The following is a 71780-nucleotide window of genomic DNA, read 5'->3' as shown; positions in this document are numbered from 1 at the left end:
CCTGGGGGAGGGGCACACATGGGCAAGGGCAGCCAAGAGGAAGCTGCTGAGGGCCAAGCTCTGATGATCTCCAGTCCTCACTCACTGCAGATCAAAGCAGCCTCGCTGTGTCCAGACCATATAAATATTGAAAGAGGCTGCTTGGAAGATTTGAGATCCTTAAAGGAGTTAGAGGGAAGAGGATGAGTTCAATGCAGAAGATGGTATCAGAAAATGCTGACCCTCAGCTAAGAGCTAATACAAAAGTCAGCAACAAAAGAGTGAGCATGGATTCTATCAGGCATGGCTTCTATTCTTGGCTTAGAATTTGCACATGCATTACTTCCGAGGTATAGCTGTGCAGGAATTTGACTGTCTGGGTCAGAACAGTCAGGAGGAGGAAAGCATTCATCTCTCTGTTTGGTTTCCTAAGTCTCCTCCCTTACCTGGAAGTGCAGCATGTTAACTCCAGGTTCCTTCTGTACTACAAGAGAGCTTTCCACCCCATCGCAGGATACACGCGCTCAGGGTAGGTCATTCTCTGAGGGACCCCAATCGGCTAAAGAGTCATTTTTGCTAAGAAGCCTTCCAAACACCCCAAATCTAGGCCAGGCCCCACTCTCTGCACCTCCGCAAGCCCCACTACTCATTTCCGTCAGAGCACACATGACCCTGGCTTGTATAGGTAGCTATCTCTCCCACTAGACCACAGCAATGGGGCAGGCGGTGCTTTACTCGCCATTATGTCTCTTAGCAAAGTGCCCAGGTATGCAGTAGATGCCCCCAAGACATGTATTGAATGAATACACAAGAAAGTATATGGGGAGCCACAGAGCAGGCTGTGCTGAACAGCTGCTGCTAAGGCGGCCCCCCGGCCAGAAGGTGCCTCTGAGTTCTTGTTGTGACTTCTCCTGGCTAATTGTTGGTGCCACGTGGGAGATTAGCTAGGGATGATTCTCTTGCAAAGGCTGAGCCCCAGGTTTTATCATCTGACCCCTTTCCTTTCCTAGTGGTACCCACCAATCACCCAGCTTGTCTGCCCTGGAGCACAGCACATCCAGGAGGCCAACTTAGAAGCCAGGAAATTCTCCTTCCACAGTGTGGTGAATCTGGGCACACAGCAAGTGGGACTTCCACTGCGTGGTTTAGGGTTAAAGCATTTGCCGAGTCTCTTCCCAGACTTTCCCGCCTCTCTTACCATCTCTGGCTGCCCTAAGTCCACACTCACGGGGCTTTCTGTCCTTCTTCATATTTTCCTTTAGTTACTCTCCTTGCCAGAGGCTGAGCTATCTCTCACTCCTTTCCTCCTTTGTGGGTTCCTGGGAGTGTGGGCACCGTTAGGTCAAGGTGCCTAGGTTTCCAGCTGAAATCGCTCTGCTTACAACACCCTGAGAGATGCTGCGGCCCCGCCCTGAATCCCTGGTGTTCATACGCTGTCCTTCCTAGTTCTCCGCTCTCTGCCCTCCAGGTTCTCCTGAAAACACAGCCCACTGAATGCATGTGCCCAGGCCTCACGCCCCATTAGGTTTCACCACCCCCAGGGCCCCCTCCACAAGCCCTGCCCTGTGGAAGCTTCCTCACTCGGCCACACTGTCCCCTGGGCCTCATACGTCTCTGCCGCTCACAGGGCCTCACCCTGACCCCAGGTCTTGACTCACACTGCTTCCCAGGCATTTGCCCAGCCTGGGCCTCCCCTCAGTTCTCTCCGATTTGGAGGAAGAGCCTCACAGCTTCACATCGGCACTCTCCCCTGTCCCCACTTGCTCTTTGTATGAGAAGGTGCCACAGACCTTGAGGAGGTGAGCAGTAATTTACCAGGAGGAAAAAGGGAAAATCTCATTCCAAGAAGAGGAAACAGCCAATAATACAAAGTCCCCAGGGAAGAAAATCAATGAAAGAGGGACAGCCAGAAACCTGGTGTAACCTGAAGGGACGGGGTGGAGTGAGGTGAGAGAGAGTGTGGAAGTGGGGATGGAAGGCCTAACCTTGACATGAATTTGATGGGAGATGGTCAAAACATCTGTGGGCAAGAGAGTTATTGATTAGCTCTGTGTTTATATTCACTGTTCCTCATATTACAGACAAAGGACTAGTGTCCTTGATAAGAGTTTGAAATTGATAAGAAAGTTGATGAGAAAAATTAATAAGAAACTGACTTTTAAAAATAGACAATAACTCCAGAGAAGAATGAGAGAAAGATACGATCAGACAGTTCACAGAAAAGGAAATACAAATGCCTCTTAAACATATAAAAGATGTTTGACCTCACTCATAATAAGAGAAATGCAAATTAATTCTTACTGAGATTCCATTGTCACCTATTGTATTGGCAGAAATCCCAGAATTTGATAACTCGTTCTGTTGGCACGTTCAATCATTGCTGGTAGAAGTGTAAATTAGCACAACTCAATGGAGGGCGATTTGGCAATATCTACCCAAAGTACAAATGCTATACCCTTTGACCTCCACTTCTGGGATTTTACTACAGAGGTATACTGTGCACATGTGAAATAATGTATATTCAGGGTAACTAACTATAGCGTTGTTGAAATGGTAAAATATAAGAAGCAGCTAAGTGTCCATCAATAGGGTACCATTAAATTGATGATGTCTTGTTAGGGAACCGTTGACTGAAACCTCCTGCTTAGCCAGGCACCATGGTAACTACTTGCCTGAGTTGTCTCACAACAGGAGGTTCCGATAAAGAATGCGGTGCTGCCACCCAAAACTAACCGGGAGAATTCGCGAGGAGCCAAAAGGAGGAGGGAAGAGACCATATGTCTTGCCAACCTCCCAGAGACCCTCACGCTCGAATCCATCTTGGCTGAGAGATGCGTGTGCCACCAGGAAGGACCCTGAGTCAGAATGTTTGTCCAGAGACGACCTGGAAACTAACCCCATTACCACGAAACCCGAGACTGCGAGCCACGTGGCAGAGCAGTTCTCCTGGGTTCCCTTACCCTGCTGCTCTCTGCCCAGGCACCCCTTCCCAATAAAGCCTTTTGCTTTGTCAGCACGTGTGTCTCCTCGGACAATTCATTTCCGAGTGTTAGACAACAGCCCACTCTGGGGCCCTGGAAGGGGTCTCCCTTCCTGCAACAGTCTAACTACACAACTGTGAAAAAGAATGAGCTGTGCTCTCTGTCCTGACAGGAAAGAATTCCACGACATCCAAGACAGTGATGAGATGATTAAGTAAAAGATAGACTAGTGTATACAGTTGGTACATTTTGTGTAAAACAAGGCGGGGAGAAATGAGAACATATATTTGCATTTTCTTGTGAAAGCATACAGGAACTTGGGATGGGTCCAAAACGGCCGCCCAAGTGGACGTGGGAGAGGTGTGGGAACCAGGCAGGCAGGGGATGGGAGTGAGAAGGAGAGACTTTTCACTGTGAACCTTTTTATACTTTTTCTGAATTTTGAATCATGAGACTATGTACCGTATTCATAACATTACATTAAAGAAACAGAATTCCTGTTTCCATAGTCTCTCACAATAGTTCTTCTGTAGCCTGGCTTCGCAGAGGAACCCAGCATCTGCTCTTACGACTCACAAACCACCCCCAGTGATCCCCAAGTGTGAACAAATACTCTCCCCGGACAAATTCATAAGTGTCTTCAGAGGACGGCCACGCAGTATCACCCAACTGTAAGTCATTACAACTCCCTCGAGGTTGAAAAATACCTCCTCATTCTTCTGGAGCTCTGATTCAGATTTCTGCATTTTCCCATGTGCTTCTTTCCTGCTCAAGTCATCCTTTTCAGGTGGTATTTTTTAAAATTTATTTATTTAATGTATTTATTTTTGGCTGTGTTGGGTCTTCACTGCTGTGCGCGGGCTTTCTCTAGTTGCAGTGAGCAGGGGCTACTCTTCATTGCAGTGCGCGGCCTTCTCATTGCGGTGGCTTCTCTTGCTGCGGAGCACGGGCTCTAGGCACATGGGCTTCAGTAGTTGTGGCTTGCGGGCTCTAGAGCGCAGGCTCAGTAGCTGTGGCGCTCGGGCTTACTTGCTCCGCGGCATGTGGGATCTACCCGGACCAGGGCTCGAACCCGTGTCCCCTGCATTGGCAGGCGGATTCTTAACCACTGAGCCACCAGTGAATCCCCTCAGGTGGCATTTTGATTGAATAAAGCCTGTGTCTGCCCTTTACTCTGGTGTCTTTCTTCCTCAGTCATCCCCTCCCTAAAGCGACCTTGCTGAAAAGTTCTGTGGCAACCGGTCACTCTTGGTGTTTTGTGATCACTTTCCCAGACCCTGCATATCAAATGTGGTTGCCCAATTTGAACACTTCGTAAAAACAGTAAAAATCACTTGGTGAAAATCCTTCAAACAAGGAGCAGCTGTGCTGGAGAAAAAGCCAGCTGGGTGCTCACCACTTTCTTAGAAGTGTGGTGGGAAGCACAGTGTTCAAGAATTCCAGGAGGTGAATGGCAAAGTTTTCCTACACGTGCCCTTTGGTTGGGATAGGATTGCGTGAGAAATGGTCTTCTCCACCAGTTCGTTGACAAAGTTGCCCTCTTTAGAACACATGGTCAGGAGTTCTTCTAGGAGAGCTTTGGGTCTGGGCTTCCTTCTTCTGGCTTCCTTGCTCTGTGGATGTGACACCTGTTATCAGGCCTAAGCTAAATTACCACCCACACATCCGCAAGCAGGTGCTGAATGAAAGCTTTATAAGCTCAGGTCTGACTAGATTGACTCCCTCCCCTGCTCTTCTGCCTTAAAGCTGATCTTTTGTAAAAGTTCTATTCACTCACGTGTGGCTCGTTTTATTCCCCAGATGAAAAGGGTCTATAGCTTTGATAACACATATATGCGCCCAGCAAACTCCTGGCGTATAGGGACCCAAAACATAGCCAACCCTCCATAAATATTCGTTGAATAAACAAATGAATGAGTGGTTAAGTGGATCTCTAACATTTGCTGTGTATTTAGAGCCGGTCTTATCCAATAGAAATTTCTGTGATGGTGGAGACGCTCTATAGCTGTGCCGTCCAATACTGCAGCCACTAGCCACGTGTGAGCACTTGAAATGTGTCTGGTGTGACTGGGGAGCTGCATTTTAGATTTCAATTAATCTGATTTAAAGGGCCACATGCCCCTATTGGCTGCCATATTGAATGGTATAGATTTAGATTATTGGCTATATAATTTGCTCATCTACATTGATAAACCGTGTATCCTTCTCAGGTTAACTCTTCTTGTTTAACACGGCACAGAAACTTTCAACAACCATTGTGGAAGCAGTGGAAAGGCATATTAGTACTTCTCATGGCACTTGCCATCATCACCACCGGCAAACGGAAGCCAGGAGGAGGAAGAGGGAATAGAAATTGGTTCTGCCTGCTTTTTTCTCACAAAGTCTTGGGTCACCCCGGGAGTGTAAGTGGTCAGCCTCTTGGTTTATGACTTACCCAAGAGCCACCCTCTATGACTGCTCCAAGTCCCCACCAGCCGGCCGGGCATAGAGTCAGGGTTGAGTCCGAGGGAGGAGTGCCACGTGGTGAGTCATCATTACCATTTCTCAGAACAGGTGTTCTTCAGGGAGCCTCCTCGAAGGGTTCCACACCCAACCTGCCCTTACCTGCAGGGGTGGCTGTAGCCTGAGGACAGGCATGGAGCTCCATTCCTGTTCAGTGTGGAGTTACCAGAAACTTGTGCTCAAAGATCCCACAACGGGGACTTCCCTGGTGGTCCAGTGGCTAAGACTCCAAGCTCCCGATGCAGGGGGCCTGGGTTCCATCCCTGGTCAGGGAACTAGATCCCGCATGCCGCAACTAAAGATCATGCGTGCCGCAACTAAAAAGACCCTGCATGCCGCAATGAAGATCCCACGTGCCACAACTAAGACCCAATGCGGCCAAATAAATAAATAAATATTAAAAAAAAAAAAAAAGGCCCCACAAGGATTTGGATCCAGGGGTGGTTTTGTGCTCTGGCCACTTGGGTGGTAGCTGAAGTCCCCTGCATGGGTACCAGCAACAACTTTAGCAACTTTAATGCCAAACTGGGACCCTCTCTTTAGCACTTGGCCCATCTGGTTCCATCCACTGTTGCCCTGGCAGAAAGCAGAGCACGTTCTCACGCTTTCTGGAGAGCCTGGGGCACTTCAGTCGCAGCAGAAGGGATGGCTGCTGAGTCGGCCCTTGTGTGTGACTATGTGTGTGCATGTGATCCCCTAGGTGCCACTGTCCTCTAATGGACGGAACGGGACAATCTCTACACCCAAGGTGAGCAGGACTCGCTTCTTCTGCTGAACGAACGTAGTTCTTTTGCTTTCTGAATTAAGAAATGTCACAGATGCCAGGTCACGAAGCCAGAGCCCCCAGAGCATCTTCTCTCATCCCTCAGGGATACAGGCAAAAGGTCCATGCCACCTAGCGCTCCTCAGTCCTGCACTAGCCTGCTTGCCACCATTCATCTGAAAGACGAAAAGACTGCAGCGACAGGTCCCTGACACAGCAGAACTCCCGAGGTGCCTGAGGCCCAGGGCAGTGCCTGGGAGCAGTCTTCCATTGCTGGTGAGCCATATTCTAGAGCCTAGAGGTATTTCCACATATCCAACATGCCCCACAGGCCCAGCAGGCAGGGTGGGGAAGCCCATACTGCACGACACACGGGAGAAGCTCTGGTTACCAGAAGCGCAAACAATGCCTCGTGCAGGGGCTCAGGTAAGAGTCAGGGTAACCCGCCACTCCACACTGATGCACCTCGCCCTTCCCTCACTCTGCTGCTTCTCCTCCCAACCTCATCTTCCAAATCCTTGGGGGAGGGGCAAGCCTAAGTCTGAACAATTGGTGTCCAGAAACCCAATCCTTGCAAGAACAATGTGCTGACAGCATGGCAGTCTACTGTCACCTTGTTATTTGACCCTTTGCTTCTTGAAATCCCATCCAGCTGTGTCTAAACTGCCTACAGTTTCCATCACTGCCTTACTTGTTCAGAGCTACTCATCCCTGCAGACGGTGTGGCTCTTTCTGGGTCAAGCGTGACTGAGAAGGCTGGTGTGAGTGGATCTCCCTGGCCATTCTGGAAGACCCCTAGTTCCCCGGAGAAGGAGTCTGTCCCAGCCTACTGTGTGTGGCTCTGTGACTCTCTTGGGACACTGAAGGTTACTACCTGCAGAAATTATTCCCTAAATAAAGAATAGTTATTTGAGGGCAAGTCTATCTCTTTGTAGCATAGTCATAGAATTTTAAAGTTTGAGAGCTGGAAGAAAACCTAAAAATCACAGCTTCATTTTTAGGGTGAAGAAAACAATACCAGAGAGGTTAAGTAGTTTGGCCAAAGTCATTAAGCTTACAGACACAGCTACTAGAACCTAGAAGAGGCAATTGCCAAGACTTGACATGTAAGTCAACGAGTTGAGGTTGACTTCAAATGGAAATAGGGAACTTACTATGGACTCCTCACTTAGAAGAAGGGGTATGGATTCAAAATTATTTTAAATAATTTCTCCCTTTTTTCCCCAGTATCAGATACTCTAAATTTTATCCTATATTAAGCAGGATAATCATGTTCCTCTCTTTTACTGTAAAATGTTTTGCTGCCCTGCCCCCCGATCCCACCCCTGCTTAAATTGTACCAACTGGATTTATGTAATTTGGGATTCACTTGGTTGACAGAATCTGCTCATAGGGGAAGATCTAAGTGAAAGTCTTGCTGCCCAAAGGGCAAGTAAATCTTGCCTGGAGCCATCCTTACATCTCCAGGGCTCTGGATGGTGCCATTTGTCAAAAGATGCTGAGACCTCTTGGGACGATGACCTCCAAGGTTGAACTGGGGTCAAGGCTTGCTCTTTCCTTTCTCCTTGATAATGTACCTGTCAACTCTCAGGAGATGTGGGCTGCTATGATATTGAGATGAGAACGGGAGGCTGATACCATCTTGGGACTTACATAAATTTCCGTCAAATGAACCCCTTTGAACCAGGTGAGAGGTAGCCAAAGCCCATTGCCGTGGAACAGGATGCACCCGAGGTGAGTGAAGGCTCTGCTTTTTTATGAGCCATATAGGTCTCTTTCCTCCATTTTATCCTGGAAATGCGGGGGTCAGCGCCTCTCCAAGTAGGGGCTGGTAAAAGGATCAGTTAATGTTTTCCACAAGGTTCTTTATAGAAGTTTTTTACTTGTCCTGCTAGAGGTCATTCCAGTTCTGTTTATGAAATAGTTGCTAGTTAAGAATCTGGCTGTCATCCATCCTTTATGTTGGGCCACTTTTGTGGTGGGAATCCTGTTTTTCTGGAGATATCAGGGTTATAAATGGTTCCTGGGATGATGGCGCATGTATCCTACCAATCTAGCACTGTATTTTATGCTATTCTGTATTATTCCTTCAACAAGATTGGGCATTCCTTGAGCCCAAATAACGCAATTTGTATTTTCCTTAATTTCCTGTCTGGTACACAGCCTAAGCGCACTGTACCTATGAATAAGCAACTTGATTTGAGTTATTAATGGCTTCAATCAGGCAGAAACATACATTAGTAGCAAAATATTTGTGTATTGTATACAGAGTAAAAATTTACAGTAAAAATACAGTGTTACTTGTTCAAGTCAGCAATGAGAAATGGAAACTTTTTTTAGAAAAAAATGATCTCAGTAAAAGACTTTGATTCAAATGTCCCAAATTTTTCAATAATGTCCATAAAAAAATCTATCGAAAATGTTGCAGAGGGCGTTAAGTCAGCTTGGAAGGTACACACTTTGCATTCACATACGTGAGGAAGCCGGACCACACCTTTGAAAGCTTAGAAGCAAAGAAAGGTTGAGAAATGTGACCGATATGGAACACAGCTCTGAGACTAGATGGTTTGTCACACTTGCATGTGTTGTGAGGACAGTTTCGGCATAAGTGCCAGGTATGTGGACAGATAAGGGGAAAGCACATTTCAAGAATGCCCTCCCAGAGCTGGAGAGCCGTGGCTTGGAAGCGACTAACAGCCACCGCGCGGCATCCTTTCGAAGGGGTTTTCACATACCTGAGGCCTGACATTCTCCCAGGGGTGCTTGCTGCCTGAGTGCACCTGGAAATTAAAGGAAGCATCTGGCTCCTGTTCTGGGAGCTGAGTCAAAGGCAGAGTGGTGCCCAACCATTTTCTTGTAAATTTTAACAACGTGAGGGACTTACGCAGCCCTGCAACGTCTGCGTGATCTGCGTGATCCACAGCTGCCAGGGCAGAAAGCAAGTGATGGCACTCAGACTCCAGAAAGCAGCACTTTACTTGAAGATAATGAGCGAGAATAGCTAGCATTCTTAAATCCAAACTGCTCAGTCCTGGAAGGCTGTGTGAGGGGAGGAACCTGAGGATGTTTGAAAGGAGGAATTGTTCTGCTCTCTTGGGTGCCGGTCGCAGATTAAGTATCAGCAATAACAAGTGCACTTAAATCGTTCCATTGGGCTGGAGAAGTTTTAGCCGAAGGTCACTTATTTCCGGTTCTGAATAAAATTATCTAAGCTGTTGCCTTAACATTTTCAGATGCATTTTTGAACTGGACTTGGGGCATGCTGTCAGGCAGGCGTTCAGGGAAATGTTGTTAGCTTTGGCCCTCTTGGCCTGGAGGAATTAATCCAGTTCCCGAAGCTTCTCTTTGGGCTTGGAGACCTCTACGTGCCTCTCACTTGCTTTTGTCCTGGTTTCTGGTTGAAGCCCACTGAATTGCCCACCTTTGCTTTTCTGGAGGACTTTCCCAAGTCTGAGGACGACAGCAAACAAACAAAACTCAACCAAACAAAAACCCACACAAGGGGTAGGATGTCTGTGTCTGGTTGTTGCTTGGAGTATAGTAATGTCATGGCTGTTCCTTAAAAAGGTATCATTGACTTCTGTTTTCAATGGTCAAAACCAAAGTTAAAACAAGATCTAGTGTCAGAAATAAGGGCCTCCGGCAGCTCAGCTCGAGGGTGATAAGATGGGCCCTGAGGAAGGGGTGCTCATGGCCATGACCCCCTGGCTCACCACCCATCCCATGGGAACAGACACCCCCTTCTCCCTTCTTTGTGGGGAACTCCATGAGCAAATCGGGGGTGATGAATCCTGAGCTCCCCTAAAACTCTTCTTCCTTTTCCCGGATGAGACAGACCTGCATACAGGAGTTGCTTCGTTGCCGAGTCAGGCAGCACCCACTTGCTGTGACTCTCAAGCTGAGCTGAGCTGTGTAAGATCAAAAGCGCAGAGACGTGGAGCCCCAGAGGCCCCTGATGCAGGTTGAGGAGGGCTCAACCAAGTACGTGTGACTTTCTGCGCTCATCTCTTGACGGGCTCAGACATCTGGTGAGGGCTGGATGCATCCTCATTCCAAGAATGGTACTGAGAAGGTCCCCTTTGGCCCCAGAAAGGAAAGGAACTTCCAAGATATACATGTTTCATGTTTAACAACTGGCTCTTGATGGGGGAAGCCCTGGTTTTGTATCATTTGCCAATCTCTGTGGTGTAAATGCTCCCAACATGGCCAATTTCAAGCTTACAACATGATGGCAACTGGCTTACAAAATTCCTGACAAAAAACGGTGGCCTCTTGTGAGTAGAGGCGAGCTCCAGCTCCCCATGGGCACTAGCCTGGCACGGCATTACTAAAACTAACCTGAAGACACAGAGCGTCGGCATCAGAGCCAGACAGACCTGGAGAGGCCCCCTGCCCCCAGCGCGTGGGAGGTGTGTAGCTCAGGCATGTTACCTAACCTTCTGAACTTTCGTATACTTAACCAGGAAACCAGGGTGAATAGCCATCAACATTCTTTCAGTTGTGAGTGGCAGAAATCATCTGAAGTAAAGAGGAAAGGGGGAATTTATTGGTTCATGCACACAATCGAGGAACTGGAGCATTGTGGGATTTGTTCTTCTCTCTGTCTCCCTCTGTCAGTGTATTCTTTCCTAAGGGTAAGAACTCAGGCTCATCCACAATTTCAAATTTATATTCTCACGGTTGAATGACCAAAGGTGAGCAGCTCTTTCCCTGCTCCACTTTGGGAAATCCCAGGCTTGGCCACCTAGTGTGTCATGTTGGGTCACGTGTCCATCCCTGGCGCAGTCTCTGTGGCCAGGTTGATGGAAGACCATGACTGGCAGCACCCATCCTACCTCGTGGTCCAAGTTAGACTCGCCCAGAAGAAGATGCCGTTCTGAGCAGACGCTACCCCCAGTGGCCACCTTGGGAGTTATGTGCTGATCTTGAGGTTTTGTTGTGAGCCTGGGATAAGACTGTGAGTGGAAAGGGCTGCCCTACAGGAGGGATTCAGTGTTAGCTGCCGACTCCTCCCCTCCCATCCTTCCCATCCCTCCTGCTTTCTCCCAGTGAAGTCCCAGTGAAATTCTGCCGGACAGACCATGGGCCATTGATAGGGGTCTGGCTCACCCATTAGAAACAGCCTGTACACTTTGCCTCCTGTCCGTGCAGGGAGAACAAGCCTGGACAGCACAGAATTGGGAGGTGTGAGACATGGACATTAGTGTGTCCCCACCGTCTTTTTCAGTATCTTTTTCTTCAACCTCCTTGGCCACTGATTTATATCCTGGATACTGTCCTTAAAGGGCTTTGCTCTTGGTCATTGTGAATTATATGTGAATTACAGCCACGTCTCCTAGAGATGAGAAGATGTAGAACACTCTGCCAGTGCCCTACTGTGTCCTTGGCTCTTACCAAGCCATGCGTACCCCTCTAGCTGCCGGCTGCCGGCGCTGGCATTTTGCTCTCTAGGGGCTTCTCCTCACTCCTGGGGCACCCTCTGCTCTCTGATGGCAGCTGAGAGTGTCTCCGGGGAGCATCCTGCAATCAATAACTGATGAGCATTGGTGATGAATACCCAGGCCCCCGTCCCTCTGAGGGCTGTGTTTTACGTGGAGCCCCAGAGCTTCCCGGACAGCGTTAAGCTCCGTCACCCACACTGGCAGCTGGCTAGTTCAAAGACCCTCTATTAGCTGCCTTCCCTTCCTAGTCTCTCTTCCCATCCCCGTCTGGTTTTCTCTGCACCTATTTGTGCTTGAATCCTTGTCTCAGGGTCTCCACTCTAGGGGGAACTCAAACAATCATAGGGGATTTCTGAAGCAGCCAAAAGAATAATTCTTGAATTGGAATTCCAAATTCTGTTTTCTGATTTGGAAATAGCAGAGTCTGACATGTGCACATAAATGGGTAGGAACAATGGGACAGAATACTTGAAGTGGAAATTATCCAGAAAATCATGGAGGTTTGGCTGCTACCGTGATAACAATTCAAGGGAGGCTACTTTGGAGTGGAGACGCTTCTCCAGACGCCGAGGGCCAGAGGAAGCAAGTAGCTTCCTGTCTCGAGGCCAAGGTCATGCAGAGGAGGACAGTCCTATAAAACTTGGGCTTAGGCTCCTGCCTGTTGCTGGTCCTGACCCTTACAGGACACCTGGAACACATCCTAACTCTCGTCTCTGTGTCTCACCAGATCCTTGAATAAAATCCACCTACGTGTGGGAGCCATTCCCATGGAGGGCCAGACTCCCTTTGCTGAGGATAAATTGCTATTTCTTGGGACAGTAGAAGGCAGAGCAGAAAGCAGGAATTCCACTGCACATGTCTTTGTTAAGCCCCTGCATATATGAATCTGTGCTCAGAGCTGGGAGGGACTCCGGAGGATTATGACCTGCCCTCAGGGAGCTCCCAGCCTGAGTGGAGAGACAGACAGGACACCCACTAACTGCAGAACAGAGCCGCGTGAAAAAATGCCCTGGAATCTTTGCCAGTGAAATGCTGAGGGAAGGTGGGGAGGAATGATCGATTCTGATTCACAGGGTTGGAAATGACATCCTGTATATGATGAATGGATATAAATCTTCTAGCAGGGGGTCAGATGTATCAGAGGATTGATTCGCTTCTAGGGTCTTTTCCACACTGAGAATTCTGTGTCTAAGTACCAGAGAATATCTAGTAGATGTCTGATGAGTTCTCGCTACAGTTATCTGCAAAATGAAAGGCAAGAGCCAAGGGCCTATTTGTAGCTGAATTACCGAACACCGGGAGGATCTGGCTGGTATTATCTGCATTGGCTGTCCTTGCTGCCAGAAAACGGTGCACAGTTTCCTACTATCTAACTCACTTGGCACTGGTGGCCCTGGCATCCCAGTGCTGGATACTGGGGGGAGGCGGGGCCCTCAGTGGGAGAGGTTACCTATCCGGGGAGGATCCAGAACACAAGGGGCATTTTCAGCACCAGCCTCTGCAGCCTTTTTTGCTGTCCTCACCGAATTGCAGTGCCTTCCAGAAGGGACTGTGCTGGAGGGTGAGCTTCTGCAGGGAAGGCTCAGACACCAGACACATTGGCATTTGCAGGGGAATTTGCTGTGGTGCCCGGTGGGTGGGAACCGTTCCCAGGGTATGTGAAGGGGTGGGAAGGAGAGAAGGCAGGGAAAGCAACGGATTATTTGCGCCCAAGTCCAGGACCACCCTGCGAAGCCCTGCAAGGCTGCGTGAGCCATCGTCATCTTGAGATTTAGGGGAGCGCTTGCAGGCTGCACCCGGGGAATTCTCCCCAGCCCTCCCACACAGCAGGAAAGATGCAGTGCGTGTTTGCTGCCTGTCTGCTGCCAGGGCGGAGACTCTTGCTCTAGCTGAGCAGCTCTGCTTGAACACAGAGCTGTGGATGGGTGTGTGGGAGTGCGGGTGTGGTGTGTGCCAGGGCGGGCCTTTTGCCATCCTAAATGGCAGGGGGGCAGCTGTTTTGGGATGAGAGGCAGAGCAGGAGGGTGTCTGAGCTAGAGCAAAGGTAATGGTTAGCTGGTTTATCTAGCTAGCTCCCACGGAGGAGGCCAGAAAGCAATGATTTGTAAGTGCTGGTGTGTGTGTGGTGTGTGTGTGTGTGTGTGTGAGAGAGAGAGACAGAGAGAGAGAGAGAGAGAGAGAGAGAGGGAGAAAGTCTTAAGAAAACAACTCAGGGAAAATAGGCAATATTTATCTTTAGTAACTTTTACACTAATCATAAGTAATCGAATTCAGTTCACAAATGTATTTCTTTGTAAAATCGGATGCAATTGTATATCGGCTTGTTGGGGTTTTTGCTGGCTGGTCGAAGAGATGTTACAAGGGAATGAAAACATTTGCTGAGGCAATCAGGCCATCCTCCCTACCCTACCCACCACAAAACCTGAAGAAAATCCTTAGAGAAAAATATTTTTCCCCCTCCCTTCCCACGGCCTCTCACCACTGCAACTACTTTCCCTCCTTTCCCTTTTTCTCTTCCTTGCCAATTTCCTCTGTTTTATAATTCATTCATTCATTCAGTCCGTCAGTCAACACACATATTATAGGCATATATGCCAGCATTAGTATCTGTGCGTGTAAGCTACTACGTAAGCAGATTTTCAGTTTTCACTTAGTCTAAGGAAGACTTCTCTGATTAATTTCACTCCCAAAGGCAGTGTGTTCTCCATCAGGGAACATGTCTGATTATTTGAGTGGCAGCAGCCAGCTGGGGTGCTTATGGCGGATTCCTGCTTGATGTTGGGCTTGGCTGAGATATTACCTCAGGCTCCTCCCTGTGCTGAGATGCCATGATTTTGTTGTGATAATTTTTAATGGAATTAAATAGACACCGAGGAAGGACTGTGGTCCCTTAATTGGATTTCCACCCCCTCTACTCCCAAGTGATCAATTCCAACAAAGAAAATGTCAGGCTGATTCCCCACTTCACCCTGAGCTCTGCCTTTTCTCCAGCATTTGCTGACTTGAAAGCTGTCTAGACTGAGCTGAAGAAATTGAGAAATGCGCAGTGTCAGTTCTCCAGAACAGACAGACTTTGTGGAGAGGAGACAGGCCTGCTACATCCAGGACGTGGCACGATTCACCCCAAAACAGGTAGGAGTCCTCGCTCAAAACTAAAGGTAACAATCGAAAATGAAGGACAGGACAAAAAGGCAGATAACTAAAAACAGGGCAATTTTCTAACTGGAGATCCGGCAGCCTCTCCAAATCACACTGGGCAGCATGAAGCAGCAGGGGCTTCACTTGGGGTAAACTGGATTCACTCTAACGGACACGTTTTGCGCATCCCCGCTGCATGAGTCTGAGCTTTGGGGACCTGCGGGAAAGCTCTTCTCTGTCTACCCAGATCAGACGGTCCTGGGCCCGATGCCCGACTCCACGCGGGTGGGGACAGGGCAGGCTTTCTTCCTGGAGCCTGAGATGACTTCCCTTTGCCTGGTTACCATTCTCATCCGAAACAGGGGGATTCTTGCCTTCAATCTCAGTGATTAACACGAAGAAGAGTAAGTTCTGACTTTAGTAATCCTTCCAAAGATGAAGAAATTCTTCCTGGAGCCCACCCTCCTCTAGACTTGTGTTCACAGGTGATGTATAAACCTGCACCTCTCCCCTCGCCTCCCCCGTCAGGGTGCTGGTGTATAAAGCTGCCCTTAATCAGGGAGACCAGGCAGTGGAAGCGTCTGTCAGGAAGGCTGCTTTTCTAATCGAGACCTGCCTGTGTGGGTGATGAGGTAATTTCTTCTTAAGCTTCTGGTTGGTATCCAAGGAGGAAAAAGAACAACAAAACAAGGTCTGTTAATAAAGGTGTGAGAGCCTCTGGCTGTTTGCTCTTATTAAAGAGACCCCAAGGAAAGCTGCTTCTGGGGTGAAAGCAAACCTTTGTCAAGGATTTCATTTTAGAACGTTCAAAAGACACCAGAGAGAGAGAGAGAGAAAGAGAGAGAGAGAGAGAGAGAGAGAGAGAGAGAGAGAACAAGAGGCAGGAAGAGGCAGGCACAGAGAGGGGAAGAGATGAAGGGAGGGAGAAGCAGGAGAGCCCGTGCCTCACTGAGATGTCACAGGAGAGAATTACAAACACAGGCTCCGGCAGTTTGATTGCTGGAAAAATGTTTGTTAAGGGTTGGTGCAATGGAAGAGAGAAATTTCTGGATTTTTTTCAAAAAAGATGTGCCTTTGCTCCTGCAGCTCTGTTCACCTGGAATGCCCTTTTCTGTCCATCTTTAGCCCATCTATTCTAAAAGGCTCAGTTCAAATGCCCCCTGCTCCATGAAGCCTTCTTGATAGCTCCAGTTAGATATATAATTGCTTTACTTTCTGCAGGTCAATAGTAATATTTTTCCATTTAAAATTTTGAAAAGTTTTTTAAATTATGGTAAAATACACAGAACGTAAATGTTACCATCTGAAACATTTTTAAGTGTACATTTCAAGAGTGTTAAGTGTATTCACATTGTTGAGCACCCAACATTCAGAACTTTTTTATCTTGCAAAACTGAAATTCTGTAGCCGTTCAACATTAACTCTCCATTTTCCCCTCCCCATTCTACTGGCAACCACCATTCTACTTTCTGTCTCTATGAATTTGACTGCACGAGGTACCTCGTAGAAGTGGAATCAGACAGTATTTGTCTCTTGCAACTGGCTTATTTCACTTAAAATAATGTCCTCGAAGTTCATCCGCATTATAGCACGTCAGAATTTTCTTCCTTTTTAAGGAATAGTAATTTGATTTGATTTTTGTAATGGCAATTGTAACATGCTGTCTTATTTTTAAGTTCTGTGTACACTTTATATCTCCCCTAGAGAATTCTAGATGCCTTGAGGGCAGAGTCTGAGTCTCCCCCACTGAGTTCCATCATACCTATTAGCCCAGCACATGGCTGAGAGTTTGTGCTAACTGAATATTTGTTGAGATCAAAGGAAATATGCTGTAAAATACGCTGTAATACTGTCTTGAGGGGGCTCTTCTCTCCATAACCACGTAACTTCTCTCTTCTCTCCGTATCCATAACTGCACCCCACACAAGACTCAACCACAGTTTAACCCAATCTATGTCATCAAGTTGAGGTGAGAGGAAAGGAGTTGGCATCAACAGTTTAGGGCTCATCTACTTACCCTGCAGCTTTCAATGAGTCCTGTATCTTCTCTTGGCATGAGTCTTCTGCTTCCTTCTGGGAGTTATTTCCTTTGGGAAAAGAAAGCAGAGCCAATCGTAAAAGACCAGAAAGCCAGGATGGAAAGAGTAAGGAGAGAGGGCGATGGTTCACGTAGAATGGAAGCTGATATTTAGAGTTAGGTTTCCCATCCTGTTAGCTTTCTGGTTGTGTCATCACTTTTAATACTCATCTTCTGATAAAGATGAGGTGGTAATGGGGGGCAAGGGACTGTGGAGGTCTTCTTATTAACTGTACCAAACATCCTTTCCCACCCACCCCCTCACCAACTTGTCACTATGGAAGATTTGCTTATTTTGTAACTCAGGACCGATAACGGAAGCTTTGCTAAAATTCGGTTTGAGAACTTGGAGAACTAAATGAAACTTCATGCTTGGTCTGTAATAGTTATTTTTGGAGTTGCTTTAGTTAGCTTGTCTTAGAACTCTGCCTTTCCCTTTGTTTCTACAGTCATTTATAGACTGTGGAATGAACCTAGGCGTTGAGTCAAGCAACCCTGTGTTCTACTGGTGGTGTGACCTGGGGCAGGCCAGTTCACCTCACTGGACCTCAGTTTTCTCATCTGTAAAATGGGGAACATACCCTCTTCCTCACCAGACTTTCCTGAGGAGTCAATAGGACCGCGAATATTAAGTGTTCCGTGTGACACACTGCAGGTGCATAACAGATGTGAATTTCCTTCTCTTCTTCTCCTGAGTTGACCTGATGTCCCCCTTCTCAGGCTGTGGCTGAATTGGCTCCACTTGGCTCCATGATTTCACATCAGCCACACTCATTTCACTGCCTTTTTCTCTTCCTCAGCAACCCCCGACCCCCATGGAAACCCTGTGGCAGTTCATCCTTTTGGGATACCTGAGAACAGCATTGTGGTGTGGAATAGGGCTCCTTTCAGGCCTAACAGAGCCTTGTTGGAAGATGGAATTTTCACACCCACAAGAGCATTCATAGAAGAACAAACTACCGCAGTTAGATTTCTCTCCAGATGGGGCAAGAGGCTCTGTGTTGTACCTGCTATTGGAGCTACTGGAGCCGACCCTGCAGAGGAGCCTTCAGTTTTGGACCCGCATCACCTATATTAGAGAAGATGAGTCCTGAGGGTCAGCAAATGGGTAGGTGCTCAGACAGCCCAGAACAAGCAGAAATATCCAAAGCAGTTTCTGCAATGGTGTAACAGAGCTGGTACCCTTATCCACCCAGAAAGCCAAAAACCAAAGCCTCAAACTTTTCTCAAAGTTTTTGAGAAAAAAGTACATGAAGTGTATCTGAGTTACTTGGCTCCTACTCATTTACGTGTTGTTGCATTTATCTTCTTGAGCACAAAGTAGCTGTTCTTTCCTTCATCAATCTCTTCTCCCTTGGACTTCAGAGAAGGAAATGACTACTTCCTATAAGGGGGTGATTTGCCAAGGCTTCATGGAGGTGGCATTTGAGTCTAGCCTTAAAAGATGGGTAGGGGGACTACCCTGGCGGTCCAGTGGTTAGGACGCCACACTTCCAGTGCAGGGGGTGCGGGTTCGATCCCTGGTTGGGGAACCGATCCCACATGCCACGCAAAAAAAAAAAAAAAAAAAAGAGATGGGTAGGATTGGACAACGTAAATATTTGGAAGCATATAGGCAGAACACTCTTTGACATAAATTGTAGCAACGTTTCTCTGGCTCTATCTCCTAAGGCAAAGGAAACAAAAGCAAAAATAAATCAGTGGGACCTAATTAACCTTAAAAGCTTTTGCACAGCAAAGTAAACTATCAACAAAATGAAAAGACAACCTACTGAATGGAAGAAAACATTTGCAAATGTTATGACAAATAAGGGATTAATATCCAATAAATAAATAAATATTTTGAAGCAGGCATTCCTGGCAGTAAGAACAGCAGCAGTAAAACACAGAATTGGAAGCTTGTAGTGACATTAATGGAGAATAATTTGGGGAATAAAATATACAAAAAGAATAATAAAAATATGGAACATTAAATAAACGCTATGGTAGGCATTCTCTCAAATGGCCCCCAGTGATCCCCGCCTCCTGACCCACACACTCTCTGTAATCCCTCTCCCGGAATGTGGGCTGGATTTATTGACTCACTTCTTTTTTTTTTTTTTTTAATTTATTTATTTCATTTATTTATTTTTGGCTGTGTTGGATCTTCGTTGCTGCGCGTGGGCTTTCTCTAGTTGCTGCGAGCGGGGGCTACTCTTCGTTGCGGTGCGCTGGCTTCTCATTGTGGTGGCTTCTCTTGTTGCAGAGCACGGGCTCTAGGCGCGCGGGCTTCAGTAGTTGTGGCACGTGGGCTCAGTAGTTGTGGCTCACGGGCTTCATTGCTCCGTGGCATGTGGGATCTTCCTGGACCAGAGCTCGAACCCATGTTCCCTGCATTGGCAGGTGGATTCTTAACCACTGTGCCACCAGGGAAGCCCTATTGACTCACTTCTAATGCATAGAATATGTCAGAAGTAATGGGGTATCCCTTCAGAGATTAGGTTATAAAGAGACTGTGGCTTCCTTCTTGGGCTCTCTCTCTTGCTCTTATTCTCTCTCAGATTGTGTGCCCTGAAGAAAGCCAGCTGCCATGTCATGAGGCATAGTGAGGGGCTGAGGATGAAGTAGTGGGTTTATAGGTGTCCCTCTCCACCTCCAGCCGAGCTTTCAGGGACCTCGTGGCCAACTGCTTGACTGCATCCCTTGAGAGACCTTGAGGTAGAAGCATCTAGCTAAACTGTGCCCAGCTTCCTAACCCACAGAAGCTGAGATGATGTTTGTTGTTTTAAGCCACTAAGCCTGAAGGTAATTTGTTATACAGCAACAGGTAAATAACATAAGCACTTAGTCTAATGCGCCAGACACTAAAAGTGCCTCATATATGTGATGTCACTTAATCAACAATATTAGGTGGGTATTATTATCCCAACTTTTTTCAGTTGAGAAAACTAAGGTTTAGACACCTGCCTGTCATCTATCTAGTAAGTGGAGGAGCTGGGATTCAAACCCAGGCTGTCTTACTCCTGGGCTGGTGCTCTTAACTTGGACACTGTATATTCTACGAGGAGTCCCTGTGGGTTACAGTTTGGTCCACTCCCCCTGCCCCTCTGCCCTTCTCCAGGTCCCCTGTTGGTTACCCAGTCTTCATGTCTCAGCAGATCCTGGAAGGAGACTTGGAATTCTTCGTAAGTTTTTGAACAGAATCTCACTCTCTACACTCAGTTACCTCTGCTGGACTCTGCCATCTGCTTGTTGAAGCTCCATCCCTGCTGTTGGCAGTGGCCACCCATCCCCAGGAACCTCAGCCTCCTGATCTTCATCTCCTTGCCGCTGCTTGTCCTGGGCAACACCTGTGGGTCTCGGAAGTCAAGGCTAGTGGTGCTACACTCAGGTGGGGGTAATGGCAGTATTTCTCTTGCCCGGGGCTCGAGGTTGTTTCCTTGGAGACCACATCCTATTCTTCAGGACCCAACAAATGTAATTTTTACATTTACTTGTATCATGGAGCTGGGAGAACCCAGAAGGTTCTGCTCCCACTCCAGGGGATGGAGAACTCTAGCCCTGCGAGTCTTTCCTTAGTCTCTGATAAGAAAATAGAACACAGCCCAGCCTTACTCTGCTTCCCCCACAGTTTAACTGGGCAGTGGTTTGTTGCGGGGCGTTCCTGGGAGATTGACACTTGCCTCTGCTAGTGTGTCACACGAGATAGTCCCTCTCTGGGCCTTTGTAGGGATGCAGGGGTGCAGATGTGTGGGTCGCCACATGCTCGGTCCTGAGTGACCATGGTCTTCCTTCTGGTCACAGCATCTATGGGCAACTCAGTGAGACCTTTGACACGTTGGCTGAGTCTCAAGAGGTCTATGGATGAATGATTATCTTTGGCTAATATTAACAACAAACAAGTAAAGTAATCAAACCTTATGAGTTAGAAACGACCTTTCATGATTGATAAAGACATTCTTCACTGTTGACCAAATATTACATTTTGCTGTAGTGTGTGTGTGTGTGTGTAAGCTCATAAGCTCAAAGGAAATGACTGCTCACAATGTTAGCTCCAACCAACTGGACTTTACACCTCAGTTCCCTGTTAACCCTGAGTGGGAATGAGCAGCGTCCTAGGATTCAGAAAGAATTTACAATGGATGAACTGGGGTCTAAAGGCAACCTCTTGGAACTTCCCTGGAGGTCCAGTGGTTAAGACTGTATGCTTCCATTGCAGGGGCGAAGGTTCGATCCCTGGTCAGGGAACTAAGATCCTGCATGCCACGCAACGTGGCCATAAATAAATAAATAAATAAATAAATAAAGGCAACCTCTCCCTGGGGGCAGAAGAACTGGGCTCTTGTCCCAGCTCCAGCTGGTCTCTGGATGATCCAGGGCTGTTCACCTCACCTCTGTGAATATGTTTCCTTATATATTAAAGCAGGAGGCTGGAGCAGGTCACTCCTAAGAACCTTTTTAGTCTTGACTGTGGTTTATGGGACTTTGTGATTGTCACTAGGGCTGGCCTGTGAGCAGGGCACCACCACCTCCCTTTCCTCCTCTCACACCGGTTCCCTAGTCCCACTGCCTCTTCTTGAAGCAGTACTGGTTTATCTGAAACAGGGTTTCACCTGGAAGCACCCTCTGGCTCAGAGGCTGAGCACTCCAGGCCCAGCACCTGCAGGGTAAAGGAGCGAAGTCTTTGGCCTCCCAGATCGTTCCTAACAAGCCCAGAGCGTCCTTTCAGAAGGGTAACGTACTGGTCTCTAAATACCCACAGCAGCCATCCCACACTCGTTGGGAGATGAGGGACAAGGTGGGCAGTGACGAACATCTAGACAGCTCCCTCCTTCCGGGAACTGGGCACCAGGCTGGAGACCCACACAAAGACCTTTTGAATAGGTTTCGTTTTACAGAGGCGGAAAATCAGCAAATGCTAGAATCAAAACTCAAACTCAAGTTCATGACAGAGGAGACATTAATGACTTCCATAAATATTTATTAGAGTGAAAGGGACCTCAACTCAATAAATCATCTGAGCCGGCTTCAAGGCAGTTTCTCAAGCAGAGAAGTAAAATGATTTGCTCAGTGTCATACAGCCAGAGAATGCCTTTGATTTGCATTGTGCGTCAAGACGTTTTTCTCTAGGGGGACGGTCTCAGGGCCCTTTAAAAATAAGCTCAAGAAAATGGAAGTGGGAGGCAGTCAGTTACTCTGCCTTCCCTCTGGTTCCTAACAGGACTTCCTTTACTTTTCCAGAGGATGTTCTTTGGCCTCTACACCAGAGGACCCGCCCGGAATCGAAGGGCCCTGGGTAAACACCCTTCCTTCTATCTTATCAGAATCCCTCCTGCCTGGGTTTATCAGAGGTGACTCACTTCCCAGAGCCCTTTGCGAGCACCCGGCTGGAATTGCAGGGCTGAGCCGGAAACAGCTTCTCCACCCTCTTCAGGGAAGGACATCTTAAACTTCCCCTCTTCTCCATCCTCCCCACTGCTGGGAGCTCTGCCGCCTGCATTTAGGGGAGCTGGACTCCAGAATTTGGTCCCTGCTTTCCCCACAAGCCTCTTCCCTGTCGCTGGCCTTTAGGGGCACATGATCCCCAGACAGCTGGGGGGACATGGGAAGCGGGGCTGGTGAGTGTAAGAAAGAGCGCAAATGCTCTGAAATGTAAGCCAGATGGCGGGTACCCCATCCCCATTCTTGCTGGAGGCAGGGCACTCAAGGAACACTTCCTTTCGAGCTAGAAGTATTAGCTGCTCCCACCTTCAAGAAATACATTTTTGAGAGTAAGACAAATGATGGTTTGGTTAAAGAGGCCAAAGCCCTTAATACTCCCTGTATTTTCATCATCATCAAGGTCAGATGTAGAACAGCAGCTCAGGAGAAACGTCACATTGGTTTCTGCGTCCCAGCTGGGGCAGGCCCAGGGCAGCGAGCTGCGTCACCTACGTCCCCAGTCAGAACAAATGGATGGGTTTCTCTCTCCCTCCCTCTTTCTTTTCCTTCCTCCCTCCCTCCCTCTCTTCCTTCCTTACTGTTGAGTGGGGACCATCTGCCAGGCACTGTACAGGGTACAGGGAATCCAGTGGGAGCAGGGGTCCTCTGGGCCTCTCAGTTCCACTGGGGGAGAGAGACAGACACCCAGACATGGCAGCTGTGAGGAATGTTGCAAAGAAGAGGTTATTGGGGCCTCAGGGTGAAGTGACTGGTCTGAGAGGCCAAGACAGGCGCTCCGGAGGAAGTGATGTTTGAGTCGGTATCTGAAGGGGCAAAAGGTGAGAGGGAGTGGGGGCCTCCCAGGAGGAGGGAAGGGCTTATGCAAGGGCCCGATGGGAAAACGGCAGAGAATGGAAAGGTGGCCAGTGTGGCCCAGGGCAGAGTGGGAGGGGACCCAGGAGGGAGGCGGGGCTGGAGGACCAGCGCAGAGCACGAGACACTTTCAGAGTCTTTATGCCCGGAGCCTAGGGAAGCCTTCAAAGGGATGGGAGCAGGAAGTGACATTCAGGCAACGCTGGATGTATATGCGGGCGCCCAGTTCAGTGGAAGCCACGGGCCCAGAGCCTCTCCGCCCTCCCTGTCAAGCAGTGCCAATGGGTGGGGACATTCCGGGAGCAGCGAAGTGAACCAGGACATGGTGGAGGCAGGGCAGGGACAGATGGTCGGAGAGTGGGCCCTCAGCATCACCTCTCAGTCCTGTCCTCGCGGAGCTCGGGCCCCCAGGTCTGCCTTCCCCAGATCCTGCACACACACCCGCTCCTGGAGCGGCTGAGCGTACGAGCAGAGACTTCCGTATGCCGCCTCTGCCCCGGTTACAGCACAGGTGCCGTGAATCAGCCACCTGCATGGTGAGTCAGGGGAGGAGGTGAGCACGCCCGTGCTGAGGAGGCTGGAAAGGCAGGTGGGTGCTTGGCAGGTGCCCAGCTTGCGAGGGTTGGTGGGGGCAGGGAGCAGCCCCTTCCCCCAGGAGCCTCCTCAGAGAAATCCTTTGGTCCCATCCCCTGCAGTTTCCCTCTCCCTCTCCCCTCCCTCCCCGCCACCCCCTGGGCTGGCAGACTGCCACCATCACCATGGCTACGCTTGCTCCAGCTTGCAGCCCCACAACCAGCAGGAGTCAGAGCAGGGGGAGGGCGGTGGGGCTCATTAGTCTTCCTATTGAGCTGAGTTCTTTTAAAACTGGCCCCTGGTTGCACACTGCAGATGCAAGGCCTAGCCGCTCACCTGGAGGGCTCACCTCAAACAAGCACAAGATGAGAACGACTGAATAGAGCATATATACCAAGGAGGCTTATTTGCACCATGCACGGATGCACCATAGCTTCCCTTTAAACACTGATGCATAAGAGATTGTAGGACATGACTGATTACTGGAGATTTAAGGCCCACCCACTGTGTGACTTGAGGTAGATTTATAAGGCGTTGGTGGTTAGAGGCTATTTGGAGCCAGACAGATCTGAATTCAAATCCTGACCCTGCCACTTATCAAATGGTTGAACTGGCACAAGTTATTGAAACTTGCCGGGCCTCAGTTTCCTCATCTGTAAAATGGGGATAATAATACATACCGTGTAGGTTGTGGTGGTGAGGATTAAAGATAATTTATGCAAAATGTTTGGCACATAGTAGGTGCTAAAAATGGTTATCGTTGTTGTTGCTGTTATCATGACAGTGTTCTGAGCCCTTTGAGATGGTCCACTTGTATTGGTTGATTTGAAGCTAACACAAAAGGCCAGCGTTCGCTTAAAGGCTGCCAGGACCGTGAGTTTTAAGATGGTGGGTAGAGCATTTTCCACCCCGTCCTCAGAAGTCTCTTAGACGTTGGAGACATATGTAACCCTGAACCACAGTACATGAAGACAGTGGAAAGGTGAAGGAATCAGCAGGGAGAAGGAAAGTCCACACTGAGTGCCTGGGGACAGGGGTGGCATATACCAGAGATAAGGCTATGGCCTGTAGAACTGTGGCAAGCCTCAAGAATTGGGGCACCAGACTTCCCTGGTGGCGCAGTGGTTAAGAATCCACCTGCCAATGCAGGGGACACGGGTTCGAGCCCTGGTCCGGGAAGATCCCACATGCCGCGGAGCAACTAAGCCCGTGTGCCACAACTACTGAGCCTGTGCTCTAGAGCCCGAGAGCCACAACTACTGAGCCCACGTGCTACAACTCCTGAAGCCCGTGTGCCTAAAGCCTGTGCTCCACAACAAGAGAAGCCATCGCAACGAGAAGCCCGCGCACGAAGAGTAGCCCCCGCTCGCCCCAACTAGAGAAAGCCTGTGCACAGCAATGAAGACCCAACGCAGCCAAAAATAAACAAAAATTAAAAAAATTTTTTTTAAATTTATGGCAAAAAGAAAAAAAGAATTGGGGCACCAGGTGCTGTGGAAGGGAATGATGTGGGGCCTGAAGACAGAGGGATTCTTTAGAAGTATTTGTAAGAGGCACGTAGACTTCTGCAGGTCCCAGCTCCAACTTTACCTTTTGCAGAAGAGAGGAGGTTTATTTTTCTTTATTATTATTATTAGATTTTTGGCCACACTGCGCGACCCGTGGGATCTTGGTTCCCTGACCAGGGATCGAACCCTTGCCCCCTGCAGTGGAAGTGCAGAGTCCTCACCACTGGACAGCCAGGGAAGCCCCAGGAGGCTTATTTTCTAGAAAAACTGAACCAGAGAGACTTTGTGGCATCAGATACGGAGGGAGGCTGGGGTGTAATCTAAGTAAGCCCCCTCCCCTCCCCTCCCCCGCCTCGCCTCAGAACACCAGGGCAGGAGATTGAAAGATTCTTTTCTGCAGAAACGGACCCACACCAGGAAAAAGACCTACACATATTGACATGTGGAGGCTTCTGGTGAAAAAGCCCATTGTCTACCTGATCTTCCTAGAATAAATCCCATCCATGTACACAGAACTTCCAGTCAGCTCTTCAGGGCTTCATCCTTGAGCGGCAGTCAAGGATCACAGGTGAGAAAGTATCCAACACGACAGAGAATAAAATAATCAGGCAGGAAAACAAAAGGATCTCTGAAGGAAGCAGAAACAAAGAGTGAGCAGCAGAAACTGAATGTATTTGATATCTTTAGAGGCATAAGGGAAGACACTAGATCCATAGGATGTGATGAAAAAGAAACAAGTAGAGCAAAAAAGAATTCCTGGAAATAAAATGAACAAAAAATGTACCAAAAATTCTGTAAGTGTTGGAAGATATAGTTAAGGAGATTTCCCTGAAAGCAAAAACAGAGAGAATAGACAATAGGAGAAAAAAGGATCAGAAAATTAGAGGAGTGACTCAGGAGGTTCAATATCCAATAAGTAGTTTCAGAAATAACAGAGGGAAATTATGGTAAGGACATTATCAAAGAAATAATATGAAGATGCCCTAGAACCAAAGGACACAATTCTTTTTTTTTTTTTTTTTTTTTAAACATCTTTATTGAAGTATAATTGCCTTACAATGGTGTGTTAGCTTCTGCTTTATAACAAAGTTAATCAGTTATACATATACAATATGTTCCCATATCTCTTCCCTCTTGCATCTCCCTCCCTCCCACCCTCCCCATCCCACCCCTCTAGGTGGTCACAAAGCACCGAGCTGATCTCCCTGTGCTATGCGGCTGCTTCCCACTAGCTATCTATTTTACATTTGGTAGTGTATATATGTCCATGACACTCTCTCACCCTGTCACATCTCACCCCACCCCCTCCCCATATCCTCAAGTCCATTCTCTAGTAGGTCTGTGTCTTTATTCCCGTCTTGCCACTAGGTTCTTCATGGCTTTTTTTCCCCTTAGATTCCGTATATATGTGTTAGCATACTGTATTTGTTTTTCTCTTTCTGACTTACTTCACTCTGTATGACAGACTCTAACTCCATCCACCTCATTACAAATACCTCCATTTCATTTCTTTTTATGGCTGAGTAATATTCCATTGTATATATGTGCCACATCTTCTTTATCCATTCATCTGTTGATGGACATTTAGGTTGCTTCCATGTCCTGGCTATTGTAAATAGAGCTGCAATGAACATTTTGGTACATGACTCTTTTTGAACTATGGTTTTCTCAGGGTATATGCCCAGTAGTGGGATTGCTGGGTCGTATGGTAGTTCTATTTGTAGTTTTTTAAGGAACCTCCATACTGTTCTCCATAGTGGCTGTATCAATTTACATTCCCACCAACAGTGCAGGAGAGTTCCCTTTCCTCCACACCCTCTCCAGCATTTATTGTTTCTAGATTTTTTGATGATGGCCATTCTGACCGGTGTGAGATGATATCTCATTGTAGTTTTGATTTGCATTTCTCTAATGATTAATGATGTTGAGCATTCTTTCATGTGTCTGTTGGCCATCTGTATATCTTCTTTGGAGAAATGTCTATTTAGGTCTTCTGCCCATTTTTGGATTGGGTTGTTCGTTTTTTTGTTATTGAGCTGCATGAGCTGCTTGTAAATCTTGGAGATTAATCCTTTGTCAGTTGCTTCATTTGCAAATATTTTCTCCCATTCTGATGGTTGTCTTTTCGTCTTGTTTATGGTTTCCTTTGCTGTGCAAAAGCTTTTAAGTTTCATTAGGTCCCATTTGTTTATTTGTGTTCTTATTTCCATTTCTCTGGGAGCTGGGTCAAAAAGAATCTTGCTGTGATGTATGTCATAGACTGTTCTGCCTATGTTTTCCTCTAAGAGTTTGATAGTGTCTGGTCTTACACTTAGGTCTTTAATCCATTTTGAGTTTATTTTTGTGCATGGTGTCAGGGAGTGTTCTAATTTCATACTTTTACATGTATCTGTCCAATTTTCCCAGCACCACTTATTGAAGAGGCTGTCTTTTCTCCACTGTATATGCTTGCCTCCTTTATCAAAGATAAGGTGACCATATGTGAGTGGGTTTATCTCTGGGCTTTCTATCCTGTTCCATTGATCTATATTTCTGTTTTTGTGCCAGTACCAAATTGTCTTGATTACTGTAGCTTTGTAATATAGTCTGAAGTCAGGGAGCCTGATTCCCCCAGCTCCATTTTTCGTTCTCAAGATTGCTTTGGCTATTCGGGGTCTTTTGTGTTTCCATACAGATTGTGAAATTTTTTGTTCTAGTTCTGTGAAAAATGCCAGTGGTAGTTTGATAGGGATTGCATTGAATCTGTAGATTGCTTTGGGTAGTAGAGTCATTTTCACAATGTTGATTCTTCCAATCCAGGAACATGGTATATCTTTCCATCTATTTGTATCATCTTTAATTTCTTTCATCAATGTCTTATAATTTTCTGCATACAGGTCCTTTGTCTCCTTAGGTAGGTTTATTCCTAGATATTTTATTCTTTTTGTTGCAATGGTAAACGGGAGTGTTTTCTTAATTTCACTTTCAGATTTTTCGTCATTAGTGTATAGAAATGCAAGAGATTTCTGTGCATTAATTTTGTATCCTGCTACTTTACCAAATTCATTGATTAGCTCTAGGAGTTTTCTGGTAGCACCTTTAGGATTCTCTATGTATAGTATCATGTCATCTGCAAACAGTGACAGCTTTACTTCTTCTTTTCTGATTTGGATTCCTTTTATTTCTTTGTCTTCTCTGATTGCTGTGGCTAACACTTCCAAAACTATGTTGAATAATAGTGGTGAGAGTGGGCAACCTCGTCTTGTTCCTGATCTTAGTGGAAATGGTTTCAGTTTTTCACCATTGAGGACAATGTTGGCTGTGGGTTTGTCATATATGGCCTTTATTATGTTGAGGAAAGTTCCCTCTATGCCTACTTTCTGCAGGGCTTTTATCATAAATGGGTGTTGAATTTTGTCGAAAGCTTTCTCTGCATCTATTGAGATGATCATATGGTTTTTCTCCTTCAATTTGTTAATATGGTGTATCACATTGATTGATTTACGTATATTGAAGAATCCTTGCATTCCTGGGATAAACCCCACTTGATCATGGTGTATGATCCTTTTAATGTGCTGTTGGATTCTGTTTGCGAGTATTTTGTTGAGGATTTTTGCATCTATGTTCATCAGTGATATTGGCCTGTAGTTTTCTTTCTTTGTGACATCTTTGTCTGGTTTTGGTATCAGGGTGATGGTGGCCTCGTAGAATGAGTTTGGGAGTGTTCCTCCCTCTGCAATATTTTGGAAGAGTTTGAGAAGGATAGGTGTTAGCTCTTCTCTAAACGTTTGATAGAATTCACCTGTGAAGCCATCTGGTCCTGGGCTTTTGTTTGTTGGAAGGTTTTTAATCACAGTTTCAATTTCAGTGCTTGTGATTGGTCTGTTCATATTTTCTATTTCTTCCTGGTTCAGTCTCGGCAGTTTGTGCGTTTCTAAGAATCTGTCCATTTCTTCCAGGTTGTCCATTTTATTGGCGTAGAGTTGCTTGTAGTAATCGCTCATGATCTTTTGTATTTCTGCAGTGTCAGTGGTTACTTCTCCTTTTTCATTTCTAATTCTATTGATTTGAGTCTTCTCCCTTTTTCTCTTGATGTGTCTGGCTAATGGTTTATCAATTTTGTTTATCTTCTCAAAGAACCAGCTTTTAGTTTTATTGATTTTTGCTATTGTTTCCTTCATTTCTTTTTCATTTATTTCTGACCTGATCTTTATGATTTCTTTCCTTCTGCTAGCTTTGGGGTTTTTTGGTTCTTCTTTCTCTAATTGCTTTAGGTGCAAGGTTAGGTTGTTTATTCGAGATGTTTCCTGTTTCTTGAGGTAGGCTTGTATTGCTATAAACTTCCCTCTTAGCACTGCTTTTGCTGCGTCCCATAGGTTTTGGGTCGTCGTATCTCCATTGTCATTTGTTTCTAGGAATTTTTTGATTTCCCCTTTGATTTCTTCAGTGATCACTTCGTTATTAAGTAGTGTATTGTGTAGCTTCCATGTGTTTGTATTTTTTACAGATCTTTTCCTGTAATTGATATCTAGTCTCATAGCGTTGTGGTCGGAAAAGATACTTGATACGATTTCAATTTTCTTAAATTTGCCAAGGCTTGATTTGTGACCCAAGATATGATCTATCCTGGAGAATGTTCCATGAGCACTTGAGAAAAATGTGTATTCTGTTGTTTTTGGGTGGAATGTCCTATAAATATCAATTAAGTCCATCTTGTTTAATGTATCATTTAAAGCTTGTGTGTCCTTATTTATTTTCATTTTGGATGATCTGTCCATTGGTGAAAGTGGGGTGTTAAAGTCCCCTACTATGATTGTGTTGCTGTCAATTTCCCCTTTTATGGCTGTTAGTATTTGCCTTATGTATTGAGGTGCTCCTATGTTGGGTGCATAAATATTTACAATTGTTATACCTTCCTCTTGGATCGATCCCTTGATCATTATATAGTGTCCTTCTTTGTCTCTTATAATATTCTTTATTTTAAAGTCTATTTTGTCTGATATGAGAATTGCTACTCCAGCTTTCTTTTGATTTCCATTTGCATGGAATATCTTTTTCCATCCCCTCACTTTCAGTCTGTATGTGTCTCTAGGTCTGAAGTGGGTCTCTTGTAGACAGCATATATACGGGTCTTGTTTTTGTATCCATTCAGCCAGTCTGTGTCTTTTGGTGGGAGCATTTAATCCATTTACATTCAAGGTAATTATCGATATGTATGTTCCTATTCCCATTTTCTTAAATGTTTTGGGTTTGTTATTGTAGGTGTTTTCCTTCTCTTGTGTTTCTTGCCTAGAGAAGTTCCTTTAGCATTTGTTGTAAAGCTGGTTTGGTGGTGTTGAACTCTCTCAGCTTTTGCTTGTCTGTAAAGGTTTTAATTTCTCCATCAAATCTGAATGAGATCCTTGCTGGGTAGAGTAACCTTGGTTGTAGGTTTTTCTCCTTCATCACTTTAAGTATATCCTGCCACTCCCTTCTGGCTTGCAGAGTTTCTGCTGAAAGATCAGATGTTAACCTTATGGGGATTCCCTTGTGTGTTATTTGTTGTTTTTCCCTTGCTGCTTTTAATATGTTTTCTTTATATTTAATTTTTGACAGTTTGATTAATATGTGTCTTGGCGTGTTTCTCCTTGGGTTTATCCTGTATGGGACTCTCTGTGCTTCCTGGACTTGATTAACTATTTCCTTTCCCATATTAGGGAAGTTTTCAACTATAATCTCTTCAAATATTTTCTCAGTCCCTTTCTTTTTCTCTTCTTCTTCTGGGACCCCTATAATTCGAATGTTGGTGCGTTTAATGTTGTCCCAGAGGTCTCTGAGACTGTCCTCAGTTCTTTTCATTCTTTTTTCTTTATCCTGCTTGCAGTAGTTATTTCCACCATTTTATCTTCCAGGTCACTTATCCTTTCTTCTGCCTCAGTTATTCTGCTATTGATCCCATCTAGAGTATTTTTAATTTCATTTATTGTGTTTTTCATCGTTGCTTGGTTCCTCTTTAGTTCTTCTACGTCCTTGTTAAATGTTTCTTGCATTTTGTCTATTCTATTTCCAAGATTTTGGATCATCCTTACTATCATTATTCTGAATTCTTTTTCAGGTAGACTACCTATTTCCTCTTCATTTGTTAGGTCTGGTGTGTTTTGACCCTGCTCCTTCATCTGCTGTGTGTTTTTCTGTCGTCTCATTTTGCTTATCTTACTGTGTTTGGGGTCTCCTTTTCACAGGCTGCAGGTTCGTAGTTCCCGTTGTTTTTGGTATCTGTCCCCAGTGGGTAAGGTTGGTTCAGTGGGTTGTGTAGGCTTCCTGGTGGAGGGGACTATTGTCTGTGTTCTGGTGGATGAGGTTGAATCTTGTCTGTCTGGTGGTGTGTTTTGGGGTGTCTGTGGCCTTATGATTTTAGGCAGCCTCCCTGCTAATGGATGGGGCTGTGTTCCTGTCTTGCTAGTTGTTTGGCATAGGGTGTCCAGCCCTGTAGCTTGCTGGTCGTTGAGTGAAGCTGGGTCTTGATGTTGAGATGGAGATCTCTGAGAGATTTTTGCCGTTTGGTATTACGTGGAGCTGGTAGGTCTCTTGTGGACCGGTGTCCTGAAGTTGGCTCTCCCACCTCAGAGGCACAGCCCTGATGCCTGGCTAGAGCACCAAGAGCCTTTCATCCACACAGCTCAGACTGGAAACCTTTCCTCCTTCACGGCTCCCTCCCACTGGCGCAGGTCCCGTCCCTATTCTTTTGTCTCTGTTATTTCTTTTTTCTTTTACCCTACCCAAGTACGTGGGGATTTTCTTGCCTTTTGGGAGGTCTGACGTCTTCTGCCAGCGTTCAGTGGGTGTTCTGTAGGAGCAGTTCCACGTGTAGATGTATTTCTGCTGTATCTGTGGGAAGGAAGGTGATCTCCGCGTCTTACTCTTCCGCCATCTTGCCCCTACCTCTCAGGACACAATTCTTGATGAAAATGCCCAGCACAATAGTTGAAAATGGACCCAGACCAAGATACATCATTGTGACACTATAGAACTCTACGGGAAAAAGGAAATCTTTAGAGTTTTTAAAGAGAAAACTAAAAAGTTTACATATAAAGCATCAAGAATCAAAATGGCATTGGACTTCTCAATAGCAACGCTGGAAGTTAGAAGACGTTGGAAAAATGCTTTCACTATCCCGAAAGAAAATTATTTTTAGCCTAAATTTCTATTCCTAGCCACACTATCAAATAAGTATGAGGGTAAAATAAAGATATTTTCAAACATGCAAAATACAAAAAATATTTACATCAATTGTATTCGTTCTTGGGAAACCACTGGAGGATACTCCATCATGATGAGGGAGTAACCAAGAAAGAGGAAGCCTTGTGATCCTATGAAGGACAGGGGAAAAGGGAATTTCCAAGATACTGGTGAAGGGCAGTCCCAGGAGGACAGCTATGAGGTAGGCCTAGGAACCAACTGGTCGAGGTTAGAGCACAGCATTGAGGACTCCAGGAAGAATTTCTCCAGGAAGTTCTGATTATCAACAGGTTTGAGATGTTAAAAAACAAAAACAAAAAACACTGAATAAATTGGTTTGCAGAGTTGTTGGAAATATGGAAAGACTTAGATGTTTACAGAAAACAAAGCAAATGCAAAATAGGAAGGAACAATCAACCCCAGGAAGAAGAAAATGTTGAGAAAAAGAAATGTAATCTCGATTCACTGCTTGGCTCAGTAGTGAACAATGTTTATTGTTTATAATCATAATAATGAAAACACTCTGTGTGGATCTAACCCAAAATTGATAAACAATTGTATTGGAAGGATGCAAAGCACAGGAAGAGGAGGAGGAGTGATCTAAAATATTCACTTACTATAGAGTGGAAAATATTTAAAGCAAGTGACTCAAGAGAGAACTGTATATGCCTATTATCTAAAAATATGAATGTAAATATGAAAAAAGAAGGAGGAGGAGGAGGGGAAGAAGAAGAAGAAAAAGAAGCAGCAGCTATGAATGTTGCAGGTGGTTGCCTCTGGGAACAGAAGGAAGATGAGGGAGGAAAGAGGTCAAGGGACTCTTACAGATGTTATATTTTGATTAAATACAAACAAAAATTAATTAAAATCCAATAAAGGAAGTAAGACTGGACCTGCATTGGTCAGATGCTGACCTTACCTCCCCCAACATAAACTGAGGGTGCTTTTCAAATCCTTCAACCACAAAGCCAGCAGAGTCAAAGTGGCAGACACATGCACAGCATTAGGAGAATTCTGGAATTGGGACTGCCATTCCCGCTAATAGGAAAACAGCATTAGGAGAATTCTGGAATTGGGACTGCCATTCCCGCTAATAGGAAAACAGCATTAGGAGAATTCTGGAATTGGGACTGCCATTCCTGCTAATAGGAAAACACCGACAGTAACAACTAGCAATGGTTGCCATAGGTTTTCAAGGCACCCTAGCAAGGTAGGTACCATGTTACTCCCTGTTTTAAAGGAAAACACCAAAACTCAGAGAGAGTCTGGATTTAATGGAAGTCTTTGATATACGAGTGGTAGAGGCAGGACCTAAAGCCAAGTCCTCTGTGGTAGATTTTATTTTCTATGATGGACTAATCCCTCATGCTCTTCTTCCACGCCTCCATCAAAAGATGGGGTCTGTTCCTCCACTTCGTTGAATCTGGGAAGGCCTTATGACAGCTTGGACCAACATAAAACTGTGTGAGTGATGCTGGGTGACTTCTCAGGTCATAAGAAGACTTGCAGCTTTTGCTCTGGTCTTGTGAGATGTTCCTTCTGGAACACTCCCTCTGAAAAAGCAGCTTCCATCCTGGGAGAAGCCTAAACTACATGTAGAAGTCATATAGGCACTTTTGTCAACATCTCGGCCTAACAGGCATCAACTGCTGCCCATGTGAGTGAGCTGCCATCTTGGACATCCAGCTCAGGTAAACCTTCAGCTGACTCCAACTCCAGTCACTACCTGACCGCAAGCACATGAGAAACCCCAAGTGGACCTATTCGCCTAAGATGTCAGCCCACAGAACGGTGAGAGAGAATAATAAGAGTAGAATTTGAAATGATGAAATTTGGGGAGTGATTTTGTTACATGGCAATCGGTAATTGGAACATCATCTGGACACCAAGGTCTACATTCTTTCCTCCACACCACCTGTAAGTGTTTCCCAACAGAGACATTATTAGAATTTGGATGGGAGAATTTTTTATTTTTCAGAACTTCCCTACACACTGTAGGACCCTTAGCACCCATAGCCCTTGCCCACAAATCTGATACCCCTCCCCCCATACCATAGTGATACTAAAAATGCCTTCACATTTCCCCAAATGACTCCTAAGAATAACATCCTCAGGTGAGACCTCCAGGGAGACAAAGCCACCTTGAGATTATTTACAACTGAATCACACACGTACAAATGGAAAAGCTGGGGCAGCTCTGTCAGTGGGAAAGGACAGAAAGGGAAAGCACACAGGGTATAGTTACCAGGTCCAAACGCAAGGTCTCTGCTGCCCTAGCTCTGCCATCTGGGTTGCTGGTAGAGATCTTTCTGGCCCCAGCCTCCCTAAGTCTTGCAGAAACCATTTGGTAGTAACCATGCCCGTAGGGGGAAACAGTGTGGAGGAATGACAGACCCATAGAACACTGATCTGGGAGGGAACCGACAGATCTTCCAGGCCCACCTTCTCACCTGACCACCTACTGGAGCCAAAGAGGGGGGTGTGTGCCAGGATGACACCCCAGGCCCTCCCGCCCCAAGCCTCGTGTTCTTTCTACTCCTCAAACAAGGAAAGAGCTGTGGCTGGGGTTATTAAGAAAGTGAAATGGGTGCATTCAAGTTGGCATGTAGAATCCAGCCATTCAAGTCAGCATAACAGGAGTGCTGGTTGTAGCAGTTTGCCAGGGCTTCCGTAACAAAGGATCACACACTAAGTGAATTAACAGAATTGATGGTCTCACTGTTCTGGAGGCTAGAGGTTCATGATCAAGGTGTGGGCAGGGTTGGTTCCTTCCAAGGGCCATGTTCTCCTCCAGCTTCTGGTGGCTTGCTGGCCATCTTTTGCATTCCCCTGACTTCATCTTCACATGGCATTCTCCCTATGTACATCTGTGTCCAAATTCCCTCTTTTTATAAAGACCCCAATCATATTGGATTAGGGCCCACCTTATGTCAGTATAACTTCATTTTAACTTAACTTCTGCAAGGACTGTTTCCAAATACAGTCACATTCTGAGGTACAGGGGGTTCAACATATGAATTTCTATTGGTGGGAGGGACAAAACCTAACCCATAAAAAAAGGGTTCCATGAACTCACATGCTTTCTGTTTTCCATGTGAAGTGTCACCTTAGATTTCCTAAGTTGGCATCTTGTTTTGTCTCTTGGCTTAAAACCATACTGTGCAGTGAATTCATTTGAAAAAATCTTATTAGGCCAGACAAACCTGGGGATCTGTCTCTTTTACTGAGACAGCAATCTGCAGCCCGAGATCTGCTTCGGCAACTCCCAGAAGTCTTTGGTGGGGCTTCCAATCTGCTTCTGTGGACACACCTGTGACAGCTGTGACGGAGGTATGAGTCACATTCTGCCTTCAGAAGGATCCCAAAGAAAGATATTAGCTGGCTGAAAACACCTGGGAAATGCAGCCACCTGGGGGGTGAGGAGCCTTCCAGCTTTGGAAGCACAAAATATTTATGACAGACAATGGGATGTGAAAGAATATGGGGAAAGCCTGATGTCATTGGAGTCCAGGAAGAGGTATTTAGTTAATTATTCATACATTTTTTCAACACGTTCTCAGTAAGCACCCAACGTGAGCCAGGCACTGTGACACTTAAAATCTAGTGGGGAAGGGCTTCCCTGGTGGCACAGTGGTTAAGAAGCCACCTGCCAACGCAGGGGACACAGGTTCGAGCCCTGGTCCGGGAAGATCCCACATGCCGCAGAACAATTAAGCCCGTGCACCACAACTAGTGAGCCTGTGCTCTAGAGCCCTCGAGCCACAACTACTGAAGCCCACATGCCACAACTACTGAAGCCTGAGCGCCTAGAGCTTGTGCTCTGCAACAAGAGAAGCCACCGCAATGTGAAGCCCGCGCACCACAACGAAGAGTAGCCCCCGCTCGCCGCCACTAGAGAAAGCCCGCATGCAGCAACGAGGATCCAACGCAGCCCAAAATAAATAAATAAATAAAATTTAAAAATAAAATGCAGTGGGGAAGGACAGTAAACACACAAGTAATTTCTGGTTGTGATAGGTATGAAGGAAACAGTGTGTAATAATAAGGAACAATAGGATATCAACTTTTAAAGGTGGTCAAGGCGCCCTCTCTCATGAGGTAACAATTAAACTGAGACCTGAAGGATTCAGGCCAGGGTGCTCTAGGTGGCAGGAACGGCTTGTGCAAAGGCCCTGAGTTGGTGATGAACTCGGTGTGTTTAAGGAACCCAGAAGAAGCAGATGTGCAGTGGTGGAGGCGAGAGATGAGGCTGGAGAGCAGGATGTGGGTCAGATCACACAGGGCTCTGTGGGCCGGGAAGGGGAGGCCAGATTTCACACAGATACTGTGCAAAGCAATTGAGGAGTTCTAAGCAAGAGAGTGAACCGATTTGATTGTTTGTTTAAAAAAAAAAAAAAAATCATTCTCGGGACTTGCCTGGTGGCGCAGTGGTTAAGAATCCACCTGCCAATGCAGAGGACACGGGTTTGAGCCCTGGTCCGGGAAGATCCCACATGCCGTGGAGCAACTAAGCCCGTGAGCCACAACTACCGAGCCTGCACTCTAGAGCCCACGTGCCACAACTACTGAAGCCTATGTGCCTAGAGCCCGTGCTCCACAACAAGAGAAACCACCGCAATGAGAAGCCAGTGCACTGCAACGAAGAGTAGCCCCCGCTTGCCGCAACTAGAGAAAGCCTGCACACAGCAATGAAGACCCAACACAGCCAAAAACAAAAAAACAAAAAATCATTCTCTTTGCCCATCAGATTGGCAAAGAATAAAGTTTGAAAACATGGTGTTGGCAAAGGTGTGGGAGACAGACAGACTCTCACATGGCTGGTGGAGTTATAAATCGGTATAAACCCTAAGAGGAGCAATTTGGCAATATTTATCAGAATCAAAAATGCACAATTTTTACCTAGGGGCTTTATTTCCATGAATTTATTCTACACATGTATATTTCAAAATCGATGTATACTAGGTTACTCATTGCAGCATTGTGTATGATTGTAAAAGACTGGAATAGTCTAAATATCAGTAAGTGACTAAATCCAATGATCTCGACAGATAAGGGCTTGGATGAGTAAATGCTGGTCATGCACACGCTACACTGCTGGGCAGCGGCGGGCATGTCCTGACGTGGCTCAGCCTCTGAGATGTGCATGTAGCCAATGATTAAAAGCAAGTTTCAGGGCCGTGTGTATAGTGTACACCTATGTTATTTGCGTAGGAAAAGGATGTGTGTCTGTGAGTTTGGTGTCCTCCAGGAAGCAGACACCAGAATGGAATTAGAAGCGCAGAAGATTTGTTGGGGGAAACAATGTTAGAGGATAAAGGGGAGACAAAGCAAGAGTGAGGTGGGAAGAGCTTTCAGATCCCAATGTCGCTCTGACGCCAGTGAAAAAAGAAGGGGAAGGGAGGAGATGCAGCTCTGAGAAGGTCACAGCCACAGAGCAAAGACCAAGTTACAGGAGTCTTGCGTCCGGCAGGAGCACTGCCGGCTCCATCATTGACCGGGAGCAGCAGGGAGGGTGCGGCCCTGGCCTCAGCACCGTGGTGAACCCTCAAGTGTAGCACCCCGAGGCTATGGACTGCCGACACCCCTCACAGTCGTACGCCCTGGAAGGTAGGTTTGAGCTGTACACCTCCATGGCTGCCACGGATTTTTATGCTTGGAATATTCAAGAAAGAGGGTAAGAAACTGTGCAACACAGGTTACCGCTGGGTAGAAGAAACTGAGGGCCAGAGCATAGGGGTCGGAGGCAGATTTTCCCCATACAGTCTTTTGCATCATTTGAATTGTCTCTTTTTTTTTTTTAACTTTTAATTCAGTGGCATGTAGTATATTCACAATGTCATGCAACCACCGCCTCTATCTAGTTTCAAAATGTTTCATCACCCGGAAGGGAAACCCTTTACCTGTTCAGCAGTTGCTCCCTCTTTCTCCTTCCCCCTCTATCCTCACTGCTCCCCCCATCCCCTGACAACCACCAATCTGCTTCCCATCTCTACAGATTTACCTATTCTGGATATTTCATATAAATGGAATCATATAATACATGACCCTTGGTGTCTGGCTTCTTTCATTTAGCATAATGTCTTTGAGGTCCATTGTACCACGTGTCACTGCTTGACTCTTTTCTACAGTTGAATAATATTCCGTCGTATGTATATGCCACAATTTGTTATCTTTTCACCTGTTGATGGACACGGGTTGTTTCCACCTTTTGGCTGTTGTGATTAGTGCTGCTATAAACATGCATGTACATGTATTTGCTTGAGTTGAATTTTTAGTTCTTTTAGGTACATACCTAGGAGTAGAATTGCTGGGTCATATGATAATTTCATGGTTAACTTTTTGAGGAAATGCTAAATCATTTTCACAGTGGCTGCACCATTTTACATCCCCATGAACAGCGCACAAGTGTTCCAATTTTTCTACATCCTCGCCAACACTTGTTATTTTCCTGTTTTTTTTTTTATAGTACCCTCCTACTGGGTGGGAGGTGGTATCTCATTGCCATTTTGATTTGTATTTCCCTAATGTTTAGTGACAATGAGCATGTTTTCATGCGCTTATTGATCATTTGTTTATCTTCTTTGGAGAAACGTCGATTCAAGTTCTTTGCCCAGTTTCTTAAAAGGTTGTTTGTCTTTTTGTTGTTAGACGTCTTTATACAATTTGGATACTATATCCATATCACCATTTGAATTTTGATCCATATAAATACGGAGACCTTCTCGAAAGAGACATAAAATTAAAACTTTTTAATTTGGGGCGAGTGGAAGCAGCAGGTACAGTTCAGAAGCTGCCTTGGTGCTGGGCTAGAAATGCTGGTTCGCATGATGGCAGGGCCAGCAGAGATGGGGAGAAGTGGGCAAATGTGAGATGGGAGAGCTGGACCGGATATAGGGGTGTGAAGAAAGAAACGAGGAATGAGGGACCCCTAACCAGGTTTCTTGCTTGAATTCCAGGACGGGAGTGCTATTTACCTGGAGGAGAGGCAGCCTTGGGATAGGGTGTAGGATCTAGCTTTGGACAATGTCAAGTCTGAAGTGCCCAAGAGTCATCTGAATTGAGATGTTGCACAGGAGACACAACTGTGAGTCTGGAGTTTAGACTTCTTGCTCCATCCTTTCCCCTTGAAATACTGCCAGCATCTGTAAAGACAATTGGCCATTTTCAGATGACAACAAGAGGCAAGAGCATTCCCAGGAGGGGAGAAGTGAGTGCCAAGGCATGGCAGATAGTACTTGACTGAGATGCCACAGAGGGTTTAAGCCTAAGAATGGCATGACGTGGTTTGCTTTGTAGAGAGTTCTCTCTGGTGGTAACATGACAGACGCATCAGAGGGAGCCAGCTAGGAAATTCTTGCTGGAATGAAGGAGCCGAACACACTTGGGGTCAATGGGGATGGAGAAGAGGGCACTGCTCGAACGTGGATGGGACGTGGGGTGGGGAGGGGTGGACGGGCCTAGAATTGCTCCCCACTTTCTGGCTCGACTGATTGCAAGGGGCGGGGGGGCAAGGAGGGCCTTCCCTAAAAACAAAGAGGGTGGCAAATCCTTCATTGACTTCAGCTTGACTCTGTCCCCAGGCCCAGTGCAGTAAGAAAGCTTCCTCGCAGCCTGTCTCTCACTCTCACCACGTCCCACGGCAGCCCTGAGCGAGGAAAGCCGGGGGCTCTTGTTCTATCACCGCCAACTTGGACTCTCTCTTCTTGGCTCCCACATCAGCTCCATCACTGATGCCTCAAAATCCTGCCTTCAAACTATCTTGCTTCTGTCCTCACCTTTCCATTCTTACTGGGGCCTAAATGGTGGGAGATGGCCAGGGCCTCTCGGGGCTTCTGGGGGCCTGTCGCCGGCTTACAGGACTCATCTTGCTGAAATGGAGGCTGCGGTGCCTGAGACGACCTCCTCCAAAACGCACGTCAAGTCGCTGGCCGTTACGAGGCGCGTGATGGCAAGCCCTCCGCTTCCTCTCATGGATACTGCGGGCTGAATCCGAGGGCAGGATTCAGCGGAGGTGCTTCTCAAGTTCCGGAACTGGGGAGTCCTCTGATGGGCGGCTGACTGCTGTCCGTGCAGCTGCCTCCCCCGAGAGAGCCTGACCGCCGCGCACAGAATGCCTCAGGCCACGAGGCCCCGGCTCTGGAGGGCCCGCCGCGCCCTGTGGCTCACAGAGCCCAGCTGTGCCTCAGCTCCTCATCTTGCAGCTAGGGACTGAGGGGGTCAACAGCAAGCCGGCCAGGTGCCTCGTGTCAGGAGTCCAGCTAGGAGAAGGGACGCGCACAGCGTGTGTGTGTGTGTGTGTGTGTGTGTGTGTGTGTGTGCTGTGTGGTCTGTGTGTGGTGTGTGTGGTGTGTGGTGTGTGGGGGGGGGTTATGTGTGTGTGGTGTGCGGTGTGTCTGGTGTGTGTGTGTGTGCTGTGTGGTTTGTGTAGTGTGTGTGTGTGTGTGTGTGTGGTTTGTGTGTGGTGTGTGGTGTGCCTGGTGTGTGTGGTGTGTGTGTGTGGTTTCTGTGTGTGTGGTGTGTGTCGTGTGTGTGTGTATGGTGTGTGTGTGTGTATGGTGTGTGTGTGTTGTGTGTGGTGTGTCTGGTATGTGTGTGGTGTATGTGTGTGTGTGGTGTGTGTGTGTGATGTGTGTGTGTGGTGTGTGTCGTGTGTGTGTGTATGGTGTGTGGTGTGTGGTGAGTGTGGTCTGTGTGTGGAGTGTGTGTGTTGTGTGGTGTGTGTGTCTGTGTGATGTGTGGTGTGTGTCATGTTGCGTGGTGTGTGGTGTGTGTGTGATGTGTGTGTCTGCTGTGTCTGTGGTGTGTGGTGTGTGTGTGATGTGTGTGTGGTGTGTGTGTGTGATGTGTGTGTGCTGTGTGTGTGTGGTGTGTGGTGTGGGTTGTGTGTGTGGTGTGTGTGTGGTATGTGTAGTGTGTGTGGTGTGTGCGTGGTGTGTGTGGTGTGTGCATGGTGTGTGCGGTGTGTGGTGAGTGTGTGTGATGTGTGTGTGGTGTGTGTGGTGTGTGTGTGTGGTGTGTGTGGTGTGCGGTGTGTGGTGTGTGGTGTGTGTGGTGTGCGGTGTGCGGTGTGTGTGGTGTGTGTGTGGTGTGTGTGTGTGGTGTGTGGTGTGTGTGGTGTGCGGTGTGTGGTGTGTGCGGTGTGCGGTGTGCGGTGTGTGGTGTGTGTGGTGTGTGGTGTGTGTGGTGTGTGTGTGGTGTGCGGTGTGTGGGGTGTGTGGGGTGTGTGTGTGGTGTGTGTGTGTGGTGTGTGTGGTTCTGTGTGCAGTGTGTGTGGTGTGTGGTGTGTGGTGTGTGGTGTGTGTGTGGGTGTGGGTGTGTGGGGTGTGTGTGTGTGGTGTGTGTGTAGTGTGTGATGTGTGTGTGGTCTGTGTGGTGTGTGTGTGTGTGTGTGGTGTGTGCGGTTGTGTGTGTGGTGTGTGTGGTGTGTGGTTTGTGTGTGGTGTGTGTGGTGTGTGGTGTGTGTGTGGTGTGTGGTGTGTGGTGTGTGGTGTGTGGGTGTGGGTGTGTGGTGTGTGTGTGGTGTGTGTGTGGTGTGTGTGGTTGTGTGTGCGGTGTGTGTGGTTGTGTGTGTGGTGTGTGTGGTGTGTGTGGTGTGTGTAGGGCATGTGTGTGTGGTGTGTGATGTGTGTGTGGTGTGTGTGCGGTGTGTGTGGTGTGTGTGTGGTGTGTGTGCGGTGTGTGCGGTGTGTGTGGTGTGTGGTGTGGGTGTGGGTGTGGGTGTGTGTGGTGTGTGTGTGTGGTGTGTGGTGTGGGTGTGGGTGTGGGTGTGTGGGGTGTGTGTGTTTGGTGTGTGGTGTGTGTGTGGTGTGTGTGTGGTGTGTGTGTGGGGGTGTGTGTGGGGGTGTGTGTGTGGGTGTGTGTGTGTGGGGTGTGTGATGTGTGTGTGGTCTGTGTGGTGTGTGGTGTGTGTGTGCATTGTGTGCGGTGTGTGTGATGTGTGTGGGGTGTGTGTGTGTGTGTAGGCATGCACCCACGTACTGTGTGGTCATGCTCAGGTGGAGGAAGAGCACTGACTTGGGAAGAGTCAGCTGGATGGTGTCAAGTCGTTGCCAAGGCTACTTGTGAGTCATTTCACTTCTCTGAGGGCCACGTTCATGGCTGTCAGATGAAGGGTTTGACCAGATGCTTTAGATGCTTTGTAGGAAAAAAAAAAAAGGAAGCACCAAACTTCTAAAGTCTCTATGATTCAAGGCTGTACTCAGACCACTACACACTGTCCGCTAAACATCTTTCGCGTACACTTGGCCATGTTAAGCTGAATATTTCTACTGTCTCTGGAGTGAAGGTTGCATCTTGGTGACCTGGGAGTTGAGGAGGACTCTTCTCCCTTCCAGCTCACCCTCTGGGTCCACTGACCTCCCTGATTGCAGTTATGAAGTAAAAAGTGTGAGTGGGTGTGTTGTGTGGGTGTGTGTGTGAGCTAGGTGTGTGTGTCTGTATGTTGTATGTGTGTTAGGTGAGTGTGTGTATGTGTGAGTGCATCAGAACAGGATGGCAGGAAGGCTCCTGCCAAGGTCTCTGGATGGCAGAAAAGGTGCCGAGAAGAGGATGTCAAGGGAACGGGGAGGTGGTCTTGGGCTTTTCTAGCTCAGGTGTACTGCTTCTCCTCTGAACTGGTCACATTTGGAAGCTGGACCGGCGGCCTGAACTGTTTCTGAGAGCTTCCGAGAATCCCAGCACAGTGGTCCGGAAGGTGACGGGGAGAAGGGAGTAGGTTTGCCTTCTCACTTGCCTGACTCATGGTTGTAACTTGTCAGCACGCTGACAGGCTTTTTGTTTTTCAGTCAAATGAAGCTTTTGTTGGATGTTTGAGTGAAGAGCACGACACACTCACAGAATCAAAACCCTACCGTGGGGGAGAAAAATCAGCCTTTATCGTATGAGCAATTGTATCTTCCTGAAAACCAGAGAGTATAATTTCAAGCACAACATCTAAATAGACTTCTCTTTTTAGACTGATCGAATGCATTTTATGTGCGTGTATGTGTATGCGTGTGTGTCTGTGTGTGTGGGAGGTAGTGCAGGGGTCTACTTTTGCTTTGCCCTCTGGGGCGGGGTGTGCTCCTGGGCAGGGAGGAGCCGAGCAATGCGGTCTCAGGATCTTCCACGCTCCGCTGGCGCCAGTCTCCATCTTCACCTCTGACCCCTGCCGCCCGGAGCGTCCAGCACTGTGCAGGGCACATCCTGGGCCCTCAGGAGGTGCTAGTGAAGGGGTAGCTCAGAAAAGGGCTGGATGAGTGACGAATGTGTCCATATCCGGGGCCACAGCAAGCTTTGGGGGCAGCTGTGTGACTCTGGCCTGTCACCACTGAGCTTTCTGACCCCTGGGCTATATCCATCAGGGTCACCTACAAGACCTGTTGACCTTAGACCCCGCGGGGTTGAAGCTCATGTCCTTGGACCTCACTAGGTGCAGCCAGGGTCACTCCCCTCGCTTCTTCGAGATTGACCACCTGCCTCTCTGCCACCCTCTCAACTTCCTCGACTACAATTCTTGGTGATTTCAGTATGCACAGAGTTGGGAGGTTTTTTTGGCCACGCTGCACCAGGGAAGTTCCCTCCCTTGGCTCTTTTAATAGAGCTTCTGGAACTTTGATGAGAGTTCTTAAAGAGCTAAAAAATAGGTTTTTTCCTTGAAGCAAAATAAAAATTAAACAAAGACCATATTTCTTCATTTGGTCCTAACAAACTCCTTTTTATGGCCGCATCACATGGCTTGCGGGATCTTAGTTCCCCAATCAGGGATCAAACCCATGCCCTCTGCAGTGGAAGCACGGAGTCTTAACCACTGGACCGCCAAGGAAGTAACAGAGTTGGTCCTGTTAACATCCTGTCCTTTTGTTCCTTGCTCACTCTCCTTCACAGATGCTGGACCTTCCCATTATCAAGAACTGCCTGGAAAGTCTCTGTCGCCTCTTCTTCAACCACGTGCTACCTTCTCAGCCCTGCTCATTATTTCCAGAACCCCAATTCCCACCACTCCTCAACCAGATCAGGACCTCAAATCACTGATCCTACCACATTTGATGGGTCCCTTGCTGCCCTCATCTTCTCTATTTCCTCCTTATCCAGCTGAAATTCCACGGCCACTCATGATAACAGCTCCCGTGTACGCATAATAACATCCACAATCCCTCACGCACATTGACTCCTCTACCCTTCTCTTGCTTTGTGGTCCTCACAAAACTGCAGCCCTGGTGGAATTCAACCTTTCGTCAACTCCGCCCCTGTCCCACCCCCAACCTCAGCTGCCCATCCTCACAGTTGAATACGGACGAGGAAGCAGATGATAAGCAGGCGGATTGGTGTTATTTTAAATCTAAGTGAGCCCTCAGTGCTTCCTGAACCCAACCGTGTTCCCTGGTCCCTCCACTCTCCCCCGCTCCTGGATGACGGCTTTTCACTTCTGTCCTCCAAGCTCCAACGTCTCCATCCTCACTCCCAGGAGGTGACACTGCTTCTGATTTCACTTAGGAAATAGTGAAATTGGAAGAGAATTTTAGGAGACTCCTGTAATCATATCTTTATTAATTTACTAGAGCTGCCATAACAAGGTATCACAGACTGGGTGGCTTAACAGACATTTATTTGCTCACAGCTCTGGAGTCCAAGATCAGGGTGTCGGCAGGGTTGGTTTCTCCTGAGGCCTCCCTCCTTGTCTTGCAGGTGGCCGCCTTCTCCCTGTGTCTTCACACGACCTTTCCTCTGTGTGTGCCCATCCCTGGAGTCCCTTCCTCTTCTTATAAGGACACCAGTCCTGTTGCATTCGGGCCACTCATATGAGGCAGAGCAACCCCTTCCCAGCAGCTCCAGCTCCGCCCAGGAAGCCTGAGCCCCTCAGTGAAGGCTTCAGGGGCAGAGCAAACCCCCTCACCCCCTGCACTAGTGCTTTATTTTACTTTTAAACAGATCTGATTTTTCAGTCACTTCCCTAAATGCCAGCAAAACACAAAGAAACAATGGGATTCCAGGAAGGTCAAATTTTTTTGATCAAACGTTTCCTTCGTGTCTGGTGATGGAAGTCCTGCGGTTGCCCCTTCTACCCTCGGATGCCTACGAGACAGGCCTGGGAGGTGGCCCGTGTGTTCTCCCCGTCTCTCCACTGTGCTTCAGCCTTCCTGGCTGTCAGATGCCCATGGCTTCCGTTCCGCGATCCTGTCCAGGAAAGCCAGACCCGGCCCAAAGGGGAGAAGAGCGCTGGGGCAACACAAAAGTTTATTGATAACCGCATTAGGTACGAAAGTCCAACTGAGCCCAGTGACTCAGAGCTCTTAAATTGGGGAGGGCAGTGAGTTTGGAGAAGAAAACAGTGTCCTTGGATTCTTTTATATTTTTCTAAATTTCTCCTACTTTTCCACTTCATTCTGGTGTTTGGAGAGAGAGAGTTAGGGAGAGATGATTTTATCTCATAAAGATTTTATATCCCATAATCTTAATGATGGAGGGAGTCTCCAGTGTTTATTTGTTTCTGAGACCTATAAACTTGCCCTGCTCCTGACTCAAGTCACCTTGAGGCCCCCGCCCAGAAGACTAATGATCAATTAAAGTGTGGAGAAGCTGCCAAAGCGAGTGGCATGTGTGAAAATCAAGGGGACGTCAGTTGTAAAAGATCATTTTCTCTTGGGCCTGAGGCTGTTTCTCTTCCTTCAGGCAGCCTCAGAGAATCAATCAAATCTGCTTTTCTGAAGAGAAAGAGATTCCAGATTTTTCTTATTAACTCATTCCTCATTACAATGAAGGCGTTTCTCTTCACCCGGAAAATCTTCCCAGCCGCGGCTTCAGTGTCAATATAAATTTGTTTTCTACAGTTTTCTGTCTCCCAGGGTTAGCCTTTCTTAGTTAAATTTTTATTATTTTTCCTTTGTTTTTTCCTACTTTTATTATCATGATTCTTTCCTCTTCTTCTTCTCCTCTTCCTCCCCCTCCTTCTTCTTCTTCTCATTATTATTATTATTATTCCCTCTCTTTGCTAATCCTCTGATTTCATAGTTATAGCTCCAAATGCATGGTGGATATTAAATAAACATTTCCTATTAATAAATGTTATGTCACTTGATCTGCAGTAACAGCTCATATTTACTGAGCCTTTACCATATGCCAGCTCTGATGCAAGCTCCTACAATGCATTACCCTGCCGAACTCTCAGAGTTACCGTGTGAGGTCTGTAGGAGAGCTGGGGCTAGGATGAGGCAAGCAGGACACCTAGGGCACAAGATTTAAGGGGGTGATCACTCTCAGAGTCCCACAAGTGCAGCATCAACACCTGAGAATCTCTCAGTGCTCCCAGCCCTGGTCATTACTATAATCTCCATCTTCATTTTAACATCTAAGGAAATGAGGCTCACAGAGGATAGGTCAATTGCCCAAGACAACAGAGCTAAAGAATGAACAGAATTTGAACACAGGTCTAGCTAACTCCAGAGCCCAAGCTCTTAAGAATTATAATGAATATGTACCCAGGACACCATCCTTAAATATGAAGAGAAAGCCAAGCACCTTCAGACATTTGAGAAAAGCTTCTAACACAATCACCAGAGATCTAACTAAGCAAAGAGACAAAGAAATGCAGAAAGTCCTAAAGCTGAAATAATGCAGGAAGCAGAAGAAAATTTCAGCCAAACTGAAGTTTATATCCTTGAAGAATTAGAAGACTTTGCTTCCATGAAATAAGAACAGGATAAAAAAGAAACATTCAGAGAATAAGAAAACACTTGTAGAAATTAAGAAGTTCAGGGAATCCCCTGGTGGTCTAGTGGTTAGGACTCTACATGTTTGAGGGCGTGAGGGTGCAGGTTCAATCCCTGGCTGGGGAGCTAAGATCCTGCAAGCCATGCAACGCAGCCAAAAAAAAAGAAGAAGAAGAAGAAGAAGAGATTAAGAAGCTCATAAGAGAAATGAATCTCTCAGTAGAAGAGTTGAATAGTAAGGTTGAAGAAGTCTCCCAGGAAATAGAATAAGGCAAAAAGATGAAGAACAGGAGAGAAAAGATAAAAGAGAATCAATCCAAGAAGCCCAACAACAAACTTACAGGAGTTCCAGGAAGAAAGGAGAGCAAAAAAACGGAGAGGAGGAAATTACTGAAGAACTGATGGAAGAAAATTTGGACCAAGTGCTGGGAACATTTAATAAATAATAGATAAGTTATTGTAAAATTTGAGAACCAAGAATAAAGAGATTATCATAAAAACTTCTAGAGGAAAATACAGAAGATCAGAAATTCAGATTTCTCACTATCACCATTGGAAACTAGAAGAGAGTGGAGAAGTACTTTCAAAATTCTGAAGGAGAACAACTTCCAAATGGCCAGTTGAATGTGAGGATAAACCGAATACGTTTTTCAGATAGGCAAAATCTCAACAGATTAACTTTCTCAGCAAACTACTAAAGGATATGCTTCAGCGAAACAAGAGAATAAACCAACAAAAGGTGACCCAGGAAATATCTAGTCTAACACAGGAGAGAGGTGAAGGGAAGTCCCAGGGCAACATGGTACAGTTGGTACAGGTCTAGAGAGTTCTCCATTCAGAATGGAGCTGCAGGATGGAGGGCACTGGACCTCTGCATTCATGCCGTAACAGGGATAAATGATCTGAGTTTACACTTCATGTGTTTGTCCATGTTGAGAAGAGTCTAACGAGAAGTTGGAGGAATTAGTGAGAGGCGCTTGAAAATCTGAGCAAATGTAACATGGTGATTAACTCCAGGAAAAGCAAAACACTGTACATGAGGGGAAATGTAATTATAGCAAACTCTGAGGCTTAGCTGTGAGCAATATTTAACAATATTTACCGGGACACAGCAACATAAATTCTGAGTATTCATTAATCCAAAAGAGGTGAAATACCATACTGAAGAATGAGTATGAATGTGCTCATGTGTACAAAATGCAAAAAATGAATTTTCCTCTGCCATAGTAAGAAGTTGATACATGTCTATAATGGGAAAAAATTGAGAAATATAGTACTTAAAACTATGGAGGAAAATACCAGAAAAATGTCCAAACGAGTTGAAAGTGCACTCACCCAGAGCTCCCTCACCTCCTCCCTTACTCAGAGCTCCCTCACACCCTCCCTTAAAAAAACAAAAGAAAAAGAAAGAGTCGAAAGTGCTTTCCTCTGAAAAGTAGGACTCACAGGGAATCCCTGCTTTTTATTATAAGCATTGTAGTACCTTTTGATATTTAAATAAGGTATATTTGTTACCCTGAAAAAATTAATCATAAAAGGTAATTTCATTATCAGCTATTTACTTGCCTTTCTTTTTCCCTCTAAAACTAGAAGCTAGAGTGGGAAGATGTCACTTCTCTGGGCCTTTTTGCTCTTTGAACAGAATACACTGTCTTGGTCCTTCCTCTCCTGTGTTATTACAGAACAGAGCAGCAGTTTTAATCACTCCAAACAGCAAATAATCCTCAACCCGATATTTGACTTTGAAATTAATTTTACCATTATATTTGACTACACTTAGGTCATAAAGTACATTGCGAAAAGCCAACTCATGAAACATTTAAAAGCTGGCTACCTTTCCCACCTGCCTCCCCTCCAGGGTAAAGGTTACTGTTTCTGTGAGGGAAGGTATCAATGAGGGCTAATTTTGCCCTCATTCATGTTCCCACACCTTGCCTAGAACTGGCTGTCGAATTCAGGGTTTCGAACCCTCCAATGGCCTTTGGGTCACTAACTCAGTAATGTTTATGAAGCATCCCAGGAAGCTCAACACCATCTTAGCCCTGTGTGGGGAGAGAAAATAACCAGAACCAGTCCCCGACTTGAAGGAACTTAAAGTCCAGCTGAGAGAGAGGGCCACGGACAAAACACCATCATGAACAAAGCAGAATTAAGAGAGCAACAGTGCGACGCAAGAAGAAGTGAGGCTTGCATCCTGAGTAGGGGAGACCAGAGAAGGTGGGAATGGCCAGATCAGCCTCCAGGGAGGAGGTGGAACTCCGCCTGTGTGCTCAGAGTCACGTCCTGCTTCCAAACTATCCTCCTGGACCCCCTTGACTTGGCACTTCTCCCTCCTCAAAGTTAATCACGCTTCCTCCGGGCTAACGCTATATTTTGTATGCGCTCTGGTGCTGCAGCCATCATGTGGCATGACACTTTGTGACTGTGTGTGTTTATCCCACGAAACCGTGAGTCTACCAGCTCCTGGGCTGTGTATTTTGGCAGCCTCAGTGCCCAACTCAGCCCAAGGGCTCGAGGATGTGAGCCGAATGAGCGAGTATTGTCTCATGCGAGGAGGAAAGTGACGACTGGCAGTGGGTCCCCCCGGCCCCCCCGGGCCCCCCTTTCCCACCCTGACAGGTTTGCACCTGCCTGTGGAAAAGCTGGCAGGAGAGCCAGTCAGGAAGGCAGACAGGACAGGGGGCGGGAGTTGTCCCGAATCGTCGGGCGGGGGGGCTGAGCTCTGGCTGCGTCCGGTACGTGGAGGACTCCCACAGAATCCACACAGCATTCCCCCCAGGCCCTGGCGCTTCCTCCTTTCTGCCCCATGTAGCCCCCAGGAGACCGAACTGTCCTCTCCTGATTTCTCAAGAACACAGAGCGAACCAGAGCGCTCAGGTGGCCTTGTGGGGAGCAGGTGGCCGAGGTCCATCGACCTCCCCGGATCTGCAGGCCTGGGGCCCCCTGAGCCCATGTTGTGAGTCACATAGGACAGTGAGAAGGGACAAAAGTGAGTGGGGCAGGCGGGGTCTGGTGGCTCCCGACCACCATGGGGACGCCGCCAAGCAGAGCCACTCAGGCTGCCCACAGGCTTGGCAAAGCTGGCGCCAGTCTCGCCTGACATGCCTGTGTGTCCTCTGTCACGGCTATTTAACTTCAGCCTCTTTGCTTGTCAAAGGCCCTGACACCACCTCCCTCATGGGGCGTCCACAGGCCAGGCTGAGATCAAGCAGGAACCCGGCCCGCACGGGGCCCGGTACCCTCCCCGCCCTCGCCGGTTCAAGGCTCTCAGCTTGTTGGTACTGCTTCCCACCCCCTCACACTGTAGAACCAGCTCTTACATGTGGGAGATGCAGAGCACAGCAGCGTCCCGAAAAATGATGGGAGCGCTAACCGTGACTTGCATTTTCTATAATTCTGGTTTTCTCTTGACCCAATTAAAAAAAAAAAAAAAAGGAGGCTTTTTGCTCCTTTTCCTCTTGGGCCCAGGGGCTGTGCTAGTTAGCCCGGCTGCGGGTAGATGGTGTCAGTCAGAGGGCGTGTGGGAGGGACCCTCGGAGCAGTCCCCAGAGGCAGTGCTAAGCCAAGGTCAGGGCGAGAAAGTCAGACTCCCCGGCCTCTGCTCAGCGGCCCTGTGGGGCAGGGGGCTGGTGCAGGAGGGGGAGGGAGCAGATTCGAGTGGGCAGTTCCTTGCCCCCCATGCAACTTCCGGGCCCTTCCTGACCAGCCCCGGCCAGGGAACCACCTGAGACGCTTTTGGAAAGTATTCATGCCCAGCTCCCACCCCCTTCCCGTTGGTCTTGGATGGGACCTCATCATGTCATCCAGCAGTCCCCAACCTCTTTCGGCACCAGGGACCGGTTTCATGGAAGACAGTTTTTCCACAGGCCGGGGAAGGGCGGGGGGATGGTTTCAGGATGATTCAAGCGCATTACATTTATTGTGCACTTTATTTCTATTATTATTATATCAGCTCCACCTCAGATCATCAGGCATTAGATCCCAGAGGTTGGAGACCCCTGATGTCATCGGTATTGTTAAAAAGCTCCCCTACTGGTAACAAAGTGCAGCGGAGGTTGAGAAACTCCCAGCCTAATGTGACCTGGCTTCTGAGTTAACCCTTTCTTGTAAAGTCATCCTTGGAGCTCGTGCTCACGAGTCAGGTCACCTCGGTCTGCATCCTGGCTTTGCCACTGCTGGCTGCGTGTGACCTTGGGCAGGTCAGTCAGCAGCCCTGAGCTTTGGTTTCTTCATCTCTGCGATGGAGAAGATAACAACAGTCCTTCCTCACAGTGTGTAGTGAGCATTAATGAGATCCAGCATATAAAGTGGTTAGCACAAGAATTGACATGTCATTACTGTTAATTACTATTAATACTAATTATTATCATCACTTGGAGAAAATGCTCTTATTTTCTACCTAATCTTGCAAGTGCAGAAAGCCTTTGGATTATTCCAGGCACTCATCTAATGGATTCTGCAAATTACCATGTGGACGGTGACACCCTAGGCCATTTCTTTTCTCCCTACTCTACTTGTAAGTCCCAGGGAAATCTTCCCAGATTGTTAGTCTCCAATGGCAACAGAAATATAGTTCTGTAATACATAAACGTTTCCAAAGCATTTTTCAGGCATCATTTCGTAAACACTAGCCCCTGCCCCTGTGAACATTTCACAGCTCCTTCCCAACTTGAGTGACAGACTGAGGCAGGTCTCTGGGCACAGCGGGCATGGACAAGCCACAGAGGTGGGCAGCTCGGGCGCCAGCTCTGGCCTTGAGAAACCTAAATCTCAGACATGTGTGCGCACGCTGCCTAGTCGCTCTTGCTGACGCCTAGCAGTGCAGCAATTGGGCTTAAAAAAAGCAACTCTCGCTTCCTCTTTGGGGAAGGGTGCTGCGCCCCAGCTGCCACCTGCCCTCCCCCCACCCCCAGCAGGTGATAGCGGGCACAGGGGTGCACGGAGGACCAGGTGTACGCTCGCAGGAGCAGGGAAGCCATGGAGTCGCCGAGCAGTCGGGGAAGCCCAGACCTCATCCCTCTTACTGCTTCTCCTCTTCCCAGGGGCCGTGTCCCGTGACGTCTCTACCAGGTGAGCAGAGGGGGCGGCTCCCTGCTGGGACTGCTCCAGGCAAGGTCAGAGGTCACTTCCGGAGGAAGGAAGGGGTCCCTCGAAGAACTGAAACGAGCCCATGTGGCCGGCATGAGTGAGCTGAAGGGGCCAGGGAGCTGAGTGGGGTGCCCGTGGGAGCTTTCAGGCTGGGCTCAAGGACTGTCTCTACCCTCAGACAATGGGAGGCCACTGAGGGCGCTGGCAGTGGGGTGCCATGACCAGAGTTATATTGTGTGCTGGCTTCAGTTCTACTCATAACCCCTTTATTCTTTCCAAGAAAAGCTCCACCAAACACAGCAAGCAACATAGGCCAGCACTACTTACCCTGTGGCAGGCCATGTGCTGAGTACTCTACCTGAATCAGCTGCCTCCCCTATGGGGTGCCACCCCATGTCCAGGAGGATGCCAGGGCCCTGTTTTGTCCCCGGCCCATTCCAGGTCTCTTCCTGCAATGGAGTGAGGGGTTATTTTTTATTTTAATTATAGTGTAGTTGATTTACAACATTTCAGGTATATAGCAAAGTGATTCAGTTACACACAAACACACACACACACGCACATATTCTTTTTTTTTTAATGTTATTTTCTTCTTGACCTCTGGAAGCAAGTGCATTTATTTTTATTTTTTATTTATTTTATGTATTTATTTATTTATTTTTGGCTTCACTGGGTCTTTGTTGCTGCACGCGGGCTTTCTCTAGTTGAGGCAAGCGGGGGCTACACTTCTTGAGGTGCGGTGGCTTTTTTTGTTGCGGAGCACGGGCTCTAGGCAGGCGGGCTTCCCTAGTTGTGGCTCGCGGGCTCTAGAGCGCAGGCTCAGTAGTTGTGGCGCATGGGCTTAGTTGCTCCGCAACGTGTGGGATCTTCCCAGACCAGGGCTCGAACCCGTGTCCCCTGCATTGGCAGGCGATTCTTAACCACTGCGCCACCAGGGAAGTCCCACACACACATATTATTTTTCAGATTCTTTTCCATTGAATATAGTTCCCTGTGCTCCATAGTACATCCTTGTTGTGGAGTGAGGGGCTCTTTTTAGCTCCCAAGGTGATGTCACATCTCACATCTGAGAATATCAAGTGTTCTCAGAACCAGAAGGACACCTGACATTCACCTGGTATGCACTCTCACCAGCTCCTTGAACTCACCCCTCTAAAAGCCACTTCTGGGAGTCAGGACGGCAACAGAAAACATCCTTCTGGGCTGAGTGCTTAGATGTGGTGGCCACAGAGGTTTCCTAATCCTTCCCACCCCAAGTGAGCTACCCCCCAAATGGCAGACCTCCCTCCCCTTGCGGGGCCTGCGGCTGCCTGGACAGCTGACCTCAGGGTGAGGGTGTCTACAAACAGAGGGCCTAGAGGGCCTGAGCCAGAGATGTACAAACTCGTTAATTAGTCAAGTCACCGAGTTCATTCATTCATAAAGTCCAGAAGCACCTACTTCTGAGCCCAGGTAGAAATGAGGAAAGGGCTGGTGAATGGTGTTCCCTAGCTACCACCATTGGTTGAGAAACTAGTAAGCACCTGGCACTTGATAGACATGGTCCTTGTCCTACTGACAACCTATTTCACAGATGAGGAAACTGAGGCCCAGAGTGGTTATCCAATCTTGGTCATATATGCCTCTTAAGTGGCTGAGCTGGGGTTTGAACCTGGAGCTGCACAGCTCAGTGACAATATCATCCCTTCCATAGGTGCAGAGTGGCCTGGGCCTCTCTGGTGAGCAGGACCCTGAAAAGAGGCATTGTTTCTATTGTTCATACCAGTCTGGTCTTACCGTCCAGCAGCTCAGCTCCAACTGGTTTTAGCCAGTTTAGCCAGCAGCCAATTGCTGAGCCAACACTGGGGGGTGAGGTAATGGGCGCTCAGAGCATTCCCTTTTCTGTTTACACCCAAGTACAAACTGCACTAAGAACCTCCAAGTCCTAACGAGGCAAGGAAGACAAGCCTTGCTAGTGCCAAGTTACAGGCTATCCTGGGCCCTAAATTGTATGCAGTCACAAAAATCACTTAAATGATTTTTGACTTTCAAAACAGGATCCTGAAATGGATCCTGTAAAGTAGTGAGCTGCATGTCATTTGAGAGTATCCAGTAGATGCTGGATGTTGCCAGAGCTGTGGTAGAGGTGCTTCCTGGACATACTGGATATCCAGGTAGGGCAGACTAGATGGCATCTATAGTCTAAACAAAACTAATGTAGGAAACAGTGTGTGTGCCGCTGGGCACTTGTGTGCGCATGTGCACGCATGCATGGTATGTTTTGGGTTGGGGGGAAGGAAGGGGGAGCTGGGTATCCAGGAGGGTCTCCGGATGTCCCTCCCTATTATTCAACTGTTAATTTGTTATCTACTGGAGGCCTTATGCTAAAAACGGAAAAAACACTGCTAGAGGGGAATGGTGAGTTAAGGAGGAATTTTGAGCAGAAAAGTGAGGTGGTAAGATTTGCATTTTAGAAATATCATTCTGCTTGCAAGGTGGAGGATGGGATTGGAGGGAAGCAAGAGTGGAGGTGCTAAGACAATTGGGGGGGTGACTGCAGTATTGATGGCAGCCAAAACCAAGGCAGTGGCAAGAGAAGGGGCAGAGAGAAGGGGCATTTTGGAGGTAAAATTAGAGAGACCAGGTGGTTCCTGCAAGACGCGAGCTAGAAGAGGAGGCATCTTGCACAGTTCATTGGTTCAGGTCTGGGAGGACGGTGGTGGGGCCGCTGGGGTGGAGCACACAAGCCAGAGCAGTTTCTAAGGAAGATGGATGAGCTGAGTACTGGGCACGTGGGTGTGACCACTCTGTGGGACATTCTAAGGATAGGTGGTAAGTTGGCAACTGTGTTTTCAAGTCCTCAATGGAGAGCTCAGGGCTTTACGTATCAGCTTGGATTTTCAATATTGAAATGTCTTTAAAGTTAAATGGATGGAATGGATGGATGAAGTAACCAGGGGGAAAGTATAGCTAGAAAAGGGAAAAGGGCGCAAGAATAAGCCCTGAGAAACCCCTAACATTAAGGGGGTGGCAGAGAAACTGGAACCAACCAAAGAAATAACAAAGTGGTTGTGTGTTAGTGGGCAACTGGGTTTAAGTCTGAAGCTCAAGGAGCACTAGGTTCAGATGTGTGAGTCATCGGCATCTAGGATGTCAGTGAAATGATGGGAGATGATGGGAGAAAAAGAACTGTGAGTCTTGGAACACCAACTTGTTGTTGATGGGGAGGGGGAAGAGGAGAAAGCCTGGAAAAAGATGATAAAGGGTCATCCAGAGAACAGGGACAGAGTAGAGTCTTAGAAGCTGGTTCAGTCAGGATACTGCTGGCTACAAGTAATAGAATAGCTGCCTAAAATTGACTTAGGTAATAAGAACATTAGTTCTCTCACAAGAGGTCCAGAAGTAGGCAATTCCAGGGTTGGTTCAGTGGCTCAATAAGTCAGGCTTCTCTTTGGCTTTTCCTCATGTTTGCAAGATGGCTGCAGCCACTTCAACATCAATTTTCTTTTTTCTTTTAACCAATAATGTGGCTTTTTCTTTGTGTCCCTCCTTCCCCTTTCTCAGAAAGTAAATCTTTCCTAGAAACTCTCTCAGGTAGACTCTCCCTCAGATGCCATTACCTAGTCCTAGCTGCAAGGAAGATGGTCACTTGAATAACTAGTATTTCAGTCACAGTAGAAACAGCTCTCACTACAGGAGGAAGGCGGGAGAAAGGCTGGCAATCAGGAGGGCGACTAACAGGGCTTTCCTCCGGAGCCAGAAGAGGTTCCAGAAGTAAAGAGTGGTAAATATTCCACTAGAGCAGTGTGACTCAGTGCCATGAACACAAATGATTTTACAATACAGGGTAGAGTGAGTGTTAACTAAAGCAGTAGATTGGGGAAGGAGTAGACACTGAATTACAAGTGAATTGAGGAGTGAATTCAATTATCTTGGATATCCTGGGATAAGAAAATAGAATAAATAATGTAAACCAGTGGTTCTCAGCATGGGGAGATTTTTGTCCTCCAGGGAACATTTGGCAAGGTCTGGAGACATTTTTGGTTGTCACAGCTGGGGTTGTTAACAACTATCATGACTCGGGGTGGGGGGACGTGCATCATAACTCTCACTACTGGCTTCTAGTGTCCTTTACCATCTTTCCAAACTGAAAGGAATGCATCTCTAGTGGGCAGATGTCAGAGATGCTGCTAAACATCCTACAGCTCTGTAATGGACTGAATGTTTGTGTTCCCCAGAAATTCATATGTTAAATCCCTAACCCCAAATGTGACAGTATTCTGGTGGCAGGGTGGACGGGGCTTTGGGAAGTTGTTAGTGTTAGATGAGGTTATGAGGGTGGGGCTCTGGTCTGACGAGATTAGTGCCCTTATAAGAAGAGTCGTCAGAGAGCTTGCTGTCTCTCTCTCTCCTCACACTCAGAGGAAAGGCCAGGCGAGGGCATGAAGAAGAGGTGGCTGTCTGCGTGCCAGGAGCAGAATCCTCACTAGAAACTCAATTGCCAGACTTTGACCTTGGTCTTGCAGCCTCCAGAACTGTGAGAAATAAATTTCTGTTTTTAAACAACCCAGTCCATAGTATTTTGTGATGGCAGCCCAAGAAAATTGAGGCAAACACACAGGATGGCCCCCACGATAAAGAATTATCTGGCCCCAAATGGCAATAGTGCTGAGATTGACAAACCCTGGTGTGGACTATCCTTTTAAGAATTCAGGTCGAATGGGGAAGTGGCATGAAAATGCCGTGGCAAAGAAGAAGGGAGAGACAACAGCATGTTGCTGGGCTGGGGGCGCCAGTGCAGAGGAAAGGCCAGAAATTCTGAAGAGAAGGTTGACCACTGATGGAGAAGGAGCCTGGAGGGCCAGGAGGGAGAGAGGTCAAAAGGGAGAGGAAGGGGGCTTCCTGCAGCCTTAAGACTGAAGAGGAGAAAACAAAAAGGGGGTGGAGGCAGGTGTGCTTCCAGGCTTGGGGCTGGACTAAAGGCTCTTCCTGCTCAGGACCATGATCGTCAGGAGTCACAGGACGCAAGAGCATCTGCGGAGTGTGGGAGGGGATGACGGGAGTCGGGGGGAGGCCATTCTGGAAGTGTTGTTAAGGGGAACGAAGGGAGGCCAGGCCAGGCGTGGAAAAAGCCTTGTGGAGCAGGTGAGGGCCTGCCTGAGGCCGGGCTCTGTGGTGGCCACAGTCCTCAGTGTATGACTCTCCAAGCTGCCAGCACCCAGGGCCGGCCTGGGGAAGGTGCAGTGCGGGACTCACGGGCGGGGCAGAGGCTGAGTGTACAAAATGAAAAGGATCTCAGAAAGGGATGGGAAAATGGTTCCGGGGATCAGCCCTGTGACCTAGGCCCCAGGCAAGTCATTTAAACTCTCAAGACCTCAGTTTCCTCATCTGTAAAATGGGGTTAATGGTGCCATTTTTCTCTGTCGCCTCATGGGGTGGTTGTGAGGTTCAAGAGAGTTTACGAGAGAGGCTTTGTCAACTAGGACTCCTTCCCTGAACGCTAGTTATTATCACCAGTCCTTGGTGGAGTGCATGGTGACCAGGACTTTCATGGTCATCTTTGTTAAGTATCTCGTACCCTCCCTCTACTCCTGGGTGTACAGAACTGAGGATTTCTGTCCTGGTGTGACAGATGGACAAACAGAATTATCCCAGGACACACAGTGAGCCCTCAGACCTTCCCTCTGTCTCTGGTGTCAGGTCATGGCCGCATAAGGAATCCTCCTGCTGCCCCCCACGCCCACCCCGCCAGGGCCCAGGCCTCTCTTCATCCCGTGTCTCCAGTGTGTCGTGCACAACCCTTTGATGAGCACTTGGAAGGGAGAGGGTGTCGTCATTGCCACCTGCTGCATCATTTAATTAGAGTTTAACGAGAGCCATGGGGAGCCACGGAATGGGGAGAGAGAAAAAAGTTAGAAAAAAGGGATAGGGAGTGAGGAGAGCAGCTGGAGACCCAAGATGGCAAAGAGTTGGAACCAGACAAACACGGGAAACAGGGAAAGGTGGGTGTTCCAGGGGCTTCGTCCACCTGGTTTCGCCGTGTGCGCTCTTGCTCTTTCAGGCTGGATGGAGTCCAGGTGACAGGAAGCTGGGGCCAGGCCGGGACAGAGGTGGGAGGAGGGAGGGCCGGGGACAACCGGAAAGACCCTGGGCGGCAGGACAGCAGGGCTGGGGAGGGGGGCGTCCCTGGGACACCAGAAATGGTGTCGCCAGAGCGGTAACCCATTTCAGACGGAAGAGCGGGTTAGTCATCGTCACTGACTTATTTTTTGGCTATAATTTGTGTGATCACAACAATAACGGCTTCCATTTGCAGAGCACCTACTCAGTGCCAGACACACTACCAACAGTAGCTTATTTAACCATTAGCCACAAGGTCGCTCTCAGTATCCCCAAGGACAGATGAGGAAACTGGGCCCCCAGAGGCCACGTGACACCCCAGGCCACACAGCAGTACGAGGCGTAGCCACTCGGACCCAGCTCGGAGGCTTTGGAGCCTGAGTCCCAGACACTGCTCCACCACAGATCACAGCGGCGGCAGAGATCTCCGCAGAAACTCCCAGCACCCTGTTCCTCCCTCCTCGCACACTGGGATGACTTCTTCCCAGGCCATAGGCCTCACCTAGCCATCCCAGCAGCCACGGCACACGGCCAGTCACTGCCATCACTCCAATTCCCGAGGGGCTTCACAGACTAGAGCTCAAAGGGACGCATTTCAATAGCAGATTCACAGGCCCTGAAACTTACAAGAGGAAATAGTTTTGAACAGGGGGTTTTCGTGTCTGTCTCTCTACAAGCCATTAACTGATTGCTTCATCCATCCATCCATCCATCATGTATGCGTCAAGAGTCACTATAGTATAATGGTCAACAACATGGACTCGGGAGTCCATTCAGCCATGCCCGGTTGCATCCTCACTCCCCGTTCCTGACTTTCATGAACCTCATCTGTCTGTGTGTCAGTTTCTCTACCTGAGAAATGGGAATAGCACCTCCTCGGGTAGAGGCGAGGGCTAGTGGGTTAACTCAGAACAGTGCTTGGCCCTGGTGGATGCTAACCTGGGCCAGGAGATACCAAGTCCAGTGGGACACAGATTCTGCCCTTGACATGCTCACAGCCCCGGGCGGGCATCAGTGCGGATCTGTCCACCCCACCTACCTACCGGCCAGCACAGGGCAGGACAAGGCCAGATGCCCTCGGGCCTCTCCTCAGCCTCTCCAAGGGCCTTTCGTTCAGAGGCAGGTGCTGCAGGCTTGGGCGCGGGCCCAGAGGGGTAGAAGGCTGCTTTTGAGCTGGGCCCACACCAGCCTTGCCGCTGGGAATTGGCTTCAACCTCCAGGTGTGCGGGCCTGTTTGAGGCCGTGCCCCAGTGTGCGCTCTGCTTACTTCCTTCTTCCCTGAGTGCAGAGACTGGGGAGGGAGGAGAGGCTTTTAGGACGCCAGGGGCTGGCTCTAACAAGGGTCCAGCTCCCTAGGGCGGCTGGTTGATGAAGAAAAAGTCCCAGGGCTCAGCATGCTGACCCCAGACACCTTACAGCAGAAGGCAGAGCCCAATAAGGGAAGTCACAGCCAAAAGTAGGGCACTGGCCTGGGCTTTGTCACCTGCTAAAGACATCCACTGCCCCCAGTGCTTTGTGATCCGGATCCTGGCGGCTTCTCCAACAAGACGGCAGCCTCTGATCTCTTGCTTTTGCTGGAGCTCAGGCAGAACAAGGCTGGAGTCTCATTTGTCTGTCTGAGATGGAGGCTTTCAGAGCCAGGCAGCTTGGAGAAATGAGGTGACAAAAAAGAAGCCGGCCAGCAATTAGGTAATGCCAGCCTGCCTGCCGGCAGCCCCGCACAGAGCCTGCCCCCAGAGTCCACCGGGAGCCCAGGCGAGAGCGGACACGTGGATGCCGGGGCTGGAGGCGCACAGCCATGCATTAGAAGAATGGCCAGGACGTGTGAAGGCCGGAGGGGCCCTGGGAAGTGGCCAGTGACCTAGCATCTCTGAGCCCCACCTGTGTAATGGGGTGGAGAAAGCTTCTCTCACTGGGAGGCAGGAGGCCCTAACCTAATCCTCCTGTGATCACAGGTGCCAGGACCGGTGGTCTGTACAACTACTGAGCCTGCGCATCTGGAGCTTGTGCTCCGCAACAAGAGAGGCCGTGATAGTGAGAGGCCCGCGCACCACGATGAAGAGTGGCTCCCACTTTCCACAACTAGAGAAAGCCCTCGCACAGAAACGAAGAACCAACACAGCCATAAATAAATAAATTAAAAAAAAAAAAAAATCTTTACCCAAAGCCTCATTCTTCCTTTCTGCAGAATTCACTGCAACACCCTCCCGTTTGGGTGGGCCTTGGGAGCCAAACAAGGCCCAGGATCGCTTCTCTAAATATCTGAGTCTTTCTCTCTTTAACCAGGTACTTATTCTGGTGTTTGTTTTTGTTTTTTTAAGTATATGTGGGCCTGCGTTTCTATGTGGAGCGTGGGAAATGTCCAGAAGTTCTTTGGTCTGGCTTCACTATTTACTAGCTGTGTGACTGTAGGCAAGTCACTTAACCTATCTGAACCTCAATTCCCTCATCAAATAATAGTTTCTATAAGTGTTTCCCTCACATATTGTCTCAGCAGCTCTTCAGAATAGCCTCATAACAAAGGAGTTATTAGAAAGTCCTACTTTACAAAGGAAGAAACAAAGGCTTTGAGAAGTTAAGTTCCCTTAACTGTGTCTCTGGGACACAAAGCTAGTGACATAACCTTGACTCTGAACTCCCCATTCTTTCTATGGGATAGGGGAAGATAAGGATCTCTTTCTGGTTTACTTCTCAAAGTTGTCACGGAAGTCAAAGGACACCGTCCATTCGTTTATCTAATAGACATTTGCTGGGTGCCATGGTGTGCCAGCCTTGGTCTCAGGAGTGAGGAGCTCCGTAAGCGGTAAGGAGCTGGGCAGGTGCCAGCGAAGATGGGGCACCACCCCCTTAGGGCAGCCTGCCGAGCGGTCTTGCAGAGGAGCCCCCCCCCCTAGCGTGGCGCCTGGCACAGGGCTCCCCTTAGCCCTTGACGAACGATTCCCTTCCCTTTCCAGCCCAGGCTGTCTCGCACTTCAGCCTCACAACACCCTGCTTGGGAGGTACCATGAGCCCCATTTCACAGATGCAGGCAATGTGGATCCCAGGGGTGGTGGAGCTCAGGCCGGGCTGCATGTGAAATCTACAAAAGCCAATGCCCAGGCCGAAGTCCAGGCAATGAAATGAGGAACTCAGGGCTGGGGCCCGGGTGTCAGTGTTTTTTCCAAAGCTGTGGAGCCATTCCAAGCACAGCAGGGAAGAGACCGATGGTCTTGGTGGCTGGGTGCCTGCAGTGGGTGCTGATGGCCCGGGCGCTGATTAGTTTCTGTTTATTTCCATCTCCTCCAGAGGAAGTGAAACCCAGGTCCGTTCTCCCTCTTAGTGGCAGCACTGCTCGGAGGCTGGAGGGACCTTGGAAACAGGCAGGGAAAGGCTTGGAGAGGCGACTGGAGTCGGAGACTGGCAGGTCCATCTCCATGCTTGGCCTAAGTCTGGGCCTGGAGAATTAAATGAAGGGAACCAGTCTGCTCTGGGCACATGCAGCCTCCCAGCTTGCTGGGTGCAGCTGCTTCCTTAATAGGCTGGGGGCAGTGGTCACCCTCTGTCTTTGGAGGGAGGTTTGAGAAGCAAGGGTGCCAAGAGGCAGCCAGAACAACAGCTTCCCTGGGTATTTGTGGGCCAGGAGCAGTGTTACTCTAGGATGGAGCTTGGCTCGGTGCCTGGAGCATGGCAGGAACTCAGTCAATCCCTGCCTTGAAATGGTATCCTTTGTGCGTTTCATCCCTTTTCGCTGCACCCCGTGTCCCAGCTCTTCGTGCAAGACTTCTCCCCATGTCTGTCAGAGGCATCCTTGCTGCCTCAGGAAGTTCGGGGTTTTTATTTGAGAAGCATCTTAGTGAGCTTGGGCTGCCATAACAAAATACCATAGACCACCATGCAGCTTAAACAACAGGAATTTATTTTCTTGCAGTTCTGGAGGCTTGAAGCTCAAGATCAAGGTGCCAGCAGGGTTGGTGTCTGTTGAGAGTCTTTCCTGGCTTGCAGATGGCACCTTCTCACTGTGTCCTCACATGGCAGAGAGAGAGAGTAAGTAAGCTCTCTGGTCTCTTCTTATAAGGACACTAATTCATGACAGGCGGACCTTATAACCTCATCTAAACCTGACTACCTTTCAAAGGCCTCATCTCCATACCATCATGTTGAGGGGACACAGTTCAGTCCATAGCATTCCATCTCTGTCCCCCCCAAATTCATGTCCTTCTCACATGCAAAATATATTCATTCCATTCTAAATCCCAACAGTCTTAACTCTAATCAGCATCAGCTCCAAAGTCCAAAGTCTCATCTCAGTATCATCTAAATCAGATATTGGTGAGACCTGAGATACAAGTGATCCTGAGGCAAATTCCTCTCCAGCTGTGAACCAGTGAAACAAGTTTCATGCATCCAGAATACGATGGTGGAACAGGCACAGGATAGGCATTCTCATTCCCAAAGGGAGAAACAGGAAAGAAGGAAGGGGTGATGGGTCCCGAGCAAGTGCAAAACCTAGCAAGGCAAATTCCATTTAGATCTTAAGGCTCAAGAGTAATTCTCTTTGGTTCAACGCTCTGCCTTTCCAGACTCACTAGGACCGTGGTTCTGCCTCTGCAGCTCTGTCAAGTGGAAGTAGGGGTCTTTCTCAAGGCTTTCTGGCCTGTTAAACCCTAGGTGGTGGTCTGATAATCTCCGAATTGCCTTCAGGGTCCTTCTTCCCTTTCCTTGAATAACAGCGTAAGTTTGTAACCAAAAAGCTCTGTGGTCTGGTTTTGTGGAACTCAAGGAGTCTGACCATCTTCTCTCCTGTCTTGCTTTCTTGGTCCCCTTTAGTTCAAACCAGCAGCATCTCTGCTAGTATAATCCCATCTCCTGACCCCTCCCCCCGCCCCAGACTCATTAGATCTGCGGTCACACCCACGGTCTCTTTATGGAATGGTTGTTCAGCCACACCCCTAGTGTTCTATTCAGAACAAGCTTTCTCTCTCTCTCTTTCTTTTTTTTTTTTTTTTTGCAATATGGCACACAGAATTTTCTAAATCTCCAAATTCTGGTTCCTTTCTACTTAATTCTTGCTTCAATTCATCTCTCTCCTTTTGCATTTTACACTAAAGATTCAGGAGAAACCAAGCTGCTCCTTCAACACTGCTTAGACATCTCCTCCGTTAAACATCCAATTTTATGGCTCACGTGTTCTACCCTCCACAAAACACTACAACACAGTTCAGCCAAGTTCTTTACCACTTTATAACAAGGATCACCTAGGGAATTCCCTAGCGGTCCAGTGGTTAGGACTCCGAGCTTCCACTGCAGCGGGCCTGGGTTCGATCCCTGGTCAGGGAACTAAGATCCCACGTGATGCGCGGCGAGGCCAAAAAAAAAAAAAAAAAGGATCACCTTTCCTTCAGTTTCCAATACTGTGCTCCTCATTTACATCTGAGACTTCACCAGAATTGTCTTTAATGTCCATATTTCCAGCTCAGTGTGACAAGAGGGGCCACCTATACAGGGGCCAGTGCCAGGCTGCTGTGCGGAAGACCAGTCGGCTTGTGAGGCTAAGCCTGCAAACCGTTCCCCTGCAGGCGGTACTGCCAGCGCCTGGGCGGGGAGCCACATCAGCATGCACGCCTCACTCTCCATGCGCCTCTGTTGAAGGCTGCCTGCACGTCACCAGTGCATCAATCAGATGCTTGTTTGTACTCAGACCTTTTCCAAAGCCCCTCTGAGTGTCCCACATACACACCAATTTTCAAAGGTCCAGAAGAGTCACAAGCTCTCCCATAGAAGGGAGTCTCTGCACCCACAGGCAGGGTGCTGATGGGATGGAAAAATCCCAGCATCACTGCATTGGTGGGTCAGGAAGAGTGGGGAGCACCCCTCCACCCTTATTACGTAGTCTATACACTAGCAACACAGTGTAGCGGGTTGGTACCCAAGCCTGGGAGCCAGATTACCATGCTTAAGTTCTGGCTTTGCCCCTTCCTGGCAGTATGATCCTGGGTTAAATCTCTCAATATCTCTGTTTCAGTTTCTTCCCCTGAGAAATGGAGATGATAATAATACTAATTCCCATCTCATGGGGTGATGGTAAGAATCAAATGCTTAAATTCTAGTAAAGTGTTTATACTAGTTTGTGTTATTGTACATAGTAACTGCTCAAAACAATGTTAGTCATTATGATGCACTCATGAGAACATGCCTGGCTAAATGTCTGACAGCCAATCAGGAGCAAGGAGGCAAGAAGAGGCATGGTCAAGGCATGGTCAAGAGGAGGGGCTGGAGGAAACAGGCCAGGATGGAGATGGGGCCACCTTGGTACCCAGCCTCCCTGAGCTTCGGTTTCCTCATTTGTAAAGTGGGGATTACACAAACTAACACTTGCAAATCTCTTCTTACAATATCTGACGGTAGTAAGTGTAAAATAAATATTTACAACTACATTTTTCAGATAAAGAAACTGAGGCACAAAGAGGTAAGAACTTGCCCAAGGTCATTGGCCAGTAAGTGGAAAAGCTGAGGCTTAAGCCAAGGCCATCTGTCTTCAGAGTCATGAGACCTCACTTCAAACAAATTGTTGAAAATATAATATTCACTCATGTTTTTCATTAGGAGCAGTTAACAGGATAATATGACATTGGCCAAGCAAGGGGACAAATTTGTTCTTAAACTTAATTTCCAGTGATTTTTGTCTCTATCCTCTTTTGATAGACTAGCATCCTTTAGAGATTATATAAAAATCCATTCGAGTTGACATTAGCCATAGCAGACTCTTCTGGGGGCTCAAGCTCATTAGTGGTGGATAGGCTTAAGCTACAGTGCCTATAACCCAAATCCACATGCCATGCTGGAACATCATTCCGAGAAAATCACGTAGTGTGGAAATGCCAGCTGATGCTGCTTATTTCGGGATGTACTCAATACCACCAAAGCAGAAAGAGTTTAGAAGCTTCCTAAGGATGGCTGCAATTCAAGTTTGGCCTGTGCTCATAAATTAAACACAGGCATGGGGACCTGGTGACCCTGGCTTGGCTCCCACTTCTGCCAGCTTCTAGTTGTGCCCCCTTGCAAACTCAACTCATGATCATTCGGCAGCACTCATTTGTGGTTAATACATCTATGTTCAGGGGAACTTCCTCAAAATCAGTGACACTCAAAGTGAGGTCTACCAAGCATCTGCCGAGAAAACATCAGGGTCCTTGTTAAAATGCAGATTCCACGGCTTTACCCGGTTCTGTTGAATTTCATGCCCTGCGAACAAGGCGAGGGAATGTGCATTTCTGACAAATCCTCCAGGTAACTCCAAGCCCGCCCTCTCAGCCCGTATCGCATACCTCAGGCAGGTGTGGGGACATGGGGCAGCTCTAGAGGAACCTTCCTGCACCATGTCACTGCCAAGTCTGTCGGGGAGCTTTGCCTCAAGCCTCAAAATCATGATCCCTTGGGCTTCCCTGGTGGCGCAGTGGTTGAGAGTCTGCCTGCCAATGCAGGGGGACACGGGTTCGAGCCCTGGTCTGGGAAGATCCCACATGCCGCGGAGCAACTGGGCCCGTGAGCCACAACTACTGAGCCTGCGCGTCTGGAGCCTGTGCTCCGCAGCGGGAGAGGCCGCGACAGTGAGAGGCCCGCGCACCGCGATGAAGAGTGGCCCCCGCTCGCCGCAACTAGAGGAAGCCCTCGCACGGAAACGGGGACCCAACACAGCCAAAAATACATAAATAAATACATAAATTAAAAAAAAAAAAAATTAAAAAAAAAAAAAAATCATGATCCCTTTGGAGGTGGCATGGGGGTGGGGGACGGACGGTGGTTCCTGCTCGGGGCTGTGTGAGTGCTGGGGTGACCTCAGTTACGGGCTACGAGTAATGAGCTTTGTAGAACAGAAGCCACCGCTCCCTGGCTTTTGTCTCTTTGGCTTCCTCATGATACACGCCAGCTTCAGGAAAGGGACGCACTCTTCCGCCTGGGGCCATGTGGCCACGCACCCAGCAGTCGGCCGTGACTCAGCTCCGGCAGCTCGCGCCCAGGCCTGGGGCGGGGCCGGACGATCAACAAAGAAGCTTCCGAACGCGCCCTCCCGGGGCCGCCCTCACCTGCCCAGCCGGCCGGCCCCGCCCCTCCCGGAGGCGGCCCTGGGGATGGCCGAAGCGGGGCCGCAGCGGGGCCGACCGGGCCCGGAGGGGAGGCTGCGGCTCTAGGGCCGCCCCCGCCCTCTGAGTCACCCCTCCCCGCCCGAGCCGAGCCCGGCGCCTCCCCGCCCCACTCGCCCTCTGCGCCTGCGCGCTGCGCTAGTTCGCCCGGCAGGGCTCCTGGCGGTGGCGGGACTAGGAAAGTTCACCCGCGTTGCCCTCCCGGCACCCGGACCAACGGGGTTCCTCCCTGAGAAGGAGCCCGCTACCCCGCGTCCCTCCGCAGCCGGTGTCTGTCCAGCCGCGCGCACCAGCGGGCAGGAAACCCCGACGGTCACTGTCCGGTCACTGGGTCTTCCGCGGCCTCCCTGTTGCTGTTCCCACCCCCCTTGCCATGCCTGGAAAAGCTTGGCAAGTCGCTAGTGGCACCAACCCTGCACAAACGTCAGCTTTCCCCTTTCTCCTGCCAGTGGTTCTCAAAGGTTGCTGCCCATTGAATCACCTGGGGAGCTTTTAAAAAACTGACCAGTTAAATCAGAACCACGGTGAAGTAAGTCAGAAAGAGAAAAACAAATATCGTATATTAACGCATGGATGTGGAACCTAGAAAAACGGTACAGATGAACCGGTTTGCGGGGCAGAAATAGAGACACAGATGTAGAGAACAAACGTATGGACACCAAGCGGGGAAAGTGGGGCGGGTGGTGATGAATTGGGAGATTGGGATTGACATATACACTAATATGTATAAAACGGATAACTAATAAGAACCTGCTGTATCAAAAAAATAAAATAAAATTCAAAAATCCAAAAAAAGAAAACACACACACACACAAAATCAGAACCACGGTTGTTGGACTCGGGCATCAGCGTTTTGCTAAGCTCCTCCGGTGATTCCAGGGTTCAGCCTGGGCTGTGAACCACGGACAAGACGTGGGCTTCCCAAAATTTCATAGGCATTGAAATCACCTGGAATCTTGTTAAAACGCAGATTCCCTCTCAGTAGGTCTGGGGAGGGGCCTGAGAGACTGCATTTCTTTTTTTTTTTTTGAAATTTATTTATTATTTATTTATTTTTGGCTATGTTGGGTCTTCGTTTCTGTGCGAGGGCCTTCTCTAGTTGTGGCAAGCGGGGGCCACTCTTCATCGCGGTGCGCAGGCCTCTCACTATTGCGGCCTCTCTTGTTGCAGAGCACAGGCTCCAGTCGCGCAGGCTCAGTAGTTGTGGCTCACGGGCCCAGTTGCTCCGCTGCATGTGGGATCTTCCCAGACCAGGGCTTGAACCCATGTCCCCTGCATTGGCAGGCAGATTCTCAACCACTGCGCCACCAGGGAAGCCCTGAGACTGCATTTCTAATAAGCTCCCATGTGACGCTGAGTCTGCTGGTCTGAGGGCTACATCTGGAGCTGCATGACATTACATGCTCCTCATCCCTTTACCTTTTCTCTTGTGTAGTGATAGAGGAGACATGGGCTTTGGAGCAGACGGACAGGGGTTTGAATACCACCTCTGCCACTTGCTAGCTTGGTGAAATTGGACTCTGGTTCTTGTGTGTAAAATGGGGGCTTGATACTTTACCTTGCAGATTTCTGGTGAGGATGACGTGACATGATGTATGGAAGGCACCTGGCATTCGGTGAGTGTTCAGTGAAGATCAGCTGTATTAGGATGGCTTAGCTCTCCAGTGGCCCTTATGGCTAATTCAGCCAAGGAATAACAGAAGCAGAGAAGGAGTCTTCCAGGTTCCCTCTTCCCTGCTCTCCTCCCTTCTAGGAGGACTGGGTTGGACGCCAAAACACACCACTTCAGGGGGCAGGGGGAAGAAAGGAAGGGGCTGGGTTATGGGAGCTGGAGGAATGCGAGGTGGCAAGGAGGGTCCACGTGAGAGCCCTGAGGAGGGTAGTGGGACCATTCATGCTGGTGGTGGAATCCACCCTTGATCTGGCTCTCCTGAGACTTTGGCCAGAATGTGTCTCATTTGATGGCCCAGGGAAGGGGTTGGAAGTCAGAGCCTCTGCATTAAAGCTCACTGCCTTGCTTGAGGCCAGTGATGATGGGGATGACGTGCAGTGAGACTGTGCACGTAGTGAGATATATGAATGCTCCGTTAGGCTCTGCCCAAATGCAAGGCACATTTAGGATCTTCTCTTCTTAATGCACGAGATTGTAAGACTGCACTTTCTTTTAAGCCATAGGTTCCAGTGTTCCTCCGATGGGTAGCTCAGTGGGCAGGATTTTTAAAAACAAGCTTTCTTCTCTACAGAGCCCATAGCCTCTGATAGCAAGGCACCTGCATCTGAGCCGTGGAGCTCTGGTCCTCGGGCTGCCCCCTCTGGGCTCCTGCAGTCTGCTCTGAACACTGCTGGCCCTGTGTTCCTGCACTGTTGTATAATCATTGTTTCGTGTCCTTCTCCTCCCCTGGACAGTCAGCTTTGTGAAGGCAAGGGCTGTGTCCTAGCCCACCTTGAGTTCCCATCACCCAGCAAAATGCCTGACACCTAATGGGTGCTTACTAAGCGCTCACTGTCAACACAAGAATAACTGAGCGGCAGGTACTCACGTCTTAGTTTCATCTTGGGCCTCAGCTTTTTCATGCGTAAAATGGGGTTCGAACTAAATTTGATCTCTTAGGCTCCCCCTGGCTCTAACAGTTGATGAGTTTGCATTGTTCTTCATCTGATTGTAATCCACTTTATTTTTCCTTCCCAGGTACACATTCCTACACTTGACCTTGATTTTGTGTTTGACCCTTCCTCAGCCCATTTGTATGATGGGCTTTATAAATGCCCTGCCAGTTAAGGCCTGAAATGCCTTTCTTTTCTCACCAACTTCTTCATGCCGAGGCCATCTATCTGGTTTTTGTTAGACGCACATTGGACTGATCATTTTAGGCGAATGGGGCTAGTTTTCTCTTCCATGCTCACCTTGGCAGCTTCTGCAACATCCTTGGGCATATCCCTTCTGGGTCCCCGGTGGAGCCAACACCCCCTTGCCCTCTTTCCTTTGCCCAGGGTTTGCTCTTGGCAGAGAGAACGTGCAGATTGCCCAGACCAAGGGAGGTGCCATCCCCTCCTCCTAGTGTGTGATGCAGGCACTGGACCCAACTGGTCACACAGCCCCCCCGAAATGTCATCACCCACAGGAATAAATGTGTGACAGCCCTCAACTCCTCTAAAATACCTCTCATATTTACCTGTTAGGGCTTAAAGAGTCCAAATAGAATGTAGTTTCCGGCGGGTAGGGGTGGTCTTTTCCTTTCCAGGAAAGCTGCCACAGTAGGATTTTCTGTAATATTGGCCTAACCCTTGGATATCTGCCACTAACAAGTCACCATGTGTGGTGCTGTCCGCAAAGATGGCCATGCACTGGCTGCCCCTGTTTAAACACGTGCTGCTCTTCTCATCAAAAGGTATGGTCTGGGGGCTTCCCTGGTGGCGCAGTGGTTGAGAATCTGCCTGCCAATGCAGGGCACACGGGTTCGAACCCTGGTCTGGGAAGATCCCACATGCCGCGGAGCAACTAGGCCCGTGAGCCACAACTACTGAGCCTGCGCGTCTGGAGCCTGTGCTCCACAACAAGACAGGCCGCGATAGTGAGAGGCCCGCGCACCGCGATGAAGAGTGGGCCCCCGCTCGCCGCAACTAGAGAAGCCCTCGCACAGAAACGAAGACCCAACACAGCCAAAAATAAATAAATGAATAAATAAATAATAAAAATAAAGGAATTCCTTTAAAAAAAAAAAAAGGTATGGTCTGTTCCTCTCCTTCCCCTTTTTTTTAAAAATTTGTTTAAGTTTTAATTTTGAAATAAATTCAGATGTACAAAAGAGGCAAAAATATTACAAAGAATTTCCATATATCCTTTATCCAGTTTCTTCAAAGTTTATACAAACAATTATCAACACTTGGAAATTAAATTAATACAATACTAATGTTCCCCTCCCCTTGAATCAGGGGCCTTAAGACTGGCTTGGACCAATAGAAGGAGACAGAGGGGGCGCTGTTCCAGTTCTGGGCTGAGGTCCTTTGCTTTCTTGCCATCCTGAGCCACAATGTCAAGTCCAGGCTGTCCTGCTGGTCAGAAAGCCAGCTGCCAACCTCGAGGCCCCAGTTGCGTGAGAGAGGCCCTACTCCCGCCAGCCTGGTCGACACCACATGGAACAGTCCTGAGACAGCACTGCTGAGCTCTGCCCAGAGTCCTGGCCCCCAGAATCAGGAGCAAGAAAATGCTTTTGTGGGTTAAGCCGCTACGTTTTAGGCTGGTTTGTTACACAGCAATAGGTAGCTGAAGCACCATACTCTCTAGATTCTAATTTCTTCATTTGAAAAATGATGGATCTGTCTTCCATCTTTGAAGGCAAGCTGATGCTGCCATAACTGGTGTCAGAGCCTCTCACCATAAATAAGCCTTCTGATATCTGGGCCCCATTCAAGGGTTTGAAATCAAGAAAAATACCCTTGAATCCTAGAGACTACAGCACTAATGCAACTGAAATTCATCAAGGAAAACAAAAGAACACACCATCTCGAAGCATTGATTTTGGAGTGGGAGTCCCTGGCTTTGAATTCCAGTTCTGCCACTTCCTAGCCATCTGATCTTGGACAAATTTCTTTCTCCAAGTCTCAGTCTTCTCATCTGTGAAGTGGGGATAATGATATTACCTACTTATAGGATTAATGTGAGGATTAAATAAAATAATGTCCATACATTGCTTAGCGTGGTACCTGGATATTGAAAGTATTCAATAAACATTAGCTGTTCTCTTTATTGGCTCGGATAATATTTTTTGCTTTTACATCTGTCTATAGAGGGACTACGCGTTAACCAAAACACGATAACCTTGCCCCAGCCAAGAAGAAAATGAAATTATACATTAACAGGGGCACTCATAGCATTGGTGTATACTAGCTCTGTAGGTTCAGAGAAAACATGTAAGATTTCTTCTGTGTAAAGAAATACAGACTGCATGGGAGGGGCAGAGAGAAGATGCTGGGTAATGATTTGCTTTTGTTTCTAGGAAGATATTGCTCACTGAGTTTATGATTAGAGAGGAAGGTTGGATGAAAAGGATTTAAAAAATTAATTCGTGGCTTTGTCGAAATAGAGCACAAGAAAGGGGCGCGTTGGTTAGCACATTTTTAGAGAAAAACAACAGTGGAACAAGAGAAATTAAAACCTAACCTTCTACCATCTGCCACAGCTGATTCCGCAGCTCTAACAAGAATCTCATTAGCATCTTCTAAGAGGCTGGTTGTGTCACCAGCACAACAGTGATGGGGAGAGGGACACCCACACCCACGCAGCACACACTCTCACACAACCTGAGCCTGCTCTGGTAGCGAGGTGGCCAGACGGGACTTGGTCCTCTCTCCCA

Source organism: Balaenoptera borealis (genome assembly GCF_965194805.1).
Source record: "Balaenoptera borealis genome assembly, chromosome: 17".
NCBI lineage: Eukaryota > Metazoa > Chordata > Mammalia > Artiodactyla > Balaenopteridae > Balaenoptera > Balaenoptera borealis.
Note: the sequence above shows the minus strand (reverse complement) of the source record.